We start from the raw sequence: 68,285 nt of genomic DNA on the forward strand, positions 1-68,285 counted from the left end.
TGTGAGCGATGGATGGTAAAGCTGGAAATTCAGATCCAACTCTGAATATTTGCTTTAAAAAAAAAAAAAAAAGGTAGAAAAATCTGAATCTCCCCCTGTTCTGCATATATGCATTCCCACGGAGTCCTTGGGGAAAGGCTGCAGAGAGACGAGGACCTGAAATACCTCAATGGCTTGACAGAAGTGTTTTGCTACAGAGATCATGGGGGGGCCTTACCCCTTTTACCTGGATTTGGCACTTAATTTAAAGGTGGGGATGGAGGGGGGGGGGAACTAAAGCCATGCTCGCATTTCAGTTCCTGGTGTCGCCTGTACAAGGCACCTCCAGCCAGATGTTTTGGGTTTTGTGGTTGGGTTGGGTTTTTTTTATTTACAGCCGATATCAAAAGTATTTTTTTTTTTTTTTTTGTGACTCATTTTTGTTATCAGTGCTTTTTACAAAGCAGGTGTGTATCCTGGTGGGGAAAGCTCCATCTGGGACAAGGGATGGGAGGTTCGTCACCTTTTATCTGCCCGAGTTGCAGCCCTGCTCCTGCGAGATGCTGCGCTGCACAGGCAGCCCCGGGGCTCCCGCCAGGCGGGGGAGAGTCCCCTGGTCCTGCCCAGGAGGCAAAATCCGAGGAGCAGGATCTGCATTTCCACATCAAATGGGATACAGTGGGTTTGTTGGTTTGTTTTTTTTTTAATACGGAGCCATACTTTTTTTTTTTTTTTAAGTAATTTGAGATCTGAATGTGATTTCTAATGTATCAAGAACGTTAATATTTTAAAGCTATAACAAAGTTTTAAATTTCTACTATTTTTTTTTTTTTTTCATTTATTTTAACTGTTCTGTTCTGTTACCTTAATTTGATGTATGTGGTTGGGGAATGTTGCTTCTCCTCTTAGCATTTGTTTCTATAACCAGAAATAAAAATTATATATGAAAGAGAAAATGCCCTGAAATGGCTTGCTCCTTTGGAGTGACAGATCTGTGTTCTTCAGTGTAGTACCGTAGCGGGGGGTGTGTGTGTGTTAATATTCCCGCAGTGATTTGCGTTGCACAGTCTGCCCCTTCGCACAACGTGAGGGGAGAGAGTGGTTTAGTATTTTTCTTTCATTATTTACTTTAAATGCTGTAAGAGGGGATTATGTGTCTGGACACCTCGCAGTGTTTGTTTTAGAGTTCACAGATAACCCTGCTTTTGATCCCTTGTCAGTTATTCGGGAAGCTGTTAACTCGCGCAGAGTGAAGGTACGTAGGTGTGTGTGTATCGGAGAGGCTGAAGGCTTCCCCTGGGCATTACAAACTCTTCCTCCACCTCCAGCTTTCATTTTGTCACGAAGTGGAACGTTGCTATTTTGAAAGATAAACTATTTCAGTCTATTTCCCCGCAATTTATGACAATGGTTTCATTTAAGCGTAAGAGGTCAGAAAATAGTTATCCACCTCCCTTATAGTTAGGCTTTTCCTCCCTTGTCCTCCTACCGGAGCTACAATTTAAGCTCGGGTTTTATTTTGACTAAACAAAGTCATTCTGAGCTCCAGAATTGAATAGCCCCATCTTTTAAGACCTGGGTTGACATAAAGTAGCTGTATTTGACTAACATTTAAAAAGAACAGTCGGATTGTATGCAGTGTCGCAGAGAGATGGAGCCAGAGCCATTTTTTAGTTTGTTTTTTTTTTTTGGCATCTTTTAGGGTTGTCATCCCTTTGGCTCCCCACACCCATCAGGCACGTTTTCTGACGCAGCCGGAGGAGAAGGTGCGCGGGGAAAAATGGGAATGCTCCTGCTTGGCCCCGCGGCAGCTCCGGGTGTTGGTGGCCGGGATGACGGGCGCTGCTGCCCCTCGGGAGGGCTAAGGGGAGCCGAGATGCTCTGTGACTAATTGCCAAGGCACACCCTTAATGAACTTTAACGCCGGGAGGGGGGGTGTGTGGGGTGTGTGTGCATAGGGCAGAGCAGTACCAAAGGGCGAAGCGCCATGAATCCCGTGGCATCTCCTCCTCCCCGCAGGGTGACGCACAGGAAAGTCTTCGACAGGAGAGACCTTTCTAACAGGGAAATATTAATTCCTTTTTAACCTTTTGGAAGCACTTGGAGACCACCTGCCAAGCAGGGATTTGTAACGCCTCTTGCCCTTTCGAACAGGCCCCAGGAGAGGCTGAGGGCATCTTCTCCCGCCATCTTCTCAATGCCCTCGCTCTGCCATGGCACCCCTACGCCATGGGTGGGTCCCGAGTGGGGGCACCTCCTCCCGAGCGTGGCCCTGAGGTGGAGAATAACAGCAATATCGTCTAGAAATAATCAATGAGCGGTTAATAGAAGGGATTCTGCCGCCGCCCCCGGGGCTCGGGACCGGCCGTGCTCCCCCGGAACTTCCCGGCGGCCGGAACCTTCGTGCCGCAGCACCCGCTTCCTCCCGGACCGCCCCGGCCGGACCGCCCGCCTCAGGGGGGCCGCTTTGGCCGCGCACCGAGGCGGGGCGAGCGGCGGAGAGTCCGGCATGTTCACGGCGGCGGCCGAGAGCTTCCTCAAGCAGGCGAGGTACCGGAGAGGGGCTGAGGTACCGGGGGAGGGCGGCAGGGCCCCCTGGGGCCTGTGGGAGGTAGCGGGACTGGACCTGGAGGGGGGCGGGCCGGGGCCTCGGGGGGAGCCGGGCCCCCCGGTTCCGCCTCACCGGGGTCCCGACGGCCGCTGTTCCCCCCCATCCTTCCCCGGGCAGGGAGATCCAGGAGGAGGAACTGCGGAGATTCGCCTCTCGCGTCGCTGCCGTCCTACAGGGCCCGGAGCTGGGCCCCGAAGCCGCGGACTGTCTCCAGAGGCTGCACCTCAGCGTCGCCGCCAGCAAGTACCCCCGCAAGTGAGTGGCCCCTGTGTCCCTCTGGTGTCGGGAAGGAGCAAAGCGTCACTTTCTCGGGGGTGAAGGGGCAAGGGGTGGGGCTTAGTGCTTTAAAAAAAAGCACCCTGTTTTGAAAACACTGAGCTTGGTATAAACGTAAAGCCCCACTTTGCTTTATTTCCCCCATTGCTAAGCAGAAGATGCCTGCCTCCTTTTGCAGATAAGGTAACAAATCCTTGTGTCACCAAGCGCTCTTTCAAGCTGCACTACGAAACAGAATTCAGAAGTGGAGGTGATAAGATGACATTAGTCAGGGTCACTGTCGAGGGATATCATCCCAAGACCAAGAATATGCAGAAATTAAACATCCAAACCTTTTCATGCCTTGCAGCGGTGCTTTGCTGTGACTCTTGCAGGCTAGATGACAGGTTTGTGGACCTGTTGCAGACAGTGCTGTGTTCACCCAAGTCCCCTGAGCAGATTCAACTGTTGTGTGCTGCCATCCTGAGAGAGATGTCGCCTTGCAATGATCTGATCCTCTCCTGTGATGAGATTCGAGATACAAAGCTCCTGAGCCTGGTGTCCTCCGTCCTTTTGGCGCAGGTAAATGACCTGTCAAGTCAGAAATCTTCCCTTGCTGATATGGATTTGCTTTCTGATTGTTCCCTGTTTGCTGAGCTCCAGGAGAGTGAAAATCAATTGAAAGTATCTAGGAAAAAAACGGAAGCATTTCCATGTTTGTTTAAGGGACCTAATTATTCTGCTTTGTGTAGCAAAAAATGGTCACTTTGTGGTGTTTAGTGTTTGATAACAAAGACTGTTTAAAAGTGTACAGACTGAGGGCCTGTAGGCAGAAAGGAATATTTTAGCGTTAGATGCTACAACAGACTTGTTATAGCTGCTTGAACCTGTAGAGCAAAAGATTCAAGAGGAAATTTATTACTACTACTTTTTATGGTACTAGCTTTGATGTTCCAATGTCAAAAAAATATACATAGAACCTATAAAACATGTGGAGCTATAAACGTGGATGGGGCTTCAAAGATTTAGCTTCTCCGTGGAGAAGAAAATACGAGGACCTTCCTGTTTTGAGTGCAGCCTGCGTTGACTGCCCTCTGGGGAGTGAGCTGGAAACTTTGTTTTCCCTTCTACTACTTCTTTTTCTACTAGTATGCCTATTAAAGATAAAATATTTTTTCTGAACCCTTCTGAAACTTCTCATTCTGAGTTTCACTGTGTGCTTAGAAATGTCTGTTACGTTTCTGATTACTCCCCTGAGTCTTACTTAGCTGGAGGAAATGAAAACATAGAAACAGAAAGCGGTTACTTATGTGCACAAGCAATTACTTACGTGCTGCCCTACAAAGCACCCCTCTCCCATATCCAGCTCTGAGACTGTCTTGCAGTTCTAAAATGCAAAAGCATACCCTGTGCATTAATTTTTGTTAGATTGCAACTAAAACTGTGAAGAGATTTTCATTACTTTTTGATGTTACTAAAACTTGTTATATTTTAGCCATTTCAGTATCTCTTCTCTAACACGGGCTGCAATGAGCAGCAGCCACACTTCCCCAGAGAATTTAAAAACATCTTCTGCATATTTTCATTTATCACTACTTGAGTTCGGTCTGAGTAACCGGAGAGGTGTCAGCAGCAGACATAAGCAGCCCCATCGTTTGCAGTGAGCTGCAGCGACGTGTCTGTGGGAGGAGCAGGGTTGTCTCTTCCATTTTCCTTCACTGCATAGATCCCCATCCCCAAAGCTTAAACTTCTGTGTCTGTATGTTGCTTTGGTTGATTTACCCACTTCTGCTCACGAGAGAAGCACAGAATGCAGCCCCAGTCATGGGTGACGTGAAATTCCTTGCTGGAAGCCCACCTAATTGCTTCTAGTAGTCTGGTACAAATCTGACTATTAGATGGGGAGCATCAGAGCTTGGAGTTTGTTCGCTGCCCTCAGGAGCCAGACCCTGAGCAGCAGAGAAGGTTTGCTTTTTCTTGGCATGATGACATTCATGGGGAAGGAAAACCTGTCAAAAGTCTGGGTCCGCCTGCCATCTTTAGCAAAGTTGTCTTGGACAACAGGAGGGTTTGACAGCGTCTCAGAGCCAGAGGTATAACAGCCTCCAAAAGAGGAAGCTGCTTTATTTTCCACATTGTGAGGGTATGGACTAACCAGAGACTCCTAGAACATGTTACAACAGTCCATTTTCTGTTCGTACATTTCTAATTTAACAATTGAGCTGGCAAACTGGCCACATGGGGAGTGGTTAGTCCTAATACTCTCTGCTCTAGAATTGAAGGATCATAGTGTTTAAGTTGAAGGTGTCCATTGCAGTTGTTAATTTCCACCTCAGGTGATGGCTGTCCACAAACCTCTTGCTCCTTCAAAGTAGTCATCCCCTCCTGGGATCTGTGAATTCACACTGCAGAAGATCTCTGTAAAATATGGTAAAATAGCCTATGCTGTGCGTTCTTTTTATGTTTGACATCGGTATTGATGCCTGATGGAACAGTTGATATGATATTGGTCTGTAGCAATAGTAGATCTGCCTGGCTTCACCTCTGCTTTGTTTTTAAGGGAAATAAGAAGGCTGAAGTGTCTGCTGTGGGGCAGCGTATTGTAAAAGTCCTGGAAAGAAGACTGCCTGAGGGTCAGAGCGCTCGGTACCTTCTTCCTGTCCTGTCAAATGTCGTCAGGCTTTCACCAGAATCTCTAACTGAAGGTAAATATGTAGAAAGGCCCAAGATTACCATCTGGCTGTGAGCTGTATAGTTATCAGAAGGCTCTCTGAAGGCTTTGACTAGGAGTAGGACTTGGAAACTGCTGTTAAAAGTGACATCTTTGCCACAGGGAATGTGAGATTACTGGTGAGATACATTTTACCACTCAAAAATGGAACTGTGCCTTTAGCTGCTTTGGCTCCTTCTAGGGGCAGAGTCTCTGTTCTGTATGGGTTTGTATCACAGTAACATGTATCCTAGCTAAGGTTTCCGCATGCGATAGGAGTGTGAAATTGTAGCTGTCCTGAAGAGCATCAAGCAAAGTGAGAGACAGAAACAGAGACGTGCCTGTGGATCTGTTCAAGAGAGCAGCAAAAACAGAGATCTGAACCGATGTGGTACCAGAAGTCCTTGGTTCTAGCACTCACTTCCTGACTTTAAGTCTGAGGAAACAGGCAAAACAATAATAAGCCTGAGAAAAGGATGCAGAGCTCTGCAGTGAGTGTGAGCAATCCTGGACTCTAACGCAGTGTGAGGAGGACGGGACATCCACCTTGGAGTACCCTTTTCTTTGCTGACTGCTGGATCAGAGAGACAGTGATCTAGGCTGAAGGAAAAGCACGGCCACTGAGAGGGCTGTGCTGCAGAGGCTGCTTCTCTGCCTGGTCTAGCAGTGACCCTGTGTCTTTCCTCGTACAGAGCAGACCAATGTCATCAGTAAAAAGATGGCCGACTGGCTGAGGTATGCGAGTACTCAGCAAGGAGTCGCTCAGCCCTCTGGAGGCTTCTTCTCCACTCCCAGGACCAGACAAGTGAGTGCTGAGTTGCCGTCATCATCTCACTGGGGCATTTGTTAGTCGGTTACCTGCTGCTTTGGGTTCCCAGAAGCAGCTTTTTTTAGGAAATGGTAGCCTAGAAGCGCTGCTGTTCTCTGTCACTTTGTGGGGTAAGCGGTCAAGACACATAGGAAAGCAAAGTAGGGGGATTTTTAGCTCCAAGATTTAAGACTTCTGCTGTCCTTGATCCTTGAAATAGTTTCGAGGGGAGTCTTCTAGTGACCACATACCTCAGAGTACAAGCTGATGGCATATGAGGCCTGCGTCAGAGAGAGAGGGGGAAAGTTTGGAGTGTTTCAGCTGGGAAAAAGGATCCAACATGGTTGGCTTTTCTCTCTCTGGATAACTGCCCCCCTGCAGGCCCTATAGCACGTATAAATGAGGGCTACTTGTCTCAGTGGAGCTTTCCTTGCCTTCTCGCTTACCTTCTCCCTGGGGATCTGACCTGCTGCATCTTCTCTCCCAGCCTGGTCCTGTCACGGAGGTGGATGGTGCCATTGCCACAGACTTCTTCACGGTGCTTTCAGTGGGTCAGTACTACACCGAGGACCAGTGGCTCAACGTGCAAGCCTTCTCCATGCTGCGAAATTGGCTGCTGTGCTATGAGACCAAGGGCTTGAAGCCCCCTAATTCAGGTACAGATTGAAGGGCTGCAAACCCAGCAAGTGGCAGGAATATGGGCAAGAGTTCAGAGTTCTTGGACTAGGAGCAGGAAACTTTGGGAAGAAATATCACAAAACCTCCTGACTGATCCTTACTCACCCTTCCATGAGGAATTATTCATTCAGCGAGTCCCCTGGTTCCAGGCAAAACCCCACAGGTCCTTGATAAAAAAGACCTGGGCGGTGGGAGACACAATCTCCTTAGTGTTCTTGCAACATTCCCTTCTTCCCTAGACTCCTCTTCGCAGTGCACCTCAGGACAAACACCTCCCTTGCTGTTGCTGGGCAGCTCTGTGGGTTACACTGCCCACAACGTGAGCTGACACATGGTAACCTTTATTCTGTAGATGACAAGTCGGGAATGGACAGGTCTGTTATGTCCATGGTCTCAACTACATCCACATCTGGTCGCCTGCTTCCCCCAAAGGACCGTCTGCGAGAGAAAGCCTTCGAGTACTGCCAGCGGCTTATTGAGCAGAGCAACCGGCGTGAGTCTTGCCATGAACCCTCCTTGGAGCCCTCTCGGTAGCGCTCCTGAAAATGTTTCTGATTCACTGCCTCTTTGGGCTGAGATCTCACTCCCTAGAGTCCAGTCAGGCCCTAGGCATGGGACTGGTTGCAGCTGCTGGTGCAAATCATTGACCAGCCCTGAGCTGGGGTGTTGGGATTGATTTGGAGGCAATGGCCATGTTCTGCTTCCTGCCCTTGATTTGCAAAGGGGGGCTGTGGAACTTGGTTCTCATTAGCCTGAGGTTGGGATCAATATGTGTTCCCACCTGGCCTGAAATCTGGGTTAGTGCCCCAACCGACAGCCTAATGTTCCTGTTTGGACTCCAAAATTTAACTTGGCCTCCTTTCCCTGGCAGGACCCCTGAAGAAAGATGATGGAGACCTGCAGAAAGCTGTAAGTACACAGAGGTGGGGCTGAAGCTCTGGGAATTGTGGCTTCCCCCACTTTGATATGACCCTCTGGTCTCCTACAGTGTCTCATTGAGGCGGTGACAATCATAGACATCATCTGCAAACAGGACTCCTCCTACGTGTACCGCTCAGTCTCCTTCCTGAAAATCCTGCACGGCAGAATCAGTGGGGATGCCACTTACTCCAGGGCGCTGCTGCCCATTGCCCAGTTCTTCCTGAACCACAGTAAGTTGTCAGCTCTCACCCAGGAGCTGGGCTGTCCTGTGCTTTTTAGAAAAATACCACCCATATTTAGCTTAGCCGCTGGAGCCCATGTTGGCAGGGCTGCTGGGTGGGCTGTGTTCAGCAATGTGCTGTATATCCTCTCAGGCAAAACAGCAGCTGTGGACTCCGATGCAATCCACAAACACTTATTCACTGATATTCCGGCTCAGCTCTTCCACAACCCGTCACTGGCCTTTGAATTTGTCCAGTTCTGCAAAGACAACACCCAGCTCTTCACTGAGACCTCCAGCATATTCAGGCAGAGCTTCCCAAATCTCTTCAAGGTACATCTTGCTGGAGCAGCGCAGGAGAGAACCTGCTGCACGTTCCTTTTTGTGCCCTAGAACCTTCTGTTTGCCTTTCAGTGCACCCCAGATTCCTCCGTGTCCCCCCATGGCAGTGCTAGGGAGAGCATAGGCAAGAAGGATGGGCCAGAAGGACAAGCAGGTGTGTCTGAAGCAGGAGGAGGGTTCTGGGTGTGATTGACGCTGCCAGTAGAGGAGAGTCTGCATTAGTGTTACTGCCAGTGAATTGGGAAGCACAGTGAACAGGGCACTTTGTTTCTGGAAAACTTTAATAAATTGCAGCGTGGCAGCCACTGAACCATCTGCCTGATGCCTGTGTTGAGCTTCCAGCAGCCTCCTAGGTTTTGACCAAACCCTCAGACTTCTCTGGTTTTGCTTTTCAGAAGTGACTTTCCCTTCCCTGTCCCTTTTGGTCACGGCGTCAGGATCATCTGGGTGTGTGGTGGAGCAGCAGGGATAGTACAGCAGTTTGTGCTTGTTCCTTGCAGTTCCTGGCATGGAACAGCCCACCCCTTATCTCAGAGTTCGTGGACCTTCTCCCATTTCTGTTGGATGCAAGCACAGCCATTGAGATCTTCCATTTGCTGCTCGACCTGCCCTGTTTGACAGCAGCTCTGGACGTCCAGCTGAGGTAACACAACCTTCCTTCCTCTCATTTACTAATCAGGGTCTTGACATTGACCGTAGCCTAGTGCACACTTCTCTGAGCCTCAGCTGCCCTCTGGCTGCTGCTGTCACAGAGCGAGAGGCAAACGCTACTGTCAAGTTAACACAAAACTGCACAGATGTCAGACCAGTTTTCTTAGTAGTGTGCTATGCATGGGAAGAGAAGGTGACCAGCTCTTGCACTTCAGTACTGGACTGTCTTTGGGGCTCAGGGAGCTGTTGTTCCTCTCTCCGTATCCAGCTCCAAACTGTTGCCATGTGCTGGAGTGTCTGCCATGAGCCACCACCTCAACACGGAGGTGTGGGCTCCCTGGTCTGACCCCTCTTTACTGGCTTGGTGCTCCAGGACTCATACAGAAGTTCCTTCCTGAGGTGATTAGGAACTGTGAGTCTCCAGGAAGGTGGGATACAAGTGGGATTGACTCTCACTGCTGTACCTCAGCTCTTCCTTGTCTTCCCTGACATTAGCAGCTTTTTCTGGAGTGCATAGAAAAGGGAGTCATCCTAGAGGCATGATGTTGGTGGGCTTTGGTGACTGAATGATACAGAGCGACATTTTCCCCTTTCCCAGGAGCAGTACAGAAGCAATTCTGGAACTATTGCCTGAGCCCAGGAGATCTGATCTTATCATTCTGGTTCTCTGGCTTCCAGAAGGCCTGGATGAGACCAATTTGCTGTCCGTGTTTCAGTGAAAAGGGAGTTATTCCATTGTGGAGGATTCCAGCTATGCCCTGGCCCATTCTCCTAATGCAGCATGTTCTGTGTGTGCCTCCTGCTAGGTCAGCTGCTCTTCCCACCTCTGAGAAGGCTGCCTGCGACCCAGCTGTGAAACCCACCACCTGCCTGGAAGCCTTTCGCCATCCCCAATACAAGAGCATGTTCCAGTATCTTCTCCGCACCAAGTCTGCTTCCGAGGAGGCCCCAGAGAGGTAGGAGGCTGCCGCAGTGGTTTGGTTCAGCCATCCAGCTCTGGGAGGCAGCACTGGGATTACTGGGAAAGGTGTAACCGCTTTCTGCTGGGGTGAGGTGGATTTGATCTTCCCTGTGTTGAGCTTTGCCAAGAGCTCAAAGGCCACGTGGTGGGGGGACAGGGAGGGGCAGCCAGGAGAGTAACTGGGAACAAGCCTTCAGCAGTAACTTTTCTGTTGTCCGCAGGCTGATACCACTTCGGCAGCTCCTGGGATCCCTGGCCAGCAGCCCAAGGGTCGTGCAGTGTGCGGAGACTGTCCCCGTCTTACTGGAGCTTTTCTTCAGGGTGGTGGCAGAGGTAGGCCCTCTTGGGGGAGCTTGGCTCCCAGTCATGCTGCGGGGATCTCCTGTTATGTGAAGAGCATTTGTGGAAGCAAAAGTGTTAAGAGACTGCAGCTTCAATAGCGGGGTGCGTGAGGGGTGGGTGGGATGGTCGAATACTGGCATGAACCAGTGCTGAACTGGCTGCTTCATCTGGAGAAACAGAAAAGCTCCGTGGTGCGGTGTTGGGCTTCACACTGTTCTCTTAGCCAGCTGTAAAGCAGGTGGGTGAGAGCAGAATGAGTGCCTGATACCTGCTTTGTGCACTGCTCCCCTCGTGCCAGATCAGGCTGTTTCTGTGCCAGGTGTTTTATCTGGCTGGTTAGTTTGGGTTTTGGCTGATGGAAGTCACTGGTGTTGCTGAAGCAAGGGCTGTTTTTTTTTCAGTTTGCAGATGGGCGGCTGATAAACCAGCTGGTGGTGCTGCTGCTGCAGAGGAGCGACCAGCTCTATGAGATCCCAGCGTTTAAAGATGACGTGTACAGGTGAGGTGGGACAGGGGGGCCAGCCAGCCAAGCTCCCAGCCTTTCTGCTGGGCTGCAGCCTGGCATCCCAGGGCAGCCCAGGAGCCTTTTCAATTGTGGCCCGGTCCCTGCTGCGACACATCTTTGGAGTGGGCACCTTCAGCCCCGCTGGAAGCATCCTGACTGTATGGCCATTGTGCCAGTGGCCAGGTGGTGCCAGCACCTCCTTGGTTTGGTGATGACCACCTTGCCCATGATCTGAGCTCTGTCTGTCTCTCTCCTCCAGGGTGCTGAGCTCACAGCTGGTGATGCTCTGCAAGCTGCGCCCTGCGCTCGTCGTGGAACTGTCCACAGAGATTTTGGAGTTCTCAGGAACAGTCAGCAATATCCAGAACAAGGAGGCCATCTTCACCCACCTGGTAAGCAGGGCCTGCCTGCTTCTGCCACAGGTTACTCCAAGTGTGGTGCAATCTGTTGATCACCTTCCCTTTCCTCATCTCCTCTGTCCTAGCATTAACTAATTTGATTTGCTATTCCCTAAAAATTACTCGATTCCCTTTCCTTCTGCTTACCCTGAGTCCATCTGCCTTTGCTTCAGGTCTGGGCTATTGGGGAGTACATGTCTGTGTCCTACGACAAGCGATGCACCGTGGAGCAGATCAGCCGGTTCTTTGAGACTCTAGAGGCCATGCTGTTCGAAATCACCCAGCTCCGGCCACTGGCCAGCACCCCCAGCTACGCACCGCGCGCCATCAGTGTCCTTATGGCCACCTTGACCAAGTTGGCAGCTCGCAGCCAGGACTTGATCCCCAGGTGGGAGGAACGGTGGGGAAGGGCAAAGGGTTGAAACGCGCAGATCTCATGGTTCCAAACACAGATGTTTGCTAGTGTTAAATCATCAAGTTTGGCAACTGATGGAACCTGAAACTGAAATGGGACAGAGGAAGCAAGCTCTGGAGGAGCAGAGTTTGGGGAAGTGGGTTTCATCTGCTGACAAACGCTGTGTGCATCAGGAGGAGGGGGTGGGTAGCATCTGGTGTTCACCTATAACAGAGTCTTTTGGAACACACAGGCTTAAATAGTGACCTTGCTAGGTGCAGAGGTCCTGCCAACTGATCTCCATGTCCTTCTCTCCTGCAGAGTGTCCATGTTCCTGTCCAAGATGAGGACGTTTGTGCAGAACCCTGCTGTTACCTCTGTTTACTCTGAGGAGGACCTTGAGGAGATCCTTATCCGGGCAACTGAGCTCATGAACCTACTGAAAATGCCAAGCGTGGCTCAGTTTGTGTTCACGCCGCCCGTGGACGTGGCCAGCACGCGGTTTCAGAGGGAGGTGAATGAGACCCTGCCTTCTGCCCTGAGGATAGTCACCCGGCTCCTAGAGCCGGCTCCCGGCTTCGTGCCAGGGTGAGGGCCTGAGGTTTCTGAGAGGTTCCGGCCTCTGTTGTAGCATGTTGGACACTGCTGATGCTCAGGGCTGAGGCCCTGCTCTGAACTGGGAATGAGGAACAAGTGATTGTGAATGAAGCAGAAAACAGGAATAAGGAGAGCTGAGGCAGCTCTTCTGGTCTGGGGCTGTTTGTATTTCTGTCTCCTAGCGCCTGTTGCTTCTCTATCTCCTAAGCTTGTCTTATCTCTCCCTGGCCAGTATGGATTGAAAATCCCAGTGGATTTGTGTGAATGTGGCAGGAGGGTGAGTGTACGCATTAATACCCTGCCAGCTCACTGTGCCCCTTTGGAGATGTACTTCTTCCCTCCCCTCCTCCGAGTCGTTTCTCCCTCCCCTTGCCCTCGCTATGCCCTGGCTGTGCCTGTGCTGCTTTTATTGCCTTTTTTTTTTTGCCAAGCAAAGCCCTCTGTGAGATGGAGAAAGCAGAAGTGACTCCATTAAGTCTGCTGTGAGCCCTCGCTGCTCATGTGTCTTACCATCAGAGCGAACATGTCAAGATCCAAGAGACAGCTACCAGGCGGGAGCTTAGAGAGATTTATTGATCCAGTTTATTTTTGACACTGAGAGCATTTCTTAACATACATCGGCCCCGTGTCAAACAGGCGCCATGCTGTGTTCTGTGTCTGCATGGGAAGTTTATACACATTCAAGCTGTACAGTATTAACAAACGAGGGAAGTGAGTACGTCCCACTGCTCCTCCCAGGAGAAGCAAGCCCTCATGCACGCTAGTGAATAGCTGGGTTTATTTACAACCTGTTTCCATACCTGACTGCACTGTCTAGTGCAAACCAAGCCTCCCCCGAGCCCTGGCTCTCGGGCAGAGGGGAGTGGGGAGCGCATGCAGTTTGCCATGGGGCTCTAGGTAGCCCCACTCCTGCCCTACAAACCTGCCGAGCTCTGTGGAGGATGATGAGGCCACCAGACCTACTTGATTCAAAGTCTAGAGAATCACTGGGAGCCCTGTGGGGCCCTGGGCCGTTGCTGGGTGCCTGGTACGGCCGACTCGGTGGCAGGAGAGATGGGTTGTTCAGTCCCTGCTGGGGTAGCCCCCCCCGGGCCTGTTGGCGTGAGCGTGGCCTCGCAGAGAAGCAAGGCACTAGTGTCTTGGTGAAGGGCTGTCTTGCCCTACAAAAGGCAAGCCAGGCTGCGTTGAAATCCAGTTGCGGAGCGTTTCCCCTGCATGGATTATTCCGACATCTCTTTTTTTCTGCTCAGTGCCGGATTTAAGCACGGAAACCACAACTACAGCAGCGAAGTTTCTGAGGTTTAATTAAGGCCAACCCTGTTAAGCATCCCTTTTTTTAGCATCGCAATCCTCGGAGCGCTGTTGTTGTGAGATGCCGTGTGAACACCTGATTTGCTGCCAGAGCCCAGACGGTGCTGGTTTAAGCGCAGGGTGTGATGTAGGGCTTTGCAGCAGGCTCTTTTAATAGGGTTCAGCTAAACTAGGTCTCGGTATCTCTCTATATGCGGAAATCAGGTCGGGTTTATCCCGTTAATGTTGCTAAAAGCAGAGGGAGGACTCGGCAGGCAGGAGGCCAGGTGTGCAGGGACCGGCTAGCCGCACGGTGGAGCTGCCAGTTCGGCTCCGCTCGCTCCGCTGCCTTTGGCAGGAGATCCGCAGAGCTGTTTCGGGGACAGTCAAGTCTGAGCTTCCCCAGCATGGACTTTGGAGATGCTCGGAGCTGGGCAGGAAAGAGGACAGCCGTACAGTGGCCTGGCAAAGCTCCAGCATGGGGAAATTCTCAACTGGTGAATGTTCCACGCTGCTGGGTCAGCCTTGGGGCCTTCTGCCAGGATGGTGGTGCCGGAGCAATAAATCTGCCGTGTGAGCAAGGGCCAGAGAGTCCTTCTCTTCAAGAGGCTCCCCCCAGGACTCGCAGGGAACTGCTGGTGATGGCAGCCCTTTGCTGTGGCTGCTTCTCATCCCAAAGCAGGGCCGGGGGCAGCTTTCTTGTAGCCCAGCAGCAGAAAGGCACCTGACTCACGGTATGGCACCACGGAACTTCACTCCTAACAATGCATCCTGCTTGGAATCCTGCTCCTGGGGGCTTCTGCTGCCTTTACCATCCCTTTTCCAGCCTGATGTGCCAGCACCTCAGGTGGCCGCTGCCACAGCGAAGCCCAGGCCAGCCCCACACACTCATCTTTAAATCCTAAAGGTGGTTCACACCTTCTGCCTGCCAGCGGGAAGGCTCACGCAGGGCTGCCAGCCTAGAGGAACAGAGGAGCCTGCCCGCAGTCCCCCGTGGGAGGAGCACCCCCTTCCTGCCCCCTGCCAGAGGGGATGGAGGAACAGGAAGGCTCCTCAAAAGGGTGACCCAGGGTATATGATGAGGTCGGGCAATTGATCCGGAATGATGCTCCCAGCCAGTGTGGTGGGAGAAGCGTGCACCACCCTTGCGTGTCCTTTCATCCACTGCAGCACAGGGCCAAGGTTTCAAAAAGCAAATTGAGGGCAGTTGTGGAGTCCTGGTCCTCCCTCTCGCACTCCAGGCTCCCCGAGGTCAGCCTTAACCAGAGCTGCACCCGCGAGCTGCGGCAGAAGGACCCTTGTACCACAAGGACTAGGAGGAAGAGGAGCTGGAGCTGATTTTTTTGGCTATTTCCATGTCCGACTTGGCAACCAGAAACCGCAGCTTCTTTCCTCCGGAGCGGATGAGGTCCACCGCACTGCAGAGAGCAGCAACAGGGAGAGAGAAAGGGGGGAATTTTGGCTCCCCGTGGGTTGGCAGCACCCCCCCTGCCCCTCAGGAGCTCTTTACTGCAAAAGAGCCCGAAAACCGGGATTTGAGCATTAACTCCCACGGTGCAAACACCAGACCAAGCCCTCTGGCAAGCTGCCACTCACCTTTGGTAGTCCGCCCCGATGAGACTGGTGCCGTTGACAGCCAGGATGCGGTCCCCGATGGAGAGCCTGCCGTCGGCGGCCGCGGGGCTGTCCTCGATCAGGGTGCGGATGTAGATCCCCGGGGAGCAGAGAGGAGTGTGCTGTTGGCAGGGAAAGGTGGTGAGCGACCAGCCGGGGCTGGGGGACGCAAAAGGTTTGCAATCCCCAAGGGCTGAGCTCCCCGGGCAGGGTGGCTCTCCCCAGGCGGGTGCCTGATGCCAGGTGGGACCTGGTGGCCAGTGGTGGGGAACACCATGGCTGGATGCTGGGAATGGTGTGACTAACAGGACCGGGAAGGAAACGCAAACCTTCAGTTTTATATCAATATATACACAGAAAGGAGAGGTGGGGGAAATCTTCTTGTTCAATTTAATTAAGAGTAAAGCACCGTTAGCCTGCAGCCATCTTGGGATGGGAGCTCTTTGCTCATGGCTGTCCCAGGGGCTCGGTGATGCCCTGTTTCCTTACTGACTAATGTCCTGCCGTGAAAGGCCACTTAGTAATGATGATCCACCTCACCAGTCGCTGGTGGAGCTGTTCTGGCACCCTTCGAGCCTCCCTGCTCCCCTCCGCTTCCCTCGCCACCCGCTGAAGGGTGGAGGAAAGACCTCAGCTGAGTCATTTTCCTTCCACAAGAGCGCTGAGCCCGTTTACGCTCTCCAGCTGCAGGACAGCTGTGATGGACTTTGCGTGCACAGCACACATCCCAGGAGCAGGGATCTGCTTCTCCCTAGAGATCATTCTGTGCCTCATTTTCCCCGGGAGAAGATGCCTAGCTCCTGTGGAAAGCCATTGGCTTCTTCACTGGCTTTTCTTGGAGTATAAACCATGTCCCAAGTGTCCCACTCCGGTTGTTTGGAGGGGCATCAGCCCTGTCCCGTGGTCGGTGCCAACTCACCAAGCCGTCAATCAGCCCCATCCCCAGCCCGATGGGTCCTCTCTCCAGCTCCACCACGAAGACGTAGCAGAAGTCATCGGTGGCAGAGCTGCGGCTGGAAGACTCTGGCGTGGGGTAGTCGTAGGGGGTGGGCGAGCATCCTGGCAGCGGAGACACCGGCTTAACCCTCTGCCATCGCCCAAACCCAGCCTCACACCCTCCCACAGAAAACTGCCCCCCATAACCCCATCAAAGCCATCCCAGAGCTGGTTTCCTGCTGGGACAGGAGCTGGATGAGATGCTCCGTTGCCTCCCACCTGCCCCGTCCCCTGCAGGAACCGTGCGTGCGGGGAGGGCTGCGCAGGAGATGGGCAGCAAACACCCTCCTGCCCCCATCCTGCACCCCCAAAACAGGGCAGCACCAGCTTTTGGTACCTTCGGGGGTGCTGCCTTTGGTGCCGTTCATCCCGTTCCTCCGGGGGTCCTGCAGCCCCTTGCCGGTGCCTTGTGGGGACTCTGGGCTCCCGGAGTCGAAGTTCAGGGGGGTGGTGGGGGGTGTCAGCAGGCAGGAGGGATCTGTGGGCGCCGTGCCGGCCTTGGGGGCCAGACCCCTGCCCAGCTGCAGCTGCTTGAGCTTCTCCTGGAGCTGGGGCTCGCCGGCGGGGGGCTCGTAGGGGCAGCCATTGGTGGCCAAGCAGAGTGGGGGGGCACCTTCTGCCTCCGGCTCAGTGCAGCCCCCCAGGGAGCAGAAGTCCTCCTGGGTGACGATGTTCCCCAGAGCAGTGGCCGGGCTCTCGTTCACCTCCAGGACTTCTGGCGTTGCACGTGCCTCTTTCTTAAGAAGGAGAAAAATCCTCTGTGGGACACCCCCCCCCCACGGGTGCTTCTCACCCCCTGCCTGCACCCCACCACCAGGCAGGAGAGCTGCTGGCTCCAGCCAAAGCCTTGGGAATTCAGACACCACCAGGGCCTGTCCTGGCTTCCCAGCACAGCTCCTACACCCCAGTTTTGCAGCCAGGGCCGTGCTGGGGACACCCACAGCCAGCCAGGAGAGGACTGCTGGTCTTGTCCCTGCTGGGGAATGTCATTGGAGGGGGACGTGGGGAGGGCACAGCTCCTCCTGTGGCCCCAGAGCTGGGTGACACAGACACCCAGGGTGACGGGAGGAGGTAGCAGTGCCTGAGGATGCTGCAGGCGATGGGGACAGGGTGGGAGAGGAGAAGGGGACCTGCTGGAGTGACATCCTCCCCAGGGAGCTAGAGACGGATGGTAGCTGAGTTTAGCACCCGCAGCACGTCTCCCTGTGCTTTATAGGCATTAGCTAATTAGTGCTGTTGTGCCTGGGTACAGAGGCAAGGCGCAGGGCAGGGAGGATGGCGGGACGTGCAGGGAGAAGGGGAACGCTGCCTGCTGACATCCCCTTCTCCTCACCGCTAACGAGATTGCCGGGACGAGCCTGTCCTTCCCGCTCACCTTCCCGCACCCCCCGGGCTGGGGGATTAGCAGCACTAATCCTTCCAGCAGCTCTACAGGAGGGCATCGCCGCAGCTCCGGGCTGCAGTGGGGGGCAACAAGCCCTTGGCGCCAGGCTTGGAGGGGCTCCAGAGGGACCTGAGACCCTCCTACCCACCCAGGAGAAGAACAGCCCCTCCCTGGGGTACAGGCTACCTTTGGGGGTGCTGAGCATGGCCCCTCGCCGGCGTGGGGGCTCTTGCTCTGCAGGCTCCAGAGGAAGTGGCGGATGTAAAGGAGGTGCCGGTAGATGTTGTCATCCAACGTCTCCACCTCCAGGTCCACTTTGAAGCCCCCGCTGGGCAGGATGATGGGCGGGTGGTTGTCGAAGGACTCCAGCACCTCATCTGAAAGGCGGAGGGAGGGAGAATAGTGCTGGCCCAGGATGCACTCCACTCCTGCATCCCAGCTCTCGGCCACATGCGGTCTCCCAGCCAGGATCAGGGACACGAGGAGCTGCGAGGCGGCAGCATCCCTCACTGGGGAACGCAGAAAAGGTCCCAAACCCTTCTCAGAGCACTTTGCATCCTCTGCAATACCCAAATCGTGGGGCCGTGGTTATTCCCGAGTGCTGCAGTTTCTACAGGAGCCCCAGGGAGGGGAAGGGAATTAATTGCCTGTTTGGTTTGTACAGAAAAACCTTGGAGGGAGCCTGTGGGTGACCAGACCAGGGCAGGGCCGAGCGCGATGCCAGGGGCTCACCAGGCTGGAAGGTGGCCGGGCTCTCCTCCTCGCCAGGCTGCCACGCTGCGATGCAGCCCACGTCCATCACCGCCTGGCACTGGCTCAGCACCCGGCGGAGCTGCGCGGGGCTCAGCGCCGGGAACTCGGCTCGCAGGGACGGCCAGGTCATCTGAGTGAGGACACAGAGCACGGGGCAAAGAGCAGAGGTGAGGACCCACTATCTCCCAGGGGCAGGGGCTCACGAGGGGAGGCTCAAGAGGGAGAGGCCGGGCAAGACGGAGTGAGCCTGAGCATCCCCTTGGTACTGCCCACGCACCACCCTGTGACAGGTTGCAGAAGAAGGGCCACATCGCTGCAGAGACCCCCAAATGCTGAGCAGGGTTTCTCCCGCCCACCCCAACATTGCGAGCCCCCAGCACCCCTCACCTGGACCAGCTGGGAGCTGGGCATGGCCAGCAGGTTGGCCACGCTGGCGAGTTTGGCGAAGAACTGCTGGGCCAGCTGCTCGAAGCCAGCGCCGCGCAGCCACTCCAGCAGCAGCCGCACGCTGGCCCGCAGCTTCACCCCCTGCGACCAGTGGAAGCAGCCGAGAGAGGAGCCTGCGGAGGCAGAGCATCCATCAGCACATGCTGGGGAGTAGCCCCCTTGTCCCCCCCCATCCTTTGGCCGGAGCCCAGACCCTTCCCCAGGGCAGCAAAATAAATCCAGTCCCCAGCATCCTCTCCTGTGAGGACAGGCTGACAGAGCTGGGGGGTTCAGCCTAGAGAAGAGAAGGCTCCGGGGAGACCTTATAGCAGCCTTCCAGTCCCTAAAGGGGCTCTAGGAGAGATGGGGAGGGACTCTTGATCAGGGAGTGGAGCAATAGGATGAGGGGTAGTGGTTTTAAACCAAAAGAGGGGAGATTTAGATTAGATATTAGGAAGAAATTCTTTACTGTGAGGGTGGTGAGACCCTGGCCCAGGTTGCTGAGAGAAGCTGTGGCTGCCCCATCCCTGGAGGGGTTCAAGGCCAGGCTGGATGGGGCTTTGAGCAACCTGGTCTGATGGGAGGTGTCCCTGCCCAGGGCAGGGGGTGGAACGAGATGATCTTTAAGGTCCCTTCCAACCCAAACCATTCTGTGATCCCGTGGCTGTAACTCCTGGTGTTGGCCGGACTTCCCTTGGCACTAACAGCAGGCAGTGGGGCCGCCGTGTTAATGAGGGCTAACAAGCACCTCAGTTACAAAGCAGGCAGTGCTCATTTATTAACGAGCTGCCCCTCCGAACTGCTCTCAGCCTCCTCTGCTCAGGCTCAGAAGGGCAATGCTCTTACAGGGGTGAGGACGGAGCACTTGTGGGATTAAATCCCTCCTGGGAATGGGGAGGCAGCAGCTGGGTCTGAGCCTGGCTTCCTCACTGAGACCTGCCCATCTCCAGCCCCCTCAAGCTGCCTGAAGCCCCATCCCTCCTGCACCCCCTGAGGTGGCACTGGGATGGACTGGAAGGTCTTCCCATGGGCTGGTCCCCTATGTGTTACCCACTCCAGGCTGGGTGTTTGAGGAGGACTGACCCTTGTCCAGGAGCTGGTTGAAGAGCAGGGTGTTGGAGAAGAAGAAGAGGTAGGCGAACATCTGGGAGGTGATCTCCGGGTGCACTTCGTACTGGCGGAGCAGGTCCAGGGCCGCCTGGTAGATGAGCACGACCCTGCGGAGCTCCTCGGGCAGCGGGGGGGACGCCCGCCAGCTCTCCCGGCACTCGTTCTGGAAGGGGTTGCACTCCAGCAGGGCAGGGAGGGAGACGTACAGACACTGCGGGGAGAGCGGCAACTTCACAGCACACTGATTTTTGGGTTGGGTTGGGTTTGGTTTGGTTGGTTGTTTTTTTTTTTTGTATGAGCCGAACCTTTCCGACCCCCTCACCCCCACCAGCCCAGCAAACCCTGCTGGTGCTGCTCCAGCACGGGGCTGGTCCTGCTCACCCCCCACCCCCCACCCCCCGCCTCCATGTGCTCTGGCGTTGCGCAAGTGTTTAAAAGTAATAAATATAAAAATGTGAACGTGTCTGTCGCTTTTAGCAGCTGGAGGTGACAGCATGGGACAGCTCAGGGATCTGAAAACCGACCTGACCCCAGCCGATCAGCTGGGCGCGAGGGTGTAAGTAAAACCAGGACTGATGGGGACCACCTTTCCCTCTTGCTTAAATGGGAGAGCAGCCCTTAGAACCCACCTCTGCCCAGGCGAAGGTGGTGGTGGGGGGTGGGGGGGGGTGGCGAAGAGGAGCATCCCCTGCATCCCTCCTGCCGCCGTCCCGCACACAGCAGCCTTTCTCCTGCCTCACACTGCCCGCTCTGTTCCCTGCTCCCGATGCCGCCCGGCTCTCGCGGTCCAACGGCCACGGTCCAGGGGCCCCTTTCCATCGCGCCCTGAATCGCACCATTATGCCACGCTGGCCGGAGCCAAGCAGCTCTCCCCAAACGCCTCCCCCCCCCTTCCTCCCCCCCCACCCCAAGCCAAGCCGCTGCACTGCGGGCAGGGAAACACGCTGCAGTAATTCAATACTTTTCCTGGGCTGTGACCAAAAATCGGGGCGCTTCAGCCCAAAGGAAAACACCTCGGTGTGATGCAACTGCCAACAAGTAAGAGCTTTCAAAAAAAAAAAAAAAAAAAAAAACAACCAAAACACAAAAAACAAACAAATAAACAAAAAAACCCCCAAAAAAACCCTCCTGCACAGCCCGGGATGCTCGTGCTGGCCCCGTGGGATGCTGCCACCCTTCCTGGGGAGCACGTACCTTGGAGATGTAGTAGACGCACTGCTGGAAGGTGTACATGATCACCTCCTCCAGCACCGTCATCGCCTCCTCGCTGGCCGTGATGGTCGAGGAGAACAGAGACTCCTTGGAGCCTACGGGGTGGAGAGGAGGATGGGGGGGGGGAGCAAACTCGCAGCAGCAAGGCTGAATTCCCCACTCCCCAAATCCCCGGGGTAGGGGCTTTTAGTGCTCCTGGGCTGGCATCACCACCATGGCAACCCCCCAGGAGGGGCAAAGAGGCTCCCCTCGTCCCGGAGCGCCCGCTTGCCGTCTCCCAGGCCTCACAACACCGCTGGCAGCACAGCCCAGCATGGGGCTCTGCCCCACTGCATCCCTCCTTCCAGCAGCCTCTCTGGCCTGGAATTTTTAACCTGCTTGATAGACCAGTTTTCTGAGGCTGATTTAATCCCTTTTGCTTCTTTTTTTAATTTTTTTTTTTTTTTTTTTTTTGCTGGCACGAACACGGGCTCACCAGCGAGCGGTTCTGCAGGGCTGCCTGCCAATCCCGGTGCCCCCGCAGCAGCTGGGGGGCCAAAAAGCCACCCCCGAGGCATTAACCACGAGCTGCCGGGGTGGAAAGGGGAGGCTCAGCTGCCAACGCAGCACGACCTGGCCCCGAAGCCGAGGAGCACCACAGCACGACGCGAGGCTGCTCCTCCCCAGAGATTACCCCAGCCTGCACCGCAGAGACGTCCCCGCTGATGAGGATTATGGGGTGGGGTTAAAGGAGCATCTCGGGGGCTTGTGACCAGGGATTAGTGGAGCAAAGTCGTTCCTGCCGGAGAAGGGAGCAGGGCACTGCATCCAGCCCTACCTCTGACGTCCAGCTCCTCCTCCATGCTCTGGATGTAGGTGGGTGATTTCTGCTGGATGAAGTAGAGGACCTCAATGGCATTGGCCATCCAGAAGAGGATGTGCTGCAGGTCCGGGAGAAGGTCCGTGATGGTGAAACGGGACAGGGTGGCAGGGTCCTGGCTGGGGAGACATAGCGGGTGTTACAGCTGCTGTTCCTCAGCATCCCCACTCAGACTTTTGGGGAGAAAACAGCCATTCTGGGGCAATGCCAGAAAGCATCCCTTCACCCCCAAGCCCAGCACCCCCTTAGGAGGACTCTATAAGCAAAAATCTTGTGGTTCCTGCTCTGTGGGACAGCAAAGGGGACCCTGCAGGGACCGGGCTGGCCAAGGGTCACCTGGACTTTGTGGGGTGCCACTTTTGGGGGGGATTACCCCTAATACAGCTGAACTGCAGTAAATACTCGTGGCTGAAGAGCAGCTCTCCCGGAGAAATATGCGCTGTTCCTGCCAGCTCTGGATGGTTAAATCCAGCCCGGCTGTGCTGGGCTGTTCAAAAATAAAACAAAATAAATAAAAAGCATCTGGGAAGTTTCTCAACTGCTGAACTGCTTTTTCCTGCTATAGGAAAGGCCTGGGAAGCATCCTCGGAGCTTGTCCTAAAGGAGAGCTCACAGCAAACACCAACCGTTTCTCCAGATGCTGCTTTGGAGCCTGGATTTTGGAACTGGCTGGGAAGCCAGCCTCGCACCCCGCCGGGAGCCAGCTCCCCACACCGCTGTGACAGCCCCAAAGTGGTGCTCCCCACCCTGGGACACTGTGTGCCACCGTCCCTGGATGCACACATGCAACGCCACCCCTGACCTCGCTCCACAGGGGAGTCTTAAGCATGAACGGGGTGAGACCCCGCGCTGGGGCCTTCCCTGCTACATTCCTCGAGGATGCTGAAGCCACACGTGCAAAGCCTTGGCCTGGTCCTGGACTGCAGAAGACCCCAGAGCTGCTTCAGGTCCTATTCCCCGCTCCCCCAAGCTGGCCTGCTTTTCCAGCCCCGCACATTCCCAAGCAGCAGCCTTGCAGGCACCGTGGTGGAAGGACCAGAGAGCTGAATGCATGGGATTGAGCAGGAAAAATCAGCGGGTATCGGTGCCACCAGGCTGGGAAGGTGGTTTTAGGCAGCCACGGACTCCCCTCACTCATGGAGGAAGAACTGGGTTGAATTCTCCCTGTTTTGGGGCAAAACAAGGAAGGGGGGCAGGTCGCACTTACTGCTGGGACTGCTTCTCAGCCAGCTCCCGTGTCCGCTCCTGGCCAGGGAGAGAAGGGAAAGCCAAATGAAAACCAGTGGGACAGCCTGGCACGAGCATCACCCCAACCAACACTCCCTGCTGTCCCTGCCGCAAGGGACAGCCTGGGAGAAGCCCCCAGCGGGTGGTCCAGCAACAACCCCCACCCCACCAACACCCCCGTCCCACCGCCGACTGACCCACACCGTCCTCTGGATCATTTTGGCCACTTTGAGCAGCAGCTGCCCGAAGTCGCCCGGCTGGAAGCTGGTAGCCGAGTGCTGGATGCAGAGGCAGAGCAGGAAGGCGGGTGTCAGCTTGTGGTCGTCCCCCCCCGGCTCGATCAGGGTCATGATGCGCCGCAGGAGCACGTCCTCGGCTGCCGGCTCGAACTCCAGCAGCAGCTTTCTGCGGGGTGCCCGGGGGCCACCGGCGGGCGAGGGGCCCTGCTTTTTGGTGGCAGGGTCCCTCTCCTTCAGGAGGCTGCCGCACGCCCCGCAGACGGGGGGACCGTCGGGGACGGCGGGATGCAGGGCTCGCAGCCTCAGCAGGGTCTGCGCCGGCAGCGGCTGCGCCTTCATGGGGTCCTTGTAGAGGAGCAGGTAGTAGAGACCCAGGGAGAGGAGGTCCCCGTGCCGCAGCACGACCGTCCGGGCCACCTCGGCGAAGTTGACGGAGATGCCAGCGCCGGCGATGGGCTCCAGCACCAGCTTCTCCTCCGAGCGATGCCGGGAAGGTCGGAGCTTCCTGATGGTGCAGTGCAGGGGTAAGATGTCGGGGGCCGACAGGCTGATGCTGGGCTTGCTCGCCTGCGTCCTCTGGCCCACCGTGTGCTGCTCGCGGTTCAGCAGGTAAACCAAGCTGTCCTGCCAAGCGGGGAGAGGCGGCATGAACCGGGGAGGGGGGGGTGGTGGGAAAAAGGGACCCTCCTCCCCACCGCCATGCAGTGGGTGCTGCAGCCTCCTGTGTCCCCGGCTGCCCACCCGCCTGCTGCACCTTTGCACAGCAGAAACACCTTTCTCCCACTATTTTTCTTGCTGCCGAGCAGGAGAGCAGCGATGCCTGCTTTGGGCACCCTAATAAATGGGCACAGTAACTTTGGACATGCAGGAAATGGGGCCGCTTTGGGCAGAAGGAACCCTCCCTCCACCTCTCACCCCCTCCTCTTCCCACAGCTGCTTTTCCTTCCCATCTTCTCCCCCCAGACTGCAGTGGTGCCTAGCCTGGGGAGAACGGTGGGACCATCCCCTTCTCCCCTCAGAGCAGCAGGTCCCTGCCCTGCCTGTCCCCCAGCCTGCCCGCACGCCCCGAGGCAGCTCACATAACCGCCCCGTGCCTCAGTTTCCCCAGCTCTACTAACGGGTGAGGGCTGCAGTGCCAGTGCCACCCTGCCAGAAAGCTCGGAACACCCAGGCACGCAACGGGGACAAGGTAGACATTAACTTAAGAGCCGTCCCAGTCCTTTCCAGTTCTCCAAGTGCCTCCAGCACTGGGGAACAGGGGCTCCCAGACGCGCTGTCTCCTCGCTGCCTCTCATTACATTTGCCACTAACGAAGCAGCCAGACAGGTGCTGGGGCAGCCCAGCCATCACCCACAAAACCGGGCCTCCCTTATGCCAGGGCAGGGATGTTGCTCTGGGGGCTTTCCCCGTGCCGGGGGCGGGGGGGGTGTCACAGGTCCTTGCTTCGCTCTCCCCCCACTTTGTGCTTGGGGACAGCCTGGGGGACAAGGCTGCAAGTCCTAAGCTGGCACCACTCGTTTTCTAAAGGATGCTCTTCCACACCACTTGCCCCCTGTCCCAATCCCAGCAGCTCCGGCCATGCAAGCAGCCCCCCTTCCCCGGGGTTTGGGGGGGTGGGGGGGTGGGAGGAAAGCGGGGGGGGTAGCGGAGGGGTGTTGTTGCCGGGGGGGGTGGTGAGTGAGCGGGGAGGCGGCGCGGTGCTTACATGCTGCTGGCTGTAGCCCTGCAGGAGCAGGAGGTGCGGGGACTGGTAGAGGGAGTACCGCATGCTGCCGCCGCTCCGCGCCGCCGCCGGGCTCCCGGGCAGGGTGGAACAGTGTCTCTGGAGCCCTTCCCCGCTCCCGCTCCCGGTCCCGACCCGCCGAACCGGGCAGTCCAGGCTGGTCTCGCTGAGGCTGCGCCGCAGGAGCGGCGGCGGGGGGGGACCGCGCCGCTCAGCCCCCGCCGGCGCCCGCCGGGCCCCCCGCGCCCGGTGCCGCTGCAGCTTCCGCGCTTGGGCGTTGATGCCTGCGGGGAATTTGGGGGGGGGGGGGGGGGGGTGAGGGGTAAAGGGGTGGAAAGCAACGTTCAGCCCCCCCCACCCCACCCTCCAGCCCCCCTCCGGGACCCCCGCAGCCGCAGCACCCCGCGGCTGGAGGGATGCTGCAGCGCGGGAGAGGGGATGGAGCGCACACACACACAACCCCCCCAAGGACTACGCGGTCCCCTGCCCTCCTCGAAAGGTGACACTATGACACCAACGCGCGGAGTTTTGTGCCCCAATGCCACCGCCAAAAAGGGGATGCCCCAACCCTCCCCAGCCCCCAAACCCCACTGACCGGGGGGGGGGCAGATCAGCGTCCGCAGCATCCCCCACCCGCCCCCGGCCACGCTGCCAGGGCTGGGGGAGGGGGGGGCGGGGGGGAGAGGAAATCTTGCTAAAAGTAAAATTAGCTCAATCTTGGCAAATAAAAAAGAGCCTGGATGCTGCCTTCGGCACGCGGTGGCCAGCAGCAAGCAGGAGCCACGGGGAGCCCTGTCGGTTCCCCCCCCCAGCATCAGCCAGGCATGAGAGTTGCAGAGGAGCCTGCCCGCCTGCCTGCCGCAGGAGCAAGCTGTAATTAACTTCTCCCAAGCATCAATTCGGGCAGAGCCATCCGCAAGACGAATGGGAGCCAGAGCGAATGAATAGGCCTGGCCGAGCTGCAAAAGCAGCCCCTGGTGTGGCATCCCCAGCCCCGGGGGGGGGGGGATCCCCACGGGCCCCTCCATGCTGCAAGGGTGGCTCAAGCCCTGCCGGAGACATCAGAAGTTGTGGGTCCAACGGGTGATGCTCGTACCTGGGGTGAGCAGCCTCCTGGGAGCAGGTCACTGGCATTCAGGGAGGACGAAGAGAAGGGGGGGAAAAAAAAACCTAAAGGATTGGCTTGCGGGAGCAGCACGGAGGCAGAGCCCCGCTCGCAGCTCGGATGGCCAGAGAGAAGGCTTCGGCCGGCGGGATTTGGGGACGGCCAGCGGGATTTGGGGACGGCAGAGCGGAGAGCCCAGTGCCCGAGGCTGCTTAAAGGGACACTCACAAGCTCAGACCCCAAAAAAAAAAAAAAAAAAGTCATCTGCCTTATTTGGTGAGGAATGGGCCGCAGGTTCTGAAATACATTTTTTTGTTTGTTTGTTTTGAATCGAGTGCTCCTTTGCTGGGAAAATGAAAGAGATGGAGATGGGGAGGGTGGGTGGGGGTGGGAGAGGGAGAAAATAGCCCCTCCTGTTTACATGCCTTGGGATTAGGGCAAGGCATGGCCGAGCAGCCCCGAACAGCCCAGTGCCCTGCGTCCTTCTTAAAAAGGCAATCAGCCCCGCTCACGTCCCTGTCACGGCCAGCAGCACGGCATGGGACGCCTGCGTCCCACAGATGTGAAATCCAGGGGGTTCAACAAGCCTGCCCGGGTGGGAGCACAGCCCAAGCCGTGCCACTGGGGATGCCAAAGACCACCCCAAAAGTGCCTGCAGGAGGTCTTGGCTCTCCCCAGCAGCCCTGTCCCCAACCCACAGCATGGAAATGAGCCAAAGGGATGAAGGACGGCTGGGCGATGCAGGTCCCAGCCTGGCCCGTGGGAGCGGAGGAGGAGAAGGGGCCGGATCCTGGGGAGCAGCTCTCACTGGAGCTCATTGCCCTGGGATGAAGCGGGAGCTGCCGGGACTGGGGTCCCACTGCCTGGAGAGACGCGCCATCACCGGTCCCTTATCTAGGGGAAAGGAAGCTTCTGTATTTATTTTGTGTAGGGAAAAAGCCGCTTTTTTACTGCCGATAGAGCTCCCATCACCGGCTCCCTGCTAACCCCGGAGCTGCGCTGGAAAGATAAACACAGCTCTTTTCCTGAGCGTAACAAAGTCTCTCCATAAAAACGGGGTTGTTTTTTTTTCAGTCCTCTAGTGCTTTTTTCTCCTCCCAGGCGTTTGCAGGTTATCTCACCCAAAACACTGCGTGAGCATCCCCTGACACTGTGTGGCCAGGGCAGAGCTGGCAGCTGCAGAAGCCACTTGGCGATGCAGATGGGAACGGGGCAGGATTGTACCCTGTCCCTTAGGGAGAGCCAGGCACCCCAGGCAGGGCCACCACGTGTCCCCCAGCCAACCCCCACCGACCTGCTGCCTCTAAACCCATCCTGCATCCCGGGGAGAAACCCACCAGCTGTGGTGCCTGGGATCTGCCTCTTTTTCAGCCTAGGAAAGAGGTTCCCTTCTCCTAGTTGAGAAATAAATCAGTCAATAAATAACTCCAGGGGCCCCAGGAAAGGAGAAATGCTTTGAATTTACCCAGGAGGGGTTAACGCCGGGCTAGTCCTTCCTAATGTAATTGCTACACAGACCCTGCAGGGAGTCTTCCCTGGATGCAGTCCTCCTAAAGTGTATCAAAGCCAGATCCTCAGAGGTACCTGCCAGAGCATCTTTTACTATAATAAGCTTAACTCCGTAAGTTTCCCAAGGTGTGTGCACCATTCAGCCTCCAGCCTCCCAGGAAAGTCCCTGCAAACTCAGGACACGGTGCAAAACGGGGTTGGTTTGGAAGAGGAATGCCATACAGATGCCAAGTGCTGCACGTCCCTCCCAACACCTTCCAGTTTGTGGGTGTTTTCCCCAGGTGCTCCCTAATCGCTGCCTCATCGCTCCCCAAAAGGAGCGGGACCAGGGGAAGCAGTGAGAGAGGGTGTCAGCCTCGTTTACTGTAGGGATGCTCTACCTGTGCTGCTAATTAGTGGTGTGAGGAGTGAGTGCTTTCCTCCCCAGTGAGAAGCAGCTAATAAACTAATTAGGATAATGGGTAACTGAGCAGATAAAACTCTTAAGCTATTTGCTAACAGGTCATGGATGGGTGTGGAGCCTTTCCCCCAGCAGGAGGGCAGGCAGTGATGTACCAGCCTGTGTGAAGCTGGTGGTCCCAGCCCTGCTGCTCCAGCGATGCCCTGCGCCAGGAAAGGCCCTGCAGGTACTTCCCTGAGGATCCTGCTTTGCAGCATCCCTGTGTTTTGGTTTGGTTTGGTTTTTTTTCCTAGGGATCTGTGAGCTCAAAGTCCCTTTATTTTGCACAGATGCTGCATTTTCCGCACCAGCGCCCCATCACCCCGCACAGGCAGATGATGCTTGAGGCTGGTGACAAGGGTGACCCCGGTGGAGAGGACTCGCAGTCAGTCCCTATCACACCAGGAGTTTTGTGTCTTTTTGAGGTGCTGGATGAGGAGGAAGCAGATGCCTCCTCCAGATGCTCTGCATCGCTCCCGTCTATCCCCAGCAGCTTGCGGATGGGGTGGGAGAGTGCGGTCCCAGCCCCACAGCATCCCTTTGGGAAGTGCCACAGGCAGAGACTGGCAACAGAGCCTGCCACCAAAATAAAGGGCTGCAGAAGTGAGACTTCTACAGGGTAAGACAAATAAGGGCTGTGTAGTCTGCAGAGCAGACAGCCTAAACAAATGTGGGTGTAGGTTTTTCTGTCTCGGAAGAGCTTGGTCAGCTATGGAAAATGCCCGAAGCTTTAAAAAATGGAGAATTTCCACCACCCCACCCAGGAGCGCTCAAACAAATGAAGCGATAACTACATTGAAAGTGTAATGGGCTTATTTCCAGAGCCAGGGCACGCGATCCAGTCAGGAACTTCTCCTCCACCAGAAATCACCAAGGGGTGCCAAGCCCAGGCCAGCTCGGTGCCGACTGCTCCTGTGCCAGGCTGGAGCCCGCCTCTCCCCTGGCCTGCGTGGGAGCCTTACCCTCCCCACGGCTGCCAGCCCACCCAGGATCCAGGTCACGGGTGGAAATGCTGCTCGCTGCAGCCGAGGGGGAGAATTTGAGGCCGAGAGTTGAAGTGACCTTGGGCTCAGGCAGGGAGCTGCCACGTGGTCCTCCCCACCGCGTGCTGTAACCATCGCGCTTGGCTCTTGCCCTTTCCTCCGTTCAAAAGAAGCTGTTTTTAGAGTCCCCTCTCTCCCAAAGTGCTTAACGGCTCTCTGATCCCAGCTGGAGAAAGCCAAAGAGAGGAGCAGAGCATCCACCTTTGCCGCTCCCGAGCCCCTTTGTCTCTGCATCACACGTGCAGCGAGATGGGACCGATCCTGTAGCGTCCCCTCCCTGACCAGGCACGAGGACTGGACACGGTGAGGGATGGAGAGAGCCCTGTCTCGCCATCGGCGCCTTGCACAGCACTAATTTGGGGCTGGGGGCTGCTTTCCACTCCTCCTCCATCCTTCCCATTTCAAGGCGGCAGGTGAGCCCATCCCCAGCTCCCTGCGCTGATGGGGATCTGCAAACTCCGTGCTTGGATTTTTGGGGCACCCAGGCAAAATCCCAATTGCAAATTGCAGCTGGTGGGGCTCCAGCAGCCTCTACTCTCCCCCCAAAATGCCCACGGCTGGTTTCCTTCATGCCCTGTGCCCGGGCTCCTTCTAGCCCTCGTTAAAGCCAATGGGAAAGGAGCCCACTGGCATGGGACAGGTCGGGCCATTTGTTCTGCTGCTGGTGGGGGAACCTTGGCTCTCGTTTGTGGAGTGTCCAGGGTAATCCTGCACCCTCATTAGGTTATTTTTGACAATTCCAACCCTTTCCTACAGGTGTGAGGAACCACTCGCTGGCCATCCCTGGCTGACATCTCCCGAGCTTGATCCAGACCCCTCCATCAGCAGGTCAGACCCTTCAAGGGCATCAAGCAATTAAAAACCTGATTTTTAAACCTTCCAGCCCTCATCCTCACAGGTTTTTAACTGAGGGTGGAAGGAGGGAAGCTTCATTACTCTGTGCTGGGGTCACTTATTAACCTGCTGGTTCCTAATGATGCACTTATCTCCTCCTGCCAGCCCTGGACTCAATCAGGCACCTCCGGGAGCAGGGGGTGTGGTATGTGCTCTCCTGCCCTACATTGCTCTCTCTTCATTAGCTTTTCATTTTGCTTAATTGCTCCTGCAGATTTGCCCAGGGTGCCTGGCCTGGAGGATGCCTGTGGGGAGGTGGGGCAGGGGGAGTGGGGCAGTGCTTTGCTGGGCACGAAGCTGCGTCGAGGTGTGGGATGCCGTGATGCCGGTTCACGGTGATGGGGAGAGCAGGCAACCCCAATCGATTGCCCAGCTGCATGTGGGGATTTGGTATGGACCCCTAGACTGGCTGGGGTAAACATCTGATGTCACAGGTACCGAGCTGATGCAGGAGAGCACTGAGTACCAACTCTACCCGAGAGCTTTGCAGCTAAAACGCAGCTCTCCTCCCACCCAGCACTTGCACCACCACCCTGTGCCCAAAACACGGGCAAAAAAGTGTGGGGTGCATCTTCCCGTGGGCAGCTCAGGGGGGCGGCAGCTCCCCAGCCCCTCTCCCTGCCCCACACCTGGCTCTGACCTGCGGTGGTGGTGTCCACATCCTTGGCTGCCAGTTCCTCCACCTCCGCCCTCTTGCGAAGCTCCAGCCGCCGCGAGAAGCCCTCCCTGGGCTTCCAGAGGTCCTGGATGAGCAGCGGCTTCTCATGGTCGCCAAGGACCCTCAGCCCCTCCGTCTGCCACCGTTTCTCGGGGCCCTCGAACTTCCCGATGACGTCGCACAGGGCATACTGCCCGGCGCTGAGCTGGCTCAGCCCGTAGCGCTCCAGGGCTTCCTTCACCAGCTCCCGGGCGCCCGAGCTGCCTGTGGCCAGCACACTCTTGTAGTTGGTGCCCGCGCAGATGTTGCCCCCGAAGATCTTCAGGACGCCAGGGGCCGAGAGCTGGGTGGAGAGCTCGGCAGGGTCATCCTCCCCAGCTGCCGGGGAAGCAGAGGTTGAGCTCCGGTCCTTGTAGCTCAGCGTCCGGTACAAGACCTGGGAGAAGATCCGGCTCTGGCGCTTCAGCCGGTTCTTGGATGGTGGAGCCATGGTGGAGGAGGACCCATAAAACATCGTGCGTGAGGTCGTCATGAGGCGCAGCTGGGCAAGGAAGAATTAAAAAAAAAAAGGAAAGATCAGCAGTTTGGGGGCCAGATGTGCAGCAGCGAAGAGCAAGCAAGAACCAGCTGGTGGCCACGGAGCAGCTGCTGTCACCTCCAAGGTGGAAAGGGACAGCAGCGAGGGAGGGCCATTTCCCTTGTGCAACCCAGCCAAGCTCCGCTGGGCTCCTTGGCATCAGCACCATTAGCCCAGGATGGATTTGTCCCTGAAAACAGAGCCTGGAGTGATCCTGAATTTCTCCATCGAGTGTATTAAGAGGTCCCTCTTGCACAAGCAAAATGCAGTGGGAGGAGCACAGAGCTCAGCAGGACTTGGCGGGGCCCATCCTGGTCAGGAGCCAAGGCATCAAGAGTTACTTTCACTAACGAGTTTACGGAGCAATCCCATTTTTTAGAGGTGAAACAGGAAGCTCAAGTGCAAATTCAATCACTCTGAGGTCACCGCTAAATGCTTTTGCTCACCGAGAGGCACGGGGTGAAAATGGGCTTTAATTAGCCTTTCTAAAAATGTCCTGACTCTGGCAAATCTCTGGGCTGTTGCGAGTTTGTGGAGGGTGTTAAAGCACGTGGTGGCATCGCTGAGAACGCCGCCCTTGTCACGTTAGCCAGGACAGGGCTGCTCGGGGTGGCCCCGGGCAAGCAGTGACCAGAGGAGAGGTGGCCATGGCTACGAGACAGCTCCTGGTGCACCTTGGTCACCGGGAACAGGCTGGGAACCATGGTGCTCTTCCGGCTGTAGGCAGATAGTGGTCCTGCCCGGTGTCACCGCCGACATCTGGGGCTGGCTTTGAAATCGCATCCTGGATGCGCAAACACCCGGCGCTTGCACGGCGCTGATAACACCACCGGCCGCACCACGAGCCGCTGGCGGGGAAGGGCCGGAAAGAGAATTTGAACATTTCTGATTTGGACAGGACAGGGATTTCCCTCATCTCCAGATTCACAGCATGCCGCCTGCGTGCAGGGAACAGGCACGGGCAGGGACTCGGTGAACGCACAAGGGACCCCCAGAACGTCCCATCCACGGCTATCGGAGAACTTTGATGCAGGGGTTGGTGTGATCCAGCTGTGGATGGCCAGGGAGACGTGGGGTGCCGGCAGCTTTCTGAGTCTGCAGCCCCACCTCGCTTGGGCAGGATCTCACCGCCGGAGCAAACCCAGCACCATCAGGCAGAAAGAATGATGTCGGCCCTGGAAAGCCTCCAAACCACCATCTAATTCAGGAAGAAAAAGCGTCCCTGCTGCTAATGGAAGAGGTCACCTTCTAACCCAGAAACAACCTCCCTGCTGCACGTGGGGGATGTCTGCAGGGTGTACATCTCCCCACCCCAGGACTGGAGGCCCACTGGATGATGAAGATGGGGAAACTGAGGCACCAGCAAGCATTAAGACTGCAGGATGTGCCTGGGAGCTGTGTGATCCTGCTGCACTCCAAGTCACCCCCTTTGCCCCGCCCCCCCCCTCCCACCAGGACTGTGAAAATGCTGGGGTTTGTCCTTCCTCCCAACCTGCTGGCCCTGGCACGTCGCTGCCGCCTGGCTCCCCAAAACCAGGCTTAGCAATCAGCCTGGAAAGCAGGGCTTAGCATCTCGTGTTTGGTACCTGGCCAGCTGAGCCAAGAGTTGGCTCCCTAGCAGCTTCACCAAACCCCCTCTGGGTCTGGGAAAGGCTACCCCTGTTCCCACCTTGCAACTGGAGAAACTGAGGCAGGGATGGGGTTAAGGCTACAGCTCCCCCCACACTGCTGCTGCTCCTCCTCCAGCTGAGCACAGAGCTGCTGCTGGGGACATCCCTTGGTGTCTGCTGTGTGACATCTCAGGCAGACCCGACCTGGGGAGCAGGTCAGGGCACTGGCAGACAGTCGGGCTGAAGAACGGCTTCCCCAGGCTGTCAGCAGGGCCCCGCCAGCCTCATTAACATCAGCCAGAAGAAAAACTGCCCCAGTGTCCCTACAAGACCTTGCCATCAAGGATGCAAAAGATGAAACTTTGTCATCAAATCACTGTTTTCGGTTCCTGGATTTAATCTCCTCCACCCTGAACAACCTCTGGCACAAAGGGAAACCTTTTAACATCTGCTGCTGGTAAAATTGTTCCTCCAAACCCACATCACAGACGGAGACACCATCCTCGCTTCTCACAGGTCCCTGCCTGGTTTTGAATATGTTATTTATAGCTCAGCCATTTTCCTGCTCTTTCCATCAAATACAGCTTCTACAGAGTGCAGGGGCAAAGGCATTTCTTGGGGCGGGGGGGAGAAATAAGAAGATTGAGAGAAACTTCTAGCCTGGTCACCCAGTTGTTCAACATCTGGAGCAACACCCATGGGATTCCAGCAGGCACCAGCCTGAGAAATGGCAGCCTTATCCCGAAGACAGCGTAATGCAGAGGACTCGAATGGATGGGGTGAGATGATAACAAGATGGGCTCTTCCTGCATTTACACTTGGGCACACCAGTCACCAGCACCTCCGAGGAGGCTGAAGAGAAAACCATGGTAGGTGTGATGCTGTTGGGTCCTGCTGCGAGAGCGGGGATGTTCCAGCTGGACCCAGCTACCTGGGTTAACTGTTCGGGCACATCTTCCCGCAGGTTGGTGGCACACGTTCTCCGAGACCCCCCCCCCAGGCCAGGTGAGCCCCCACCTCGCTGCAGGCAGCCCAGTTCCCTGGCTCGTTGTCAGAGGATACACGCCTGCAGCTAGAGAAGCGTGACCCAGACTTCCCAAAGAGTCCCCTTCAGCACTCAGTAATATCTCTGCTAACAACTGTAGAGTAATTAGCCAAAAGCCTGTGATTGCCTCCCAGCAGGATCTCCATCAGGTATCCTCCACCTCCTCGCACGCTGTGCCTGGCCACACCAAAACCTGCTGTTTTCCCCGGTCAGCAGTGTCTGTATTTATTCTGCAGAGCTATGACAAATGCTTTTGGAATTCACATGGCCACCACATGTCCTTCCATCATCACAACTGACTCCGCCACCACCGGGGACTTTCCTGTGGGCTCCGAGGTTCCTCCTCCCAACGTGGGTGAGCAGCTCCTTCCCACTGCCCCCACCCAGCGCTCACGCAAAGCTTCCCCTTACCTTGCCATCCTTCTCATGTGCCTTTTCTCCTTCCATTCATCGTCTTCCTCAAAACGGGCCTCCCCCACTGTCACTCATCATCCCGGGCAGGTGTCTGTCGTGTCTCTGCAAGAGGAAGAGGAGGAGCGGTCCAGGGCTGCTCACAGACATCAGCCACTCGCAGTGCGGTGGCTTTGGTGGGCTCAGAGATGCTGTGGCTCCGCTCCTGATGTGCGTCATGTTTGCACAGAGGCTACTGAACCACATATATATCCCCTATAGCTCATCATATCACTGTATTCCCCCACCTCAAGCTAAACAGCACAGTCCCTAGCTGCTGCTGAGAGCTGCTGACCCCTGGGGACCTACGGAGGATGTGTGGTTGGTGACGGGTGTGTTCGCACATGTTCATCCAGCCACAGCCCGTAGGTGGGGAAGACCAGACCAGCCCCAAGCTCAGGCTCCATCACAGCAGGAACACGCCAGCCTTGTGGGGGAGACGAAGCAAACCCAGCCATGGTGATGCCCACCAACAGCATCTACCCCATCGCAAAGGGACAGGGAGAGAACAGCTATAGGAAAAGAAAGGCGAAGGGGAGGAGATGGGACCAGCAACAACCCCACCTTTATCTCCTTCTCCCAAGCACACGTGTCCCCAAGGACGCTAGGCTGGGGACCTTCTCACCCATGGGTGGACAACGGGTCCTGGACCAGCTCCTTCCCCCCAGCAGCCACAACACGCTGGGATGCTCACTGAGACTTGTTTTTCCTGGATCTCAGTCTATTTCGCTGGACATAAGGAGAACCACCGAGCACCATCCCCTCAACCTCCTGGCACAGATCTGCGGGAACGGGACCACTGGTAACCAAAAGAGAAAAGAAGCACCTGCAAAGTGCCTGCAGTGATTTCACAGGTGTTTCTCAGAAAGAGCCAGAAGGGCACAAGAAATACCCTTTTCCACAGCTCCACTGTGATTAAAGACAAACGCACCATCTAATTAAATCACCTAATCAGGGCCTTGGTGCGGGTTGGGTCCAGCCCCTCTTGCTGGCCCAGCGCTGGGGCTACGGGAGAAACTTTCTGCAAGGCCACGGGGTCGTGATGCGAAAGGTAAAGAGATGCTCAAACCACCTCTGCTGCTCCACGTTTCTTCCAATGATTAATCGCTCTCGACGGTTAAATATTTATGCCTTATTTCCAATGTGTCTGGCTTCAGCTGCCAGACATTGATTCTCATCACGCTTTTCTCTGCTCAATTAACGAGCTTTTGGCTACCATGTATTTTCTCCTCTGCGAGAGTATTTAGATGCTTTAATCAAGCCCCCCTTGTTTCTCTTAGAGTTGATTTATGAGCAGCATAACTGGATGGCCATCTCCTCTCTCGCTCTGAGACATTTTCTGCAGCCTCTTGGTCCCTTCCCCCCGGTTCCTGCATCTCCTCGGCTGATGTGGAGAGACTGGGTTTGGCTTTCATAAGCCCAAATTTGGTTCTGATAGTTCCCTGACTGAAAATGCAGATAACTGCTATTTTTTTTCCAGAGCAAAATTTCCCATTACCCTGAACGTTTTGAATTCTCCAGCACAGAAATGGGGACAGACACCGAGCCGCCCCCCCAGGCAGCTCCTGCTGGAGGAGGGACCCGGTGCGCCCCGGTGCTGCCTCTCCCAGCCTCTGCGAGCAGCTCCGGCCGAAAACGGTGCGTGGTCAATTTATCATCCAGATTAGGGACAGGAAAACACGTACAACTCCGGTTATTATTTTTGGGTGCGAGAAGATTTCCATTTTCCATTCCGCTCCAGTTAGGACGCCTTTCGCTCGCCCAGTTTACTGTCCGGATTTGTACAAGCTACGAAGACTGTGCTGCTCTGGGTCAGCCCCAGGTTTTTCCAGAAATCATTTCTATCTGCTTCCAGATTAGCGATAAAAGCACTGAAACACCGAGGGCACGCTACCAGCTAGCAGTGCCCAGCGGTGATAATCTCCTCTGATAACTGCCTTTGAAACGGAGCAGGTTTATTTAATACCGGCTTTCTTGACACTGTATAATGTCAGCACTAAATACTGGACTGGACTGACTTTTTTAATACTGGAAAGTGCAGGTTTTTACAAGAATACCACCTCGCATAACTCAAATGCTTTGCAAAAGTGTATTACAGCCAGAGAGTCACCTCTCGCAGCAGAGACTGAAATCATTGCCACTTGCCAGGAGTTATTTTCCATAGAGCTGCGTTGGATGGCAGGAATTTATTCCTGGTGAAGTCTTTAATCAATTAAAGCCTGAGCCAGGATTCTGCCTCTTCTCCCCGGGGGGATGCTATCAAGCCAATCAACCTGTAGCTACCAGGTCATCTTACTCCCTTTTGGGAAGAGCAGCAACACTATTAAAACACTTTTTAATCTTCTGGAATTTCCCCAGGGCTCGTCCCGCCACAGACGCAGCTCTGCCTGGATGGGCGGTGAGATTTCAGCTAGAACCCTCCCAGAACAGCAACCAGAAAAGCAATTTCCCCAGAAATTCCCCTCTATTTGAAAAAAATCACTTTTTTTTTTTTTTCTTTTTTGGACAGAAACCATTGGAGTTGCAGCCTCGGTCTAATGGCAACGACCGCAGCCTGGATGCTGCGAGCAGAGGGAGAGGCCGCCCCGGCACTGCAATGTGGAACAAATTATAACTCGGAGAGCAAAGGAAATGAGAACACCCTGGCCGCGGCGGCTTTGACGTGCGCTCCTCGCCTCCAAATCCTGCCCCTCTGCAGATCCCATCCTTCCCGCCCAACGCTGCCAGGGCACAGCACAAACCCCTCTGTTTTCAATCACAGCCCCCCACTCCGGATCAAGTCCCCACTTCGGAGCCCAGCCTTGTCTTGTGTGGGTTTTATCCGCCTAATCTAGGGAGAGATCGGAGGGATGCCAGCCTCGGTGCCGTCTTTAGCCGGATCAGAGTGGCTAAACTCCTTACCAGGTTATTATTAGCAGCAGACACTCTGAGGTAGCGCCTGGACCCCCTGGCCCAGGGATCGTTCAAACAGGACACAAAGGCAGCCCCGGTGCCGCAAAGATAAACTAACAGTTTGTCCTAAAGGCAGCTATAGCTCCACAAACACATTATAATGATTTGGGACCTGATTCTACAAGGGCAACAGGAGTCCTTTTAACAGGTTTTCTTTTTTTCTTGCATATATATATTATTTCTTTTTTTCCTCATTTTCCAGGGTGTTTTGAGCCGCCAACGTGCATCAGCTCTCCAGTAATGCACAAGTAGGAACGCCAGCCCTCTGCCCGGGCAGTTCTATTCACAGACACACACGCAAGAAACATTTCACAAAGAGCATTTGCTTTCTGCTGCCTGCCGAGCAGCAGAGTCTCAGTAGGCTGCCTAATTATAAGATCTTAGCAATAGTTTTTTTTTTTTCCAGCGATAATTAACTGATCCTGGAGAGTGCTGAAAATAAGCACTTCCCAAGCAAGTCGCAAACTCCCCTGAGTTTTCTCTGCTAAAGTTACAACTCAGCATGAAACTGCTCCAGCCTCATGGGGACACACGGACCATCCCGGCACCTCTCCGCCAATGCCTGGGATGCCAAGACAATCACAAGCAGCTGAATACAGGTGAATAGGAGTGGGATGCCAAGGGGGTTGCAATGGGACAAGGATCCTGAGGGGCCTGCAATGGGGAGAAGGATCTCAAAGGGTATGGAATCAGGAGAAGGATCCTGAGGGGTATGCAATGGGACAAGGATCCTGAGGGGCGTGCAAGGGGTGGAAGGATCCCAAGGAGTGTGCAATGGGACAAGGACCCCCAGGGATGTGCTATGGGGAGAAGGATCCCAAGGAGTGTGCAATGGGACAAGAATCCTGAGGGGCATGCAAGGGGGAGAAGGATCCCAAGGGGTATGGAATGAGTACAAGGATCCCAAGGAGTGTGCAATGGGACAAAGACCCCCAGGCGGATGCAATGGGACAAGGCTCCCAAGGGGTATAGAATCAGGACGAGGATCCCAAGGGGTGAGCAAAGGGAAGAAGGATCCTGGGGGATGTGCAACGGGGACAAGGATCCTGGGGGATGTGCAATGGGACAAGGATCCCCAGGGGTGTGATATGGGGACAAGGATCCCCAGGTGCCTGGCAATAGGACAGGGATGCCAGGGCGCTGCGTCTCCCCAGCAGAGCCCTCCCTGCCCGCCCGGTGCTGCTCGGCAGGCAGCGGGGCAGGTCGGGTCTCCAACGGCAACCGGACAAGCCTCAACCCCCGCCACCGCTTCCCTCCTGCCTCCACTTTCCGAGGGGACGAGAAACAAACGTTCCCGTCCCAGCAGGGGACCTGGAGAGGCTCCCGGTGGCGGGGGTATCCCGGGGATGCTACCGTGGGACCTGCTCCCCTACCACCCCCCCCATAAAAAAAAAAAGGGGGGGGGGGGTGTGTACCTGGGGTACGGTCCGCCCGCGATGCGTGCCCCCCGCCCCCGGTACTCACCGTGCGGGGCTCGGCGGGGCGGCCCCCGGCGGCTGCAGCGCCCGGAGCCGCCGGGGCTGCGCGGCGCGTCCCGTCCCGTCCCGTCGCGTCCCGCCGGTGGGGCGGAGCGGAGCGGAGCGGGGCCGAACGGCGCTGGGGAGCCCCCCCGCGGCCGCCCGCAGCGATGCGCAGGGGCCGAGCATCCCGCGACCCCCCCATACGGGCGGGAGGCAGGGATATAGCATCCCCGCCCGGAGGTACGAACGGCCCGGTTGTCCCCGCCGGTGCCCGGTTAAAACGGGAGGGAACGGGAGAGGCAGGGGTGAGCCGGCGGCTGCGGGCTTTGGCTAAACGGGTTTTATTAAACAAGCCCCTAAATCGAGCTGGAGACTCCGGTGGCTGCGCGCAGGGTGGGGGATGAAACTGGGAAGGGACAGATTGGGACTGCACCAGGGAGTTGTTTGAGACGAGGCGGTCGCTGATGCTCCGCCTCCCTTGGTTAAAAATTCTCCTTTTTGGTTAAGTGCACGTTTCTCCGCGCGATGGGGTTATGCTTTGGGTGGGAAGGTGGCTCTGTCACCCAGACACCCTCTGGGAACGACAGCCTAAAAGCAAAGCCAAGCCAGGAGGCCTCCCAGTCCAGCCCAATCGCCAGCAGCAAAGAGATGATGGGCGAGGTGGAAGTTGTGGGTCAGGTTTTGGGGTGAGTTCAGCTGCCTCTGGAAGCAGGGATCCCTCCCCGGCTCTCTGGGAAAGCTGCCGAGCATCACAGCCTGTGGGGGATCCGGCCCCGGCATAATTAGGATGGAGAGGTGCGAGCGAGAGGGCAGCCAGCGGGTGTGCAGAGCCCGGGGCAGGCATTGCTCCCTGCATGGGGGCAAATTTCTCCCTCTCCAAGAGGAGGCAGTGCCTCTGGGAGCTGGTGGGTGATGGAGAACGGGGGGTGTCCCCTCTGGGGTGCACAGTGAGCAGTGCTTACCCTCTGCCTGGTCTGCTGCAGGTTTTCCTCCTCCCTGGCCCTGGCATCCTTCTTCCCCCGGCAGTGGCAGCCCCGGGAGGGCTCAACACAAGTCACCCACAGGCTCAGCCACCGCAGGAGGGGAGATGACAGGGCCAGAGCGGGCAGGCAGGGCTTTATGCTGAAATGGCTTTGGCGAGACGCTGGCAAGCCCTTCAGCCGGCGCCACCGAGCACAGGACTCTCAGCAGCAAACTCACCCATTTATTTATTTATTTATTTATTTATTTTTTTAAGGGAATTCTGCAGCTTGGAGCTCAACCCGTCCCCGACCTCCCGAATTTCCCCGTGCAGCTGGTGTGAAGGGCAAAGCAGCGTTGGCCCCCTGCGGCAAGCTGAGCCAGCAGATGGCAATGCCATCCGTGCGCTGAGGTGAGTCGGTGCTCAGCACTCCATTGCCGTGAGCGGGGGCTGGCTGCAGCTGGTTGAGCGGGAAGCGATGCCAGGCGGGGAAAGTCAGATAGAAAATGGGTTTGTTTCCAGATGCTGCAGGGAAACTCATTTTGATTTAACGAGCAGGCAAGAGTGAGGTATCTTGAGTTTTTATTTCAATCCTACTGCACAGAAAACAATATTCACTAGCATTATCTTCCTCACGTTTGTTTTTAATTTGACCCAATACTGTGTTAAATATAAAATACTGATTGAACAAGAATGGACGGTGAAAAACATGAGATGCTAAAAAGTTCCCTCAAACCCTCCTCCACAGACACCCTGAATGTTACGAGTTGTTTAAAATTAGTATAAAATAGGAGGACAATCCGATAACCTGCTCTGTGCCTCCCACCCTGCTTTGCAGGGGAAGCAATAGAAGGGGGGGGGGGGCTTCTCAATTACAGCAAATCCAGGCTCAAGGCAGGATAGCAATGTCCCCAACAGAGCCCGGTAGGATGAAGTGGCCTTCTGGCACCTCCTTGTGCCTCGGGAGCCCCTGGGATGGATTTAGGACCGAAAGCCCCCAGTGGTGAAACAGCTTCTGAGATAAATCCCCTGGGATGAAGGGCTGTGGACAAAACACAATGGTGGTCCCTGGGCATCCTCAGCCCCTGCCAGGGGACATTTGCCCGGTGGCTGTGGGCATGGTCTGTCCCCAGGGTGGTTCCCCCGTGGGATATAGTGACGGACGGGGAGGAGACCCAGGCACACTGAGCCGCAGTTGTCACTGTGCCCCACTGTGGCTCTAGGAATCCAGTCCCCTAAACTCGGTGAAAATCGAAGCCCGTGTTTGTAAAGCACTGGTCATCCTCCAAGTGCTTCACAGGGTCCTCACATGAGCCCTGTGAGGTAGGTCAGTGTCTTCACCCCCATTTTATAGATGGGGAAACTGAGGCACGGAGAAGGGTAATGACTTTGCCAGACAGCAAAAATGGCAGCTCCCGCTCTGGGACCCCATATCCCACTATTCCAACCCCAAACGTGCTCCACCAGCTGCTGGTTACTCACAGCTCATCCTTCTCCACCCCTCCATCTGCGGTAGGTGATGGAGCAAGGGCTGAGACCTGGGGACCTGGGAGAGGGAGCAGCAGAGATCGAGCTGTCCCTAAGACCACCCGTCACCCCGAGAGGTGTCCTAGCCCAAAGGGTGCTTTGGGGGGCCCCAGGCAGAGACACCCCCAGCAGTCCCATGCTAGGCTGGGGTACCAGCCGCAGCCCCCGGGGCTCCTTATAGGAACCTTCTGACTCTGGAAGTGAAACCCCACCAGATTTTTTTGCTGACCTGGGACCCCAGCCACCACGTCAGGAGGCGAGGAGTATCCGGACACTTTCTCTTTGGTAATTTGCTGCAAAATGGCACAGCCCTGGAGAGACGATCCCGGGGCGCCGCAGGCTGGGGGGGGACTCAAAGCTCTGCGGGAGATGGGACAGAGCCAGGAGCTCGGCTCCTTGGCACGCTGCCGGAGAAACAGGAGATGCGGGATGGTGGCCATAAATCTCCTTCGCTTGCCACGTCACGCCAAGACTGCTGCAGCTGCGATTAATCAAGAGCCCGAAGAGAGATGATGGGAAATCGATGCCTTTGGGGGCTCCTGGGGCAGGGCTGAGAGCAGCGCTGCTCTGCCACCGGCTCCCAGCACAGACCCCAGGACACACCAGACCCTCCCGGCATGTTTGGGAGCAGTTCCAGGTGTGGTTTTCCCATTCCAGCAGCATCGGGGCTGCTCCCGATGGCTGGGCAGGCACCCCATATCCCGTTATCCACCGTGTAGCTGTGGTTGGGCTTTAAAAATCAAGCATCACTAGGACCTCCCTATCACAGCTCACCTCCAAGCATCATACAGATGCATCCCTTCCCTGTGGCATTCCCAGGAATGTCGGAAATCTTCCCAAAAGTAGATTTAAATCTGATACTGAGCAAAAGGCTCATCATCAAAATGGGAGCAGAGAAGGCAGGCAGCCCCGTGATCCCAATCCAAGGAGGTTCCTCTCCCTGGAGGAGGAAGAAAATCCCCTGGTGCGGATGGGGTGACCCCAGACAGGGGGATGCCGGGAGCCGGACCCCCCTCTCCGCTCCCCGTCAGGTGAAGGCACGCGTGTGGCAGAGCCTGGGAGCAGGGTCGAGCTTTGGGGCTGTTGCCAGCACCTGGACCAGAGGGGAAAAATAAAGTGCCCCAGGGAGAAAATGTCCATGGGGACTTTGAGGACCTGTCTAGGAGGGACGTACCGGGTTGTGCACTTAATACTGGCTTAGAGAAAGGGTTTTCCAATGCTCGGGGACTCTGAGGAGCCCTGGAAGAGATTCAAGTTTCAATCTCATGTAAGGCTTTGTTGACTCTGGACCTTCCCAACAAGAACTTGGGAGGGGGCAGTTAATGCTGACATGACTTAGGACCATTTAGGAGCCGAGCAGGCGGTGTGGGGGTGCCGACATGCCCCACTCCCCAGCTGGGGAGTTCAGGAGTTCCGAGTCTTTCCCCTCATCCCAGCTCCTCCAGTACCCTGGGTGGCCCACGCTAAGGGCTCTGGTAGCCAAACCCAGGGTGTCACTAGCCAGGGATGTGCAAGGGCAGGTCCCCTGCTCCCAGAGGATGCTCGGGGTGAGGGGGGTGAGCGAGGCCTCCCCAAGCCCTTGGTGAGTGGTCGCTCCCCTATCACCCGGACCCTGACAGTTGGTCACCACATTACGAAACCCTTGCCTAAAAAAATAAACAGTTCCCGAGGTTAAAAGAGAAAAATCTGTTTAAAATCAACCTCCAGGCTCTCCTGTCTGTGCGGGAAGGGCACCGGCAGCTGCTGGTCACGGGGCAAGCGGTTGGTTTGGGGCAAGCCCATGGTGCAGGCTGCCTCCCCACTCCCCTCCATGTCCCCTTGTGCTGGTTGGTGCAAACGATGTCTTTAAGGCGTCTACCGAGACGTTTTAGCCTCCAGCGTGCCAGGCCGGTAGAGGTACCTCCAAATGGCGTAGTAGTGGATGCCAGCTCCGATGGCCACAAAGAGGTGCCAGATGGCATGGGCAAAGGGGATGCGGCCGTCGCTTTTGAAGAAGACCATGCCCAGGCAGTATGAGAGTCCACCGGCCACCAGCTCTGGGAGGCCATCCCTGTTGGGCTGGGAGCAAGCAAGGAGGTAGGTCTCAGTGGTGGCCATGGTGTGCCTGCCCTTTCCCCACCATCCATCAGGACCCTCCCCCTGCCTTCTGCTACACCCTCCCCTCCATCAAGGCAGTGAGGACCCAGCAGCCCGGCTTTACTGGGAGGATTTCAAGCCTGGGCAGGAGGTCTGCTGGTTGATGCATGTGGTATCTGCTGGGCACCCAGAGCATTTGCAAAACCAAGCTGGGCCACATCGTATTTGGGGATGGCTTTATCCATCACACAACCTGGACTGCGCCAACCAACCAGGGATGAACCAGCGCCACTGGGGTTTGTCCCTGCTGCTAAGCCCATGTGATTCCCAGCGGTGGCTTACCATGGAGAGAATGACCAAGGCAGGGAAGAAGCCCATGATAACATAGCATACCAGCTCCACCAGCTTGTACCTATGACCAACAGAGAAGCTGCTTGGAGGCAAGTACAGAGGGAGCATTGAGTTTTACACTTGTAATGTCCGCTGCCATGCTATAGGAAAAGGGGTGGAGGTGCCATCACGGCAGGTTCCCATGTCCTCCTGTGTGAATCAGGGCTGGCACCCTGCTCCGGGGGTGATGGACCCCCACCCTGGCTTGGGAGCTGTGAGCTCAGGGCCAGACACTTGGGGCTTCGGGGAGACATCTGAGGCCTTTTGCTTTCTATTTGGTGCCACCATGTGGAAGAAGAAACTCATGGCAGCACTCCTTGCTCCCACATCCCTCCTCCCACAGCCCTGCCGCCAAAGCTCCTAAAACCAGGGTGCAGATGGAGAAGAACGTGGTCCAAGGAAGCTCTCCACTGCCAGTTGACCAGGAGGCTGCCCAGGGACCCTATACCTATCGAGCTATCTGTCTGTCTGTCTGTGTCCATCCTTCTTGCTCTCCCCTGCAGCTTGACTACCATCAGGGCGTTAAGAGGGGCTGGCAGATCTGAGCTGGGCTCTGCGATACCCACCAGTGCGGGGCCAGGGAGAGGCACTCACCGCTCATGGAAGAAGAAAACGTAGACCGTCCCAATGGATGCCATGATCCAGATGATCCAGCGCATGTGGGAGGCCCAGGGACCCAACTCCCGCAGGTTCAGCCTGCAAGACCCAGGTTTGTGGTGAGGCAGGTCTAGGGCAGTACCCTGGTCCGGGCTGCGGGCAGCAAGGTGCCAGGGAAATGCTGCCCTCACCCCCATGGCTGTCCCACCAAAAGGTCCTCCCAACTTGTGACTTCATCTTAAAGGGGTTGAAATCTATAGGATATGAATGTTTTGTGACAAGGGGTAGGGTACAGCCTCGAGCAGAGCCAAAGCTGGAGATGGAAACCCTATTTGTTGGAGCTGGGCTGATTTTCTCCCAGTGGGGCCAAGCGATAGCTCCCACCCACCAGCAACTCACCAGGGAGCGTATGACGCTGCGATGAAGAAGTAGATCACCATCCTATCGAACATGTGCAAGCAGTGCTCCACAGTCCTGTGGGATGGACAGACAGACAGGTCACAGCCTGTAGCACCGGGGGTCTCCAGACCCTCTCCCCCTTCCCAAGCCCCGAGCTACCAGGGCTGGTACCTGAGATGCCTCTTCTTCCAGGAGATGGTGTGGAAGATGGTGGAGACAATGAAGAGGCTGGACAAGCCAAAGCCATAGATCCAGGCTGAGATGGTTTCCCACTGGTCGTCGGAGAGGATATAGAGGACAGAGCTGCCGAGGATGCTGGGCAGGATCCAGAACTGGAAGGAAGATGCAAACCTGTTGTTGACTCTCTGGGTTTCCATTGAGCAGCTACAATACAGTCTCTGCTTTTCCTTGTAGGTGTTTCTTTGGCTTCTGGTCAACGCCACCACCCATAAGGGACAGGTGGGCCACCCCCACCAGCCAGCAAGGTCTCTCCCTGCTGTGGTACAGCTCCAAAATAGCTTCTCCAGGTGGAGGTAGGGAGGAGGAGGAAGGCACAAGGAGGATGGCTACCTCTGAGTCATCTCCCAGGGCTTGGAGTGGGAGCTGCCAGCTCCTGAGGGAAACCCTGATTTGGGGAGCGCTTGCTCCTGCTGCCATGTAGGCAGTCCCACAGGGCACCTGTCACCATTCCTGCTGTGAAAAACACTCCGTTTTCAGGGAGCTTTGCAAAATATTCCTGTTTCACTAAGCCCACGGCTGGCTTCCCCAGGGACACAGGACCATGGTGGGTGAGAGCGAGGGAGATGCACACCAGCATCCCAGTGCAGAAGGAAGAAGAGCATCCCTGTTCCCTGGGAGCACCTGGGGCACATCTACCTCATCACAGCCCCGAGACCCTCAGGAGCTGCTCCAGAGCTGAGTATAGACATCTTTAGGTGTTTCTTGAGGTTTCTCAGGGGATCCCCAGAGAGCTGAGCACCATCCTCCCTCGCCCTGGGACAGGGACTCACTGCGTGGGTGGCACAGTTTGCCGCGTGCTCATACTCCGTCGGCTGGTACCTGCAGTTGGATGGGACACGGTGATTCATGAACCTGCAGCGAGAAGGAGGGAGAGAAACACACTCAGGGGATGGGGTTTGGGGGAAAGCCTTTTGGGAGGGGTCTGCACAGGGACACCCACCATCCCCCCAGCCTGGAGCCCTGTCTCAGCTTTGTTCCAGCTGCCCTGCAGAAGTGACCCCGGCACTGGGGACAGCTTGTCCATCTGGCTGGCCCCAAATGCCAGGACCCCAGGACTTGTTCAGCTTTGGCTCAGGGCAAAGGATTTCTCAGCAGCTGCCATCACCTGGAGAGCAGAGGGCAGGAACCAGCTCTGCCTGCTGCTGCGGGCAGGAGAGGGCAGCGGTGGGAAGGATGCAGGGGAAGCTCCTGCAAGGATGGATCAATAAGGTCTGGAGCATCTCCTGACCTGTCCCAGCATGGAGCACGGGTGACAGTCAGCAGCATGTCCAGCTGCCAGCTCTTGTGACACCGGCACGTCTCACCATCTTCATTTCACAGGTGGAAAAACCGAGACACCACGTAATGACATGATCTGGTTACAGCCCACCTGGCCCAGAGAAAATGGACCAGCACAGCCCTGGCAGTGGGGAAGGAGGCTGCGGGTCCGTCACCCATCCGGCGGTAACACCCTCACGTCACAGCAGCCTGCCCGGCTCCGACGAGGGTATCCCCACGATGCCTTTGGTTTCTGGGTACCACCCTTAGGTACCCCCTGCCTACAGGAGCTGTGTGTCCCAGCACAGATTGCTGCCAGGGGAAACCCTGCCACGCTCCCTTGGAAACCTGTATCTTTATTTCTGTTTCTCTTAGTCTGAGGTATCAGCTTCCTCTTGGCGTTCAGAGGAACGTATCGATTTCCCCTGTCGGATCAACACACAGCAATAAAATATAGTGTCAGGCTTGGCTAGTCCACTGCTTGGTATGTAACGCTGTATTAAGAGGCAAATTAAATGTGCATCCGTGATAACAGGTTGGAGCAAAGCCTTGCTCAGCATCCTCTTCTGGCAGGGGCCAGCAGTGGAGGCTTAGCGAAAGGAAATAAGAAACAGGCGAATAGAGAGTGATCTTTCCCTGCCCGCTCCTGGTAATCAGGGGTTTGAAGATCTTTTCTGCTGCGGCTCAGGTCAGGACGGCCGAGCTGAGCGGGCGCCGGCAGGGCTGCCCTGCAGGACCTGGGCTAATTGCTTTCTGACCCTGGTTGCTCTGGGCTCCGGCACCATCTGCAGCGTGTTTCACAGCTGAGCTGCTCTCGGCGAGGGGGCGAGGGGGGCTGGCGGGACCTTGCTGCTGGGCACAGGGTGACCCCTCGATCTGGGGCACTGGGAAAGGCAGTAAAAGTCCCCTCTCCCTGTCCCCGAGCCACCCATACCCATGTGGACTCTGCTGCCATCTCCTGCCTGAGCCGCTCACTGCTGTCTATTAAAATTGAGGCAGGATGGGTTAAATACCTCAGAAAACTAGGGTTTGAGTGTGGGGGGAGCGTGGCTCCGGCAGGCACTCCCCAGCAGGCTGCAGTGACAGCAGGGAGGGGGGACCCCGTCCCGCTATTCCCCCCAGTGACGCAGGGACCCTGTCCCCAGCCCTGCCCTGGCACTGCAGGAAGAAGCGTGGTCATTGTCGCCAAAAAATGTCTTGAATCAAGAGGGGGGAGCAGAGGGGATTAAGCTGCCACCGCTCTGCAGATCGAGGACCTGTGCTGGGTAAATCAGGGCTTAGCAAGGCTGCACGGCAGGGAAGCAGCCCAGCATCCCTGGGGACATGGCTGTGCCCAGCTGTGCCATTGCCTCCATCCCAGGGGACACCAGGGATGCCCTCCCCATCCCACCTCTCCGGCCACGAGGGCTGGCCAGGCTCCCCGCACTGGAGCCATGTCCCCCTGGCAGGAGGACATTACTGTCCCAGCGTTGCCAGGAGACTGTCCCCAGCTCCCCTTCGCTTTCTGCTTCCTTTTCTTTTCCCTTTCAATAATAAGGCAGTGGGGGGGGAGGTGGGGGAAGGCCAGACGTCCCGCGTGACGTCACGGTTGCTGAGGAAACATGTACAAGGCCTTTTCCTTGAATTTATTTGTTTTAACAAAGCCCTGTACCGTCTCCCCTCCGTTCTGGCAGTTGCTGTTCGGAGCAGTAAAGGGGAGCAGCGGTGGGGCTGGTTCCCACAGCCCCCCTGGACCCTTTGGGATGGGATCCCTGGGGTGCAAATATCCCCAGGGATGGAGGGGCCAGGAAGGGCCATTCCTGTGGGATGAGGTTGAACAGCGTGTGTCCCCCCCGAAGCCCAAAGAGGTGCTGGTGTGGCACCTGCTTGTCCCGGAGGGAGAAATAGTCTTGAGGAGGATCCTTTTTTTGACCTGGGGAGAGATTGCTCATTTTCCTGCCCTGCTTTCAAACAAGCATCATCCTGTGAAGGATGGGGAAATGGAGCATCGCGAATGCAGGACCTGGTTGCAAAGTGCTGCGCCAGCTTAGGTACAGCCAGGCCCTCCCACAGGAGCCAGCATTGCATTTTGGGGCTAGTTGGGGACATTTTTGGGCTCAGGAGCAGAGCTGTGCAAACAAGCATGGGAGCAGCCAGTGTTTGCACTTCTGGCAAGGCGGGATGAGTCCCTGGCTGCCCTGCAGCACCTCGCTCCCCAGAGAGGCCGTTTCCTCACTTTCTCTTCTCTCCTCGGACTGTATCTCCCTCCCAGACCTTCCTGGGATGCCAAGCATCCATCCAGTTCACGTCACCGTGGGTGCAGGCCAGGGCACGGGGAGCCCTGCATCATTCCCAGCCTGCAGCAAGTTGCCATCCCGGTGTGCAAAACTAGGCTCAAACCTGATCTGCTGCCCGGGCAGATGGAGGGACACGCTCAGAGAGGGCATCCACGACTCTCATTAGAGCTGATGAAAGCCCAGAGCAGCTGAGAGCCTCAGGGATGGCTGCTGTGTGTTTCTCAGCCCCGACTCTGCGCGACTGGGGTCGGGAGAAGGGGAATTGCTGGCAGCCAGGCAGAGCTCCGGGTTTTCTCAATGCAAGAAAATAAGGAGAAGAAGAGAAACACCTCTCCTGACTGAGATCTGATCCCTGCAACAAGTCTCCTGCCCGGCTGGCTGAATGCATCATCATCGCCATCTCCGTGTCATTGCACCCGTACGCTTGGGGACACGCTGGCATTGTCCCCGGGGTGGGAGGAGACGACAGTGGCTTGTCCCCAGCAGCCTCCAGCCTATGCTGCCACCTGCCCGGGGACCCGGCAAAGCCGCAGTGATGTCCGGGAAGCCACAGGCAGGTGATTACACATCAGCTGGGTGCTGCAAAGCATTTCAGCAGGTGCTTTAGGATTGCAAGGTCCAGGAGACACAGAAAAGTTCAAAACCTCCTGCACAGCAGGAACACGAGTGTGTTCATTTTCTAAGGATGCTCCTTGGGAAGCAGAGACCTGAGGAGCTCCCAGCCACCTTCTTCTCCCAGAACCATTCCTGGCAGACGCTGTACGGACCGGCTGTATGAAAATGGGGGTCCGAACAGGGGTTATTCACTGCAGCCCCAGGCTTTTTGCCTGCCCTGCTTGTGCCTGCTTCCCCCTGGCCCCTTTCCCAGGGAGGGAGACTGAAAAGGGCCAGTGCAGCAGGCTCCGGCCGGGGAAACAAAGAGCCCCTTGTCCCATGCAGCCGGGGCAAAGTGCAGAGCCGGCTTCCCAGGCTTGTTCCTTTCTCCTTCTCTTTCTCCCACTCTGGGTTTTTGGTGGCTTTGGGCTGGGTTTGGGGGGAGTTTTTTAAAGACTTTTATCCAAGAACAAAGTTCTGACCTCAAAAAGTCACGCAGATCTGCCTGGCTCTTGCTTTGCCGAGGTCAGGGAGGAGGTAAAAAGAGGATTAAATTAAATTATTGCTTAGGATGAGTCATGTGTGAGCATTAGAGCATCTGAGCTCTTCTAGGGGCACCAAGACAGCCTGCATGGGCACCACGCACTCACACGGGCAGAGCTGTGGGACACTTTGCAGGAATGCTGTCCTCTACACACACAGGAAGGGAACAGCCCAGCAGAGACCCAGGCCAGGCTGTGATTAGGGAGAGATGGGGTTTAGTCCTGCCTTTGACACTGACTCTCTGGCCAGCCACATCGCTTCATCTCCCTCTCCAGGTGAGGATAGTAATTTTGACATCCTTTAGGCAAGCTGGTGGAAGGATAATGCGAGGAGGATGTAAAATCACCGCTAAGGTATGGATGGGGAGGTGTGAGCTGGGGGTTGCCCCTACTCCCATCGAGCAGCTCATCCCTTCTCCTGCAAGAAGCTGGTCCAACACCTGGCACCCCCAACCCTGCTATAAATCAGGCATTGAGGAGATGGGCTCCCCCTGCACATTGCTGAGGCTGTGGCCATGGCTGTGACACTTGAGGAGCCACCACACCCCCTTCATAACCCGTGAAGAGCCTTGAAGAGCCACCACATCCCCTTCACAAATGCCAGAGCCCTGTGTTGCACTGTGGGGACAAAGGAGCAGCTGACATATTCAAGGATGCTCCCAGGTGATGTGAATCTCCCCAGACCAGCTCATCTCTACAGGTTTCACCTGAGAATGGCTTATAAAAGGGCTGGGCTTGCTCAGGATCTGGCCTAATGTTTTTGGAGGTGGGATGCTGGTTTGCTGTGCATCCGCTCTCCTGCCCAGGGAGCTGGGATATTTCCAGGCTGTGTTTGTTCCTTGCTGGGCAGCTCCCAGATATCTGACTGGAAATTGAGGGCATTTCTCCTTCTTGTGACTGGGTGTCACAACTAGCTTTTAAGTAACTTTTAAGTACAGGAGCTGTAGAAGGATTGTATCCTGATGGTGGCATCTTGTCATAGAGAAAGGATAGGGTTCAGCCTTGAGAAAAGAAGGCTTAAGGAAGACCTTATCATCATGTTCTAGTATTTAAAGAGTGGCTATAAAGAAGATGGAGACTTTGTTTTCATAAGGAGTCACATGGAAGAGATGAGGGCCATCTCGTCTAGATGCCAAGAAAGGTTGGACCAGATGATCCTTGAGGTTCCTTCCAACTTGGGTTTCTACAGCAGAGAAAGCATTTGCTGGATGCTGACCAGCAGCAGTGGTAAGTCCTGCTGGGGCCCTTTGGGTTGTCCCTTGGTGGAGCAAGTGTTGTGATGCCTGAAGTGACAGTGGTGGAGCAGATGTGTCCCTGCAGGGAAGACTGGCCCCAGATGCCTCTTCAGTGCATGGTCTGGCTTTGCCCTAATGAGCCCGGAGGCTGCACACGCAGAGCAGATGCCAGGGCTTGGTCCTCAGGCTGGTGCTCACGTGTGAGCTGCTGTGGCAGCATCCCTGTAAGCTGGGGTTTGGCGTGTGCTCTGCTTCTGACCCGTAAGCTGGTAATGCTCCAGCTGCAACCTCTGCTAAGAGGCTTCATCCCCTTGAGCTCCTCTGCAGCTCGTAATTAGCTCGGTCCTGGGGAGCTGTGGGTAATGGTGTGGTGCAGGGCCCTGAGCGCCTATGGGGCCTCAGGGATTATCTGCTGCATGAACCCAGGATGCAGGAGACAGGGCAGGACCACAGGGATGTGCTCAGGGCCACCCCCCCACTCAAGTCAAGGACATAAATTTTGCAACTCAGTGACATGGGAAAGGCTCAGCAGTCCTCTTCTCTCTGTCCCCATGGTCGCAGCTCCCGGTGCAAAGCCCCCAAACTCTGCCGTACCACAAAGCTGCTTTATCCAGCCCAGAAGCACTTGAGAAATCCTGATTTTCCTTCCTACCCATTGACACAGGAGTGTTTGCCACTGGGAAGTAGAACTGCGAAGGCTCAGGCTGATGCTGGCCAGCATTGCCATCTGCAGAGCCACCCACGCGGGCATGTGTGCGGCTGCGTGGCACCCCGTTAAGAGCTGAAACCTCTATTTTCATGCTTGTTCCTCGGCGCTTGCATGCTCCTACACGAACATATGGCACTCCTGGTTTGGAAAGCTGAGCTGTGCGTGCTATAAGCTCATGGGCTGGCTCCCTGGGCTGGGGAGAAGGGACAGCCAGGAGAAGCCTGCTCTGTGGGCTACTCCTTTGACTCCAGTCCATCCCACGTGAGAAGCAGCAAGATGGCACAGCATTTTCTTTTGTGCTGCTTCCTGGCATCGTGCAAAGAGCTGGCAGCTTGGGTAGGGAGTGAGGAAAGGCTTTTCAGCTAAACCAGCATCTCTCAACCTTTTTTATGGGTAAATTAGCGGATGACCAGATTTCTGGAATAATCTGCCCAGAAGACCCTGGTGCAAGCCTTGCTTTCACAAAGCAAGTCAAAACGGGCTGCAGATTGAATGTTCATTTATCACCTCTGATTACCCTCATCCCAGTTTTGCTTGTTTCCAGCACTCTGACGTGGAAATACCCTGGACTGGCTGTAGACCATCTCCTGGCACTATACAGCCTGCATGCTCTGAGAAAACACTGAACAACACTTGCTGACTTAGAGATGCTCCTGGATGGGGACTGTGTGCTCAGACATGTCAATGCTGTACCTGCCCTGAACTGCAGGTGCAGATGTCCCCTGTGAAGACACCCTGGTACACCCTGCTGCCACAGCAGTGGGTACATGAGGGGCTGAGGCTGCCGGGGGAAAAATGTTGCTGTTATTTCCCTGAACACACCAGGGACCACACCAAGGGTGTACCTGATTCCTGTTCCTTGCTCCTTACCCTGGCAGAGACAACCATGGGAAGCTCCAAGCCAGGCCGGGCACAGGCATAGACCATTTCTGCACCCATGAGAGCCCATATATGTCTAGTAGGGCTTGGCTTGTGGGTGGAAACTCAGCAGGTAATTCCCAGCAGGGTCATAACTGCCCATATTCCCATCCTCTGTGCAGGGATATTTATTTTTCTCTCCAGCAGGCTTTCTGCTTTTTATGTAGATGGTATCTCAAACTCTTCCAAGGCAATTCATGATCCTGCAACTATAGCAGAGCTGTTTGTTTATTCACAACAGATGGGACTGGTGAGTGTTTCCCAAATTACTTTCTGAGCTGGGACTTCTTGTTTCATTTGGTACTCATGAGACCTCCAACAACAGCTGATTAGTCACAAAATGACTCTGATGTCCCAGGTGTTTTGTGAACGTTAGGAAGACTGTTTCCAGAACTGAAAATTCTCTTATTATTCACTATTTGCTTGTTTGGAAAGTCATTGTGCATGTTCCTGGCCATCTTGCCAGCACTGCCCTGAGCACAGAAGTTAGTGGGATAAGTCCTGAGCTGCCTCTGCTGGGTTAAACTCTGCAACAGCCCAAAGTAGGCAGGAGTGAGCATGATCCTCTGCCCACTAGCAGAGGATTTGGAGAGTTTGGGGGCTGAAGCCTGCCCAGCCTCTAACCCCAGCTGCCAACAGCTCTTTGGAGACCCAACTTCTGCTGTGACATTATGTGAGCAGGTCATGGTTTCTCAGGTCCATAAGGTCTCCCCATAGCATCCCCCAAGAGACAGAGCCTGGCTCTCATTAGGGATTCCTGGATGCTACTGAAGTACAAATTATATCTGTAAATTCAGCAAATGCCTCTGGACAGTGAATGCACAGGAGGAGAACCGTGCACTTCACCAGTTGGGCAAGCAGACACACGGATTTCAATTAGTATTATAACCAGCAGAGAGCAGGGTGGTGTCTGATGCTGTGGTACCAGCCAGTGATGCCAAACACAGCAGAGGAGGTAACTCCTTGACCCGACCTGCTGATCTCTCTCTGCACAAAACCCTTTCCTCAGCAGCAGCCAGCCCAGACTATGAACTTGAACAGAATTGCAGACTTGGATCCAAACTCTCCTGAAGGTCAGCGCTGCTCAGCCCGACTCATCAGCATCTGAAGCAAACGCCAGGAATATGATGCTTGTGGTACCACGTTATCATGAGAAGCTGTAATGTATCACATTGAGCCCATCAGACTCTGGATTTTCACTGCATGGAAAAGTTGAGGTTCAATTTCACCTGGAGAACCCCAAAGGGAGTGTGTGTGTTTAGTTGTATCTCCTTGCTCAGCCCCTGCTCTGGCCACCCATCCCCTTGAAGCATCTCTATCTGGGTACCCAACCAACCTCCTTTTGTAGCTGCAGCCAAGCTCCCTCCAAGAGCGATGAACTGAAATAACAGTTGTGTTCTTTTCCCTTCCTTTCCGTAGGAGTTGCAGTGGGTTCGCATCGCTTTGTCTCGCTGTGGAGCTGGGGGTGTGGGAAGGGAGGAGGAGGGGAAGGCGAGCCTGGGAGCAATCTTGGCAGAGCCCCGTTTCTCACATTCACTGACCTGCCGTGCTGGGCAGTGGCTTGAATTTCCCATGCATCGTGTTGGCCGCTACCTCATGAAGCTGGCCATAGTGAGCTGTGCCAAAGAATCACATCAGGCTGATATCCAACACCGGCTAAAGGAGGGAAAAGACCATCAGGCATCTGTTTCCCAGGCAGCCAAGAGACCATTCTTCCCCCAAAAGCACAAGGCGTGGGGTTTGGTTTGCCCACTGCTGCACATCTCCAGTATGGTGTTCCCTACCCAAGTCCATCCTGCTGAGTCCCCTGAGCCTCCCAAAGGGAGGAAAGGGGCAGTTTGAGGAAATACCCCATTGCAAATGATGCTCTGAGTGCTTGTTGCCTTCCAAATACCTGGCACCAATAATAACTGCACCCTTGGCATCTAAACCTACATGAGATGAGGCCTACCAGTGCTATCTTAAGAGGGTGTCTGAATCAACCTGGCCCCACAGAGCAACCAATATGCAATTGGTCAATGACATCAGGTGATCCTAGCTTTTCCTAGGTATTTTGGGGGGCCCCCGCATCTCTTGGATGCACTGCCATTTGCAGCAAGGGAATCTGCTCAGCTGGGGGCAGCCCAGCAGGTCTTGCTGGGGATGGGGCTGGTGCTTGCGTGGGGAGGAGCCCTCGCCTCTCGAGCAGCTCTGAGCTGCGATGTCAATGTTGAGAGTGTTTCCCTTCTCCCTGCTTCATCCCACGGGGGCTGTGGGGGAAGCAGAGCTCTTGGAAAGCATCTCGGTGTGTGTGGGAGCAGGTGAGGGCTGCTCGTGCTTTCATTGCGAAGCAAACAGGGACCAGACCTCCCCACTCCAGTAGCTCTGCTCAGGCTGTCAGCCTGGCGTTGCTTTTGTCACATTTGGGGTCTGAGCACCCCAGTGTTTCCTCTCACTCCTATTCCTGCTGGGTCTCCTCTACCTCTCTTGCCTGGAGGTGCTGGAGGAGGGGTTGGTGAATGTCTCCTTGCTCAGTAATTACAGGTGCAGGGGGCAATAAGGAAGGTCTTCCCAGATGCCTTTCCCCAAACTTGGAGGATTTGCTTTTGAGCAAGTGTAAAGTTCAGATCTCCATCCCCTCGTGCCGGTGAGGAGGTGGCAGCCTCTACATTGTGGACACCAGGCAGGTGAGGACAAGCCTGGACCACACACCTACAGAGGCCCCTGCTCTCCCCAGCCTCCTGCTTCTTCTGGGCTGAGAAATTCATGTGGATTTTCCTGGATGCTCCTCTTTGTTACACTGCACAGGGCAAGGCAAGCAAACGCAGTAAGATTTAGAGCTTTTTACATGAACAAATCAAATCGTGAACTGCTATCAGTTAATTAGGATGATTCAGTGCCCTGTGCAGCCTGCAGCTCCCAGCAAAGCCCTCTCCACCGGCTGCTCTGGAGCTGCTGAAGCCAGCCAGATACAGCAGCTCCCTGCTTAATTGTGTTTCCTTTCAATTATGGCTCTGGATGGCCAAAGTCCGGGAAGCATCTTGTGTCCCTGCAGGGAGATTGGGGCTGAGCCACAGGCTCACAGCAGCTACATGGGCAGGAGGTACCAGACCACATCTGGGTGAAAAGTGGGCCAAAGCGGGGCCAACACCAGCAGTGAGTTGGAGGGAAGGGACCAGTTACTGGCTTGCTGTAACCTGTCTGATGAGACTCAATGAAGATGCAACTTGCACCCATCTGCTGCTCTGGGGGGAAACCAGCACCGATTTGGTGGAGGAGGAGAGGAAAGGATGGAGGGAGAATGGGGGAATAACTATCTGGTGGTTGGATAAAGCAGGAGGAATCACATCTGCTTGTACCCCATAACCGTTTGCTGCTGCCAGTGCCGTGGCTGAATTTGGCCTGGCAGGCAGGTGGACATCGCTTGCCATGGTGCGGGCTGTGAGGGAAAGCCTTGCAGCAATGGCACGCTTTAACTCCCTTTCCCCATGGTGCCAGATGATGGAAGAGCCTCCTGGACCCCGCAGCAGAGCAGAAACCACCCACAGCCTCGTTTATAACCACAACCTGCTCAAACAGCATCACCATGCATCCCTAATTCCCACCACGGCCACAGCCCTCTCCGCTTGCTTTCTTCCCCTCTGCCCCAGCTGTGATGCTCCATCTCCAAAGCCCAGCTGGGAGGGACTCGGGGACACCCCGGTGCCCCCCTCCAGCCCCAAGTTTTCTCCTGGCAGTTCACAAAATGCTCCTGCATTGATTGCTGCCTTTTATCTCTTTGTTCAAAGCCGGGTGCCTTGGCTGCAGCTTTCGCACAACAGGTCTTTCATCACCACGCTGGGTTTTATTTATTCCTTTTGGCGGCTGTATTGATGGCCAAGTTCCTCCTTTCTTGGTCCTCACTCAAAATTAGATAAAACGACATTAAAAATGAAGCTGTTCCAGGCTTTTCCACCACAAGGAAAACTTTCTGATTTTTTTTTTTTTTTTTTTAAGGAAGGCCACAAGAAAGCATCTTTCATCCTCTGAAGAGAGGATGCATCACAAGATGCTTCCAGTGCCTTGAAGGGCACGTGCCACTGTGAGCCCCATGGCTCCTGCTCACATTGGTCCCCGTTACTTGCAGCCCAGAGAAGCCGACAGAGCATCTCCAGCACAAAAAAAAAAAAGGAGCAGCTTTTAGGGTTCCTTTTGGGATATGCCGTGGCAAACCGTTTCTGCAGAGAGGAGAGCTGGAGCGAGGTGGGGACGGGGATTAGCCAACTGTTATTTTTAAGCACTAGGCTAAGAGGATCTCCGCAGCGATGTCGGAAGCTCTGGGTTAGCATCTCGTGCTGACAATCACCTTGGGGTGAAAGCCAAGGGATCACCCATCTCCTCCTGCTCCCCATCCAGCCCTGGCACCCAGCGGGAGGTGGAGGATGCCCTGGAGACCTGACTTTTTTCTCCTGCCCTGCAGCCTTTGCCCCACGTGTGGGCTCTATCCCTGCAAGGCACTCTGTACCGCCTCATCCCCATTTAACAAGTGGTCTCCAGAAAGGACCGTGACAAAGTCTGAGCATGCTAATTTTGGATAAATCAAGCAACAGGCTGGCCCATGGGCTCTACCGGGAGGCATTGAGGTGGGGGGGCAGCCCCTGCTCTGCTGCCCAGCTCCCACAGAGCCTCTGTACCACTGCTGTGAGGCAAAGGCACAGTTTTCCTCCGCCTCTGAGGGGACAGAGCTTTGCTCGGCTCTATTTCCCCCTGGCCCTGTCCCCTGTATGCCAGTTGGGAAAAACAGGTTTGAATTCTCTGTTTTCACAAGGAGTTTTGGAGGAGGTGCATTGTGCAGACCTGCTGAGTACCTCCTGCACCTCCCCCAGGTAAAGGCTATCAGGAGGCAGCTACAGCATCAAAATGGTCTTTGAGCTCGTGCCCACATGTTTTAGGCAGCTTCTGGAGGTGCAAGCATGGATTTTCCCCACAGAACACCTAGAAGGAGAGGAGCTGATGTCTTGGGGAGATGGGAGGGAAATCTCCTGCCCTGTCTCAGCTCAGGCAAACATCCCTCAGGGATGCTCCTGCCTGAAGCAGGCAAGAAACACCACCACCACCCCTTTCCAGACAAGTTTTTCTCTGGTATCTGACTCTAACAAGACCACTGGGAGTCTGACAGTGGCAGTAGCAGAGCTGAATGCCCGCAGGAACTGTGCCAGCCTGTGGGACCCCCTGCAGCCATGAAAACATCCCCGCCACAGTCACAGGGAGCAAAGCGTGTCTTTGGTGCCAAACTGGGCACCCCCTGCATTCCCCTGAGCCCCGTCTGGCCGTGCATCGCCCAGCGCTGTTCAATCTGACTCATCCTCGGCCACCCAGCATGCCGGATGGCTGCGGGCAGCCACTGTCCCCATGTCACCCACCAGCTCCCTGCTAAAGCCACATCTGATCCCGCAGCAGCATCCGTGGCCGAGTGCCCTCTGACCTATCCCCAGCGGTCCTCAGGTTTCCCCCTCCGAAGGCAATGCCACAAGGTTTCTTAACGCACCTGAGCTGTTAAAACCAGTTCCTCCCGCTACTGGAAAACCTCTCTTGGTATTTCACGGAGCGGGGAAAGGATCCACCACCGGTGCATCCCATGGGAACCCCGCGGAGCCCACAGGTCCAGGCGGGGGGAGCCACCCCGAGGGGGCTCCACCTGGGCACAGAAAAACCCCAGGCAATATCAGTCCCTCTGCGGAGGGTTCATGGCTGACGGCGGGATTTGCTCCTGTTGGGGACCTGAGCTCCTGCTCCCCCAGCAGCAAGAAGACAAGGGTGAAGTTGGACCCAGCGAAAGGCAGCGAGGGCTCCCAAGGATGCTCGGAATCCCTTAGGGATGCAGAAAGAAAGGCAGGTAGCCTTCTCCCAAAAGCCCACCCCGCACTTGCCCTGGGCTTTGGGGCACTCAGCAGGTTTCGAAGGTCCCTTCGAGCTCCATCCCCGCCGGAGCCGGTCCGGGGCAGGGGCTGGGGCTCCGCAAACACCCGGGGGTCGAGGACCGCCGCACCGACGGCTTTACCTGGCGTAGCGCGTCTTCTGGAAATCCAGGAGCCGGGACACGAACATCGCGGCGGTGCCATGGAGAGTCCCGGGGGGGTGGGGGGGAACGGCAGCTGCTCAGCCCCCGGGTTGGTGGGGGAAAGTGCCGCCCCGGGGACCGGCACCAACTCCGCGGGCTCCGGCGGGGCGGGGAGGAGAAGGGGCGGCCGGGCCGGCCCAGCCCAGCCCGGTCCCGGCCCCCGCCCGCCCCCCCCGGCTGCTCGGGAGAGCGACACCGGGAAAACAAAGGCGACCTCCGGGTGGGGGGAGCCAGCCCCGCTGCCGTCCTCAGATGTGCAAAAAGGAGGAGGAGGAGGAGGAAGAAAAAAGACGGGGGGGGGGGAGATCCCATCCAACTCCGCCCGGCCACAGCAACCTGCACGATCTCCGGCAGCATTAAGCACGGCTAAAAATATTCCCCCCCGCCGCCACCCCCGGAGGATCAAATAGCAGCAGATTTGAATTGAAAATGTGATTAAAGCATGGCGGGGGGGGGGGGGGAGAGCGGGGAGAGCAGGCAGCCTGCCCGCTCCCCCGGCCACGCTGCCCACGGCCGGGTCCCCCGAGAGGGACACCGAGATGTCCCTGCCTGCACGCTGCCTGCCCCAGGGCAGGGCCAGCCCCCCCCCGGCCTCCCCGGGGAGTTGCTTTGTTTGGCTTTGCTTTTATTTATTTGATTTTAATGCTGCTGCTTTTTTTTTTTCCCATTATTTTCCAGGGGCCCCGGCAGGGGTGGGCGGCTCTGCCCCAGCCCCATCGCTGTGGGGTGTCCGTGGGTGGGGACACGACTCCCACCAGCATCCCACCATCCCTCCCTCTTCCGGAGAAGGGGGAGGAAGCAGCATGACAGCTAGGCAAGGACTGGAGACCCCAGGATCCTCGCCCCGTCTACACGCTAAGCCTTCACCTCTCCATCCTCTACATCACCCCGGGAGGCTCTCGCAGGCGAGATCCCAATGTACATCTGAGGTTGGGCAGCTCAGAGAAGGGCTGTAAAGGGCGATTGGGGCTTGTCTGCAGGCAGATGGGCATCATCTTTGCCCACCCTGTGTCACAGACCGCAGGCACCTTCAGGCCAGCAGCTAAAGGACAAGAAAGGTGACATAAGGCCAGCAGCAAATGGAGGAGGGGAGCCCTGGTCTCCCCAGTGCAGCCTCTCCTTCCTGATGCTGTAATAACGTTGATGGGAGGAAGGTGGAACTGCTGAGGACATCTTGACACAAAGGGTTATGCTCATATGGCCATTTCCATGGGAAATCACACACAGACACATCTTCCAAAAGCCAAAATAGACAAAAATTAAGGGGTCCATTAATTCAAGGCATGAATTAATCCTGGCACTTTCTGCAACCCCTTCCAAAAGCAGCTCATCTCCCCAGGGGATGCAAAAGGGGTGATGCTCCAGGTGCGTGCTGCATTGTGGAGCATCCTCAACACACACAAGAAGCACCCCGGTTCCCTGATGCCAGGGTCAGCCTCGCTTCATGGATGGAAGATGCTGTCAGGGACCAGGCTGGTGACAGTGGGATCCAGGAGATGCGGGGGGAAAAAAACAAGCCCCATCTTTGGTAGGACCAACCCCCCCAGCGTATCTGGGACAGCCAAGTCCTGGCTGAGAGCGACAGGTCCATGCTGAGACGCAGAGTGAGATCATCTCGAAAAACCTCTCCCACGCTCTGCCGCTTAGCTTGGAAGATTTTTTTTCAAGTTCCTTCCCCAGCCTTCTAGAAGACGAGGCTTTGGCAAAGGCTATTTCATGATGGCTAAGCCCTGCTTTACCTTTCTCTGGGCCTGAAAAAGGGAGGGAGAGGAAACAGCGATAAACTGCATTTAACAAAACAGCCCCCAGCCCTGAAGCCCCCAGCCCCCAGCCGGGGGTGCTGCCAAGGGACACCTGAAGCGAACCATCAGTCCCGAAATAGATCTGTCTCAGAGGGCAAAAGGCAAATTGAATGAAAAATAAGTTACTATTTTTGAAGCCTGAATCCAGTTGTTATGGCAACCAAAGCCTCGCGCATCGTGCTGGGGAATGGCTTCAGCCCCAGCTCTGCCTCCAAACCCGGCGGCCGGAGAATCGCAGGCAGCTGGGAGCTGCTTGATGGTGGGATGTGGAGATGTCCATGATCACACCACCTGTACCCCGCTGGGACGCGTCCTGTCCCCACATGGCAGCTCCCCTCACATCCTTGCTTTTCTTTCCTCCTCCATTCCTGGTACTCTTCCCACCTTCTTGCAAAGATCTGAGTAATTGCAATGATGTTAAGGAGAGTTTCTAAGATTCAGGGGTCCCCTGAACGCGGTGACATTTTTTGTAGTGTCACCAAAATGGGGGGGTCTTGCAGAGTTTTACTTTAGAGGAGGAATGGGTCACGAAGCCCAGGACTGCTTCCTTCCCAAAATACGCAAAGTCCCAAACCCTGCAGGATTCCCATAGCTGGAGAGACCTCTGTGCGTTGTCCCCCACTCCCGATGATGGGTCCCAGCAGGACCCTGGCTGTGACCGGTGTGAATATCTGTACCTTTGGGTGCTACGACAGTGGCGTTGGGCTCCCCTGGCAGCACACCGGGGAGGGAGGTTTTCCTGCGCGTTAAGCTGCTGGAGCCAGCGGGTAAGAAAAGAGACCATTTGAGATTAAAATCTGCCATCTCTTAGTGGGAAAAACTTCCCCGTGAGAGAAGGAACTTTGGATGGGTAGGAGGAGTTACGGGATGCATGGATGTGCCTCCTCGCATGGGGGGTAGCATGTGGGGCAGGACTGGATCAGGGGTGACTGTGGGGGTGGACACAGGGCAGCAGGGTGCTGGGGCAGGGCCACTTGAGTTTTAAGCCATTCGGAGGGGTCCCCACACCAGCAACTGGAAGGAGGTTAAATGTGGGGGAGCCCAGAGTGTCCCTTATACATCGAGGGGGGCTGGGGGCTGGTGAAGGAGGTTCCTCCATCGCTCCCCGCTGCTGCATATGTGCCATTCACCAACCCCCACAGATGAGCCGGCCCCAGAGGCACCAACCCCAAACACCCCGTGCTCCCCAGCACGGCTCATTTCTCCGAAATTAATTCTTTTTAGGACTAAGCCTTGATTTCAACCCAGTTGCCAGACATTCCTAGTTCAGTTCCCTTTTTTTTTTTTTTTTTTTTTTGCTTGCAGTTTATTTTATTCCCCCTGAATCTGTGACACCCTTCGCTCTGACACTGTCTCCTGCCCACGCCTGGCTGTCCTGCGAGCTGGGGACCCCCAAAGGCCGATGGGACCCCCGGCCACGATACTCAGTTGTGAGCTCTCCCAAGAGCGGAGCTCTCTGTCCCCTGCTGTCCCATCTGCTGAGCCCTGGGGACCTCCCGTGGCACGAAGCAGAACTGCAGAGGCGCCGGCGGGCGCAGACCGTGCAGGTTTGACCGTGCAGGGTCTGTAGGGACCGCGACAGTAACGTGGCGGCGGCGGTGGTGGTCAAGGCAGGGGACAGGCGGGGACCGCCGCGTGACCTGGTCACCCACCCAGCCGCCGACCCCCGCGGGCCCTGCTTAGCTTCAGAGCGCCGCTGCCCCGCCCCTTTCTCCCAACCGAGTTCGGCGCCAGCGCCCGGGCGCATGCGCGGCCCCTCCCGCCCCGCCGGACGGGCGCATGCGCGGCGGGGGTACGGTGGCCGGCAGGAGGGCGGGCGGCGGGGGCCGACGGGGCGGGGGCGGCGCAGGCGCAGGCGCGGGGCCGCTCCGCCGCCCGCAGCGTAAACAAGGGGCCGGCGGGGATGAGGAGGCCGCGGGTGCGCGGCGGGGGCCGGGGCCGCCGGGGCTGAGGTGCGCTGCCTGCTGGAGGCGTTCCCCAACCCCTCCCTACCCCCGCCGGACGGGGGTGGCGAGGGCCGTCCCGCCATGAACTTGGCCAGTCAGAGCGGCGACGCCGGCAGCGGCCATCTGCTCTTCGCCAACTTCAACCAGGACAACACGTAAGGGGGGGATGAGCCCGGCCTGAGGGGGGATGAGCCCGGCCTGAGGGGGGATGAGCCCGGCCTGGAGTGGGGGGAGCCCGGCCCGAGAGGGCCGCGGCTGGGGGACACTGAGGAGGCCTGGCCGCTGGAGGAGGCCTGGTGGGATCTCCCCCCCCCCTCCGCCCTGGTGCCAGCCCTTCCCGTGGGTGCCGGCCTTTGCCCTCGCTGCCACAGAGTGGGGACGGGGTCCCCATGAGGGGGATCACTCCCCCTTCTCTCCCCTCCGGCTTCTGCGTGGAGCTGCGGGGTGTGAGGCCGCCCTCGGAGGGACAGGCAGAAGAGGGTGGATGGGCCGCTTGAGCTGTGGTTGCAGCACGTTGCCTTCTCCCTCCCCCGGGTTGTTGCCCTGGGGAGCGTTTCCTTCTTGTACTTAGGATCATTGCTCGCTGTTGCTTTGGGAAGGGGAGGGAGGGCTGGTTCTGCTTCTTGATGATGTCCAGCCTTCATCATCGTCCAGCCTCCGTGACATCTCAGTCTCAGGGAGACTGAGATATCACGGAGACCTGGGTGTTCCAGAAGATGCAAAGACTTCATCTGAAATCTCATTGTAGCTGTCTTTTTGTACGGCTTTTTTATTTTCACCTGCTGTCTGCGTTGAAGCAGTATGCCTTAGCCTTAAAGGTGTTTTTATAAGCCCATGCTTCTTTTGGCTTTGATTTTTTGAAAGAGAGGCCTTTCTCATGTAGTTGTTGAAATTGCACTTATTCGTGTTTCAGTTCTAGAAAGGGTCAGATTGTTCATGCTGCACATCTTGCAATTTATTTAACTGCTGCAACATATTTAGATTAATGCGTATTAGCTTTTATATGGGATATTAAAAAGCAATATTTTTCAATTTAAGACATCCCTAATAGTTGGAATTGGAGCACTTTAAAGTTCCTTTGAAGAAGGATTTTTAGGCAGAAGGACTGTCTTAAATACCTAAGAGATGAAACCGGGGGGCAATAACCGAAAGAACTTGTACTTCAGAAAGGAGGAGTTTTGTTTTAGGATGTGAGTAAGAGGAAGTGATCTCAGGTTGGCATCACAGAGCATAATCCACACGTGTGGTGGTGGTTTTTTCTTTTAACAACTTACTTGTTCGTTTCACAAGCAGCAATATCTTGTCCTTAGGAGAGATCTTTGACTGTCTTCAGCGTGTACTGCAGCATATGGGAACTGTCTGCAACTACTTTTCACTTTTTTTCATTGAGTGCCATATAGAGCTTGCTCTACCACTGTGCGTATAAAACATACCCATGTGTTGCTCAGATACCATCCATTTTTTACTTATTACTAGATAAAACAAGTCATAATAGGGAGGAAATAAAAGGAAATCTGTCACCTCTTTCTTTTGCAGTTCACGAAGGTTGTTATATTAGGTTTTTTAGGTTAAACTGCTGTCCAACTTGGTGATCTAAAAGCTTTACTATTTCTCCTTCCTTAAAGCAGCTGCCTATTTTCAGTTGCTTCTTACCTTTATGGAGAGCTGTACATATTTAAAAGGTCACCGAGTTGTGACCGAAAAAAAAAAAATCTCTTCTGAACAAGAGATCTGCAGGCTTGACTTGAGAACAAACCCAAGACAGAAGTAAAAAGAAAGCAAAAGTAACATAGGCTTATCTAGGTGGTCTTTGTCTTGTACACCTTGAAATTACTCTTCCTTGAAGAAAGACGTGTGATTCCTTTTTAACTTTGAGGTTGGGGGGGGGGGGAGACAAGTGGCTAATGATTTCTTTCTTGCTAATCTTCAACTGTGTATGCTACTTTGCTACTTTTCCCATTTCATTTTTGTAAATATCCAGAAGCATTCTTCAGTTTCTGTGCTATGGCTGCGTTCTAATGCCCATTGTGCAAGTAGATTTAAAGAGATAAATATAGATATTTGTATAGACTTTAGATTAGTTGACAAGAGAATTTTGGTGATGATTTGATTTATCTTTTTATGTGATCCCCAGACTTGGCCCATATATCTTTGTAAGTCAAAGTCTTGGGATACAAAGTATTTTGTGTCATCTTGGCGTGCTTTTGCATTTTCAGATATCTGTTTTTAGAAACAACATAAATAGAAAAAGGCTCCTGTTGATTTTTTTTTTTTTTTTCCAAAAAATTGTGAGAATAACATAAAAGGCCACTTACCTTGAGAAAAATGAGGTGGTTGGATGGTGTGGAGTAAGTATCTCTTCTTTCTAATAGTGTCTCCAAAGAAATCTCTCCAAGAAAAATAGTAAGTATAAAACAATAAATCTTGCAGACATCTTTGCAAGCAGCTTCTTACAAACACTTGACTGATGTGTTGACTGTGTCACATTCTAGTTCTTAAAGTGAGTAGAATTTAGTGGCTGTGTAGGTTCTTTATGCTAAAGTTTATTTGGTTGATTTTTTTTTTTTTTTCCACCTGTGATCTTTCTTAGTTTCTTGTTTGAATAGAGAAACAAAAAGTCAGCTCTCTGGGTTCATTGGGGAGTTGGACTAGATGATCTATACGGTCCCTTCCAACTCTAAAAAAATTCAGTGAAATTCAGTGAAATTAGTATACTATTCTGGATATCTAGATCATCACCACTTACTGGGTGAGAAGAGCTGAAAAGGACTTATTTGGAATGAATTATGCTTTCCCATGCAGGGCCTCAGAAAGCTTGCTTATTTTCAATTATATTACAAGAAACTGAAGTCCTTTTCCAGAAGGGCAAGGTAAACAAATGCATATTCTTTCAGCCAGTATATGAAAGGCAAGCTTTGTTTACGTCTTCCCAGTAAAGCAGAGCTCGCATCATGTTTTAAGGTGTGCTTCGGTAATTAGAAAAAACGCTGACAGACAAAACTGGAAAATAAATGACATGGGTGCATTGTTGTTATTGCATTTAAAGCTTTTTACCTTCAACTTAACAAGGTGTCAGTTCAGCTCATGCTCAAATGTGTCTTACTTGCCTGGACAGCAGAGCCAATTGCCTTATATTAGGAAAAGATGGAACTTATTGCCTATAAAAATAAGTATGGAGCTAACTTTTCCTAGGCTTTATGAAGGCTTGGTAATGACTTACTGTCTCTTGTAGGAGGGAGATGAGCTTCGTGGTGGCTTTTAGTCTTGGGAAATTGGATTGCTGGTAGTTAGAAGAATGTTGTCAACATAGAAGTTGCTGTTGCTTTTTCCAGTTGTTGCAATCCTTGGTGACTGAAGCAGATATCCTTTATCTGGCTTTTAGTTGTTTGTTTTTTATACCCAGTCTTAACTTTTTTTAATTTTCATTCATGAATGCTGTATGTAGTGACAGTCTCTTGGAATAGTATCTACTTTATGGCAAGTGTTGTCTTGCCTTTTTATACCATATTGCCCTAAGCTTTATTTACATGAGTTTTGAATTATTGCCTGGGACTGGAGCTCTGCCTGAAAACACTCCACCTATAATGCAGCAGAAGTGGTTGGTTTGTGGTTTTTCTTTGATACAATGTTTTTACTTAATGAAAACATTACAGAAGGTCATTTTCAGAAGATGTTGGTCTGCTTGTTTTGGACCTAGCCCTTTTACCCAGTGAATCAATCATTGCGCAACTGGGCATGACTGGCGTTCTCTGATTGGGAGGCAGAAGCTCCAGCCTGAAGATTAAAAGTGATCAGAATTCAGGTATCCAAGCAAAACCGTGCAGGAGAAACTTGTAGATGATCTCAGTGTTAGGTACGGTTTAGTAGTTAGAAATCTTTAAGGATATATGCTTTGATAAGAAGTACAACTTAAACCTGAGTGCTGTTTCTGTTATTTCGGGGATTGCTACTAAAACTGAGCGTGGATACATTTATGAAAAACTAAATTCACCTCACAAACTCATACAAGCTTTAAAACCCGTAAGGGAAATGCGTTAATATCGTGGAAGTATGTAACTCTTTCCCCAAAGCATAACTTCCAGATCTCAAAGTTTACATGTATCCATAAAATAGGTAAGACTTTCTGTCTTAAAATTGTTAAACAAATATTCCCAGAGAAATGCCTTTCGAAGAACTTAATTTTTTAAGTCGTATGGTCTTCAGATTCAATTTACACCAAAAAAACCCAAACCCCAAACCACTCAAAGAACCTACTGGTGAAATGCTGCGAGTTGACAGATTGTAGAGAAGTCTTAGCTGCCTTTTTTAAAAAAAAGTAATCAAGTGATAGCACTGGGAAACAAAATAGTCGCTGTAGTTTTGAAAACAGACTCCTGATGAAAGGGCAAAGCGAAGCCTTGCATCTGGATTTCTGATGAAAACGCTGGTGCGTGCCTTATTTGCGAGGGCTTCTTTAGTCTCAGCTTTCATCTGTGCACGGAGTTAGCACGTCACAGGAATCCATCTGTATATCTGTTCTTTCTGATTTGATTCTACCCTTTTTGGCCCAGATCAGTTCGCTTCTATGTTCTGAGCGAATGCTTATAGTTCCGAAGCTGTATAGCATGCTCCGTGTTGCGGAAGTTGTATTATAATTCCCTTACCACGTGTTATTGGGATCTCTGTAGCAAACAGCTTGTGGTGAGAGGAAAAAGGGTTAGGTGCTGAGCGCTCGCTCCTCTTCCTCTGTTTCTCCTAGGTCCAGGTGTTGTTCACCCGTGGTCCTTGAGGACAGGAGAGCTCTTTATTCCAAGGAGGCTTTAAAACTAAAGCAAAAAAAGGAAGGGAAGAGCGATATCCTAGCTCTCGTGCTCGGGGGAGATAGCCGAGAGGAGCAATCGTGTGTCTGGTTCGTTGCTGTTGTCGCACTGGCGATAGCAGCTGAGGTGGCCTTGCCAGAGGAACTGTTCCTCTGCGTGTGACAATCTGGGCAGGAATTTGGCCTGAGAGTACTGATGTTTACTTGGATTATGAACTTTCTGTTGTCCCAGCCTATTGCTACATGTTAATTGGCAAGCAAGTGTGGGCTCCTTCTGGTGAAGGAGATTTAAGTTTGTATTAGTTTTCTTTTAGTATAAGAACAAGGGGAAAATGTCCTGTGGGTTGTCAGAGTGTTGCTGATAAATCTGTTGAATGTATGAGTTTCTATATTTAGCTTATGTCCAAAATAATGACATTCTTGACCTTTCTTTTAAGACGTGTCTGCAAGATGTTATGACTTTGGTGTCAGCAGACGTTTGGGAGGGGGAAATAAAGCAAACTGAACTTCCTCCGTAATTCTTTTCTTATGTTGTTTCATTGATTTTTCTTTCGTTGCTATTATTTTCCCCCTCTTCATCATAAGCCTTTGTTCACAAAACGTTTTGTCTTTGGAAATTTACATTGGTTTTGAAATGAGGTGGAGCATTAATATAATGAGACTGGATCATAATGACAGTAGTTTAATTAACTAGTTATTTAAAGTAGTAATGACTTCTGGAGTTGTGTTTACACTGCAGCTGCAATTTATTTTAATCTGAGAGCTGGCCCTAGTAGGATCTTTCTGATTAAGAGTTAAGGTCCCCTATGATACAGAAAGGGAAAAACTGGTTTTCTTCTTTCTGTATGCATATTAAAGAAGCAAAAGAAAACCTGTACGATTCTAACCCATCTGAAAAAACTTGTTTCTAAAGAGCCAGAGAGATTGAAGCAGCTGATTTCCCACTCTAGGTGAGTGCACTTACAGTGAATGTCAGCATCTTGAAATGAGTG

The 68,285-nt window shown here is 54.9% G+C and overlaps 4 protein-coding genes across 5 annotated transcripts in view; 2 read left to right on the forward strand and 2 right to left on the reverse strand.

Annotated features, from left to right (window-relative positions):
• The first annotated feature begins 2,435 nt into the window (after positions 1-2,435).
• AP5Z1 (adaptor related protein complex 5 subunit zeta 1) lies at positions 2,436-13,009 on the forward strand. The gene is made up of 17 exons (XM_074158356.1): positions 2,436-2,529; positions 2,708-2,845; positions 3,241-3,427; positions 5,406-5,550; positions 6,248-6,360; positions 6,851-7,019; positions 7,394-7,534; positions 7,913-7,950; positions 8,030-8,192; positions 8,337-8,515; positions 9,025-9,167; positions 9,982-10,131; positions 10,358-10,469; positions 10,880-10,977; positions 11,243-11,375; positions 11,555-11,769; positions 12,097-13,009. The coding sequence occupies exons 1-17, from the start codon at positions 2,489-2,491 to the stop codon at positions 12,365-12,367; spliced, it is 2,436 nt and encodes an 811-aa protein (XP_074014457.1). The 5' UTR covers positions 2,436-2,488; the 3' UTR covers positions 12,368-13,009.
• Positions 13,010-14,974: 1,965 nt separating this feature from the next.
• Positions 14,975-34,532, reverse strand: RADIL (Rap associating with DIL domain). Its single transcript, XM_074158600.1, has 15 exons — positions 34,497-34,532; positions 30,836-31,394; positions 25,188-25,489; positions 23,441-24,106; positions 23,224-23,261; positions 21,975-22,135; positions 21,140-21,252; positions 19,919-20,156; positions 18,797-18,969; positions 18,389-18,539; positions 17,843-18,033; positions 16,610-17,009; positions 16,196-16,335; positions 15,259-15,398; positions 14,975-15,080 (listed from the first exon to the last, which is right to left on the reverse strand). Exons 1-15 carry the CDS (start codon positions 34,530-34,532, stop codon positions 14,975-14,977), a joined length of 3,414 nt encoding a protein of 1,137 aa, XP_074014701.1.
• An 8,757-nt stretch (positions 34,533-43,289) lies between these two features.
• Positions 43,290-58,734, reverse strand: MMD2 (monocyte to macrophage differentiation associated 2). Its single transcript, XM_074158733.1, has 7 exons — positions 58,688-58,734; positions 45,908-45,989; positions 45,069-45,229; positions 44,898-44,972; positions 44,496-44,597; positions 43,854-43,923; positions 43,290-43,493 (listed from the first exon to the last, which is right to left on the reverse strand). Exons 1-7 carry the CDS (start codon positions 58,732-58,734, stop codon positions 43,290-43,292), a joined length of 741 nt encoding a protein of 246 aa, XP_074014834.1.
• Positions 58,735-62,397: 3,663 nt separating this feature from the next.
• Positions 62,398-68,285, forward strand: part of WIPI2 (WD repeat domain, phosphoinositide interacting 2) — a 23,615-nt gene continuing 17,727 nt past the window's right edge. Inside the window, exon 1 of one of the 2 annotated variants that reach the window (XM_074158318.1) lies at positions 62,398-62,650. In XM_074158318.1, coding sequence (XP_074014419.1) covers positions 62,577-62,650 — 74 coding nt within the window. In that variant the 5' untranslated portion in view covers positions 62,398-62,576. The remainder of the gene's footprint in view (positions 62,651-68,285) is intronic. The other variant, XM_074158319.1, reaches the window with a different exon arrangement.

This window comes from Numenius arquata, chromosome 14 (assembly GCF_964106895.1).
Source record: "Numenius arquata chromosome 14, bNumArq3.hap1.1, whole genome shotgun sequence".
Classification (NCBI taxonomy): domain Eukaryota; kingdom Metazoa; phylum Chordata; class Aves; order Charadriiformes; family Scolopacidae; genus Numenius; species Numenius arquata.

Coding starts and splice junctions, on each gene's coding strand:
- RADIL (XM_074158600.1), bottom strand. CDS start 34,532: ATGGAAGGAGAAAAGGCACATGAGAAGGATGGCAAG. Junction 18,970..19,918: donor CAACCAGCTCCTGGACAAGG/GTCAGTCCTCCT, acceptor CTGCCTCCGCAG/GCTCCTCTCTCGGCTGCTTC. Junction 18,034..18,388: donor CCCGGCCACCTTCCAGCCTG/GTGAGCCCCTGG, acceptor TCCGCCTTTCAG/ATGAGGTGCTGGAGTCCTTC.
- AP5Z1 (XM_074158356.1), top strand. CDS start 2,489: ATGTTCACGGCGGCGGCCGAGAGCTTCCTCAAGCAGGCGAG. Junction 7,535..7,912: donor TATTGAGCAGAGCAACCGGC/GTGAGTCTTGCC, acceptor TTTCCCTGGCAG/GACCCCTGAAGAAAGATGAT. Junction 11,770..12,096: donor AGCCAGGACTTGATCCCCAG/GTGGGAGGAACG, acceptor TCTCTCCTGCAG/AGTGTCCATGTTCCTGTCCA.
- MMD2 (XM_074158733.1), bottom strand. CDS start 58,734: ATGTTCGTGTCCCGGCTCCTGGATTTCCAGAAGACGCGCTACGCCAG. Junction 45,990..58,687: donor CAGAAGACGCGCTACGCCAG/GTAAAGCCGTCG, acceptor TTCTCGCTGCAG/GTTCATGAATCACCGTGTCC. Junction 44,973..45,068: donor TGGAAGAAGAGGCATCTCAG/GTACCAGCCCTG, acceptor TCCATCCCACAG/GACTGTGGAGCACTGCTTGC.